This window comes from Durio zibethinus, chromosome 23, assembly GCF_047325235.1.
Source record: "Durio zibethinus cultivar Kanyao isolate XHJ-2024 chromosome 23, ASM4732523v1, whole genome shotgun sequence".
Lineage (NCBI taxonomy): Eukaryota > Viridiplantae > Streptophyta > Magnoliopsida > Malvales > Malvaceae > Durio > Durio zibethinus.
Genome location: NC_143184.1, coordinates 16,635,595 through 16,707,683, shown reverse-complemented (window position 1 = coordinate 16,707,683; position 72,089 = coordinate 16,635,595).

The following is a 72,089-nucleotide window of genomic DNA, read 5'->3' as shown; positions in this document are numbered from 1 at the left end:
TCTTTCTTTTGCTTTTTTTTTTTTTCATATGCTTTCAGTTTTACTTGTTTTAATTTTTTTCGTTGTTTTAAAATTTTTTACATTTCTTTTTTCTTTTTTTATTCCAAATCTTTTGTCTTTTCATTTTTATTCTTTTCTTATTTTTTTCACAAATTTCCTTTCATTTCTTATTTGCATTTTTAAATTATCAGACTTTTTTTGCGCACTTTCTTTTTGTTTTTATTTATATTTTTTATTAACTTTTATTTTATTTTTTTATCTTTGATTTTTTATATCTTTTTCCTATATTTGTTATATTTTTGTTGTTTTTCTTTGTATATTCTGAACTAAAAGTTTTTTTCTATTTTGTATTTGAAATTTTTATTCATTTTGTCTTTTGTATTTTTTTATTCGCTAATTTTTTAATATCTTACTTTTTTATTTTTTGCTTTTTTGGTATTTTATTTAATTTTTTCTTCCATATTAATATTTTATCTTAATTTATTTTTCCATTTATTTTTATTTATATTTTAAAAATTTTTATAAAGTTCAAAATTTTTTATTTTTATTTTTTGAATCTTTTTTATTTTATTATTTTTCTTGCTATTTTTGTCCTACTTTGTAATTTTTTAATAGCTTTTTCCCTTCAAAATTTTCCTTCTTTTTACTTTTTTTTCATATGCTTTCATTTTTACTTGTTTTAATTTTTTCGTTATTTTAAAAATTTTTATTTTTCTGTTTTTTTTTTTCCAAATCTTTTGTCTTTTCATTTTTATTCTTTTTTCTTTTCTCACAAATTTCCTTTCATTTCTTATTTGCGTTTTTAAATTCTCATACTTTTTTTATTTTGCATTAAATTTTCTCTTTTTTAATTTTTTGTCGCACTTTTTATATTGTTTTATTATTAGGTCTTATATGTTTTTCAATTTTTTGTTCCTTTTTAAACTAGTTTTTTTTCATTTTGTCATTCCATTTCATTTTTGAAATTTTTCTTCAATTTTTGTCCTTTTTTATTTTCTTACTTTTTATAATTTCTTGTTTTTTTTTTCTTTTTTTTGTGCTTTATTTATCTTTTTTCTTTTGCTTTAATTTTCTTTCTTTCTTTTTTTATAGTTTCATAAATTTTTATTAAGTTTTGACATTTTTTATTTTTCTATCTTTTTTTCTTTTCTTTTTTTATTTTATCATTCTCGGTTATTTTTTATTGCATTTTTATAATTTTTCATTAACTTTTTCTCCTTTCAAAATTTTCTTCTTTTTTTTATGTGCTTTCGTTTCTTTTTTCTTCACTTTTTTCTTTGTTTTAAAATTTTCTATAAATTTTTTTCTTTTTGTTTTATTTCATATTTTTGCCTCTTCATTTTTTATTTTTTTTCTCAAATTTTATTTTATATATTTTGTGTTTTCATTTTTTATTTTTTTCTTGCTTTTTCTTAAATCTTTTTGTTTGCACTTTTTTTTTTTTTATTTCTTCTTTATAATTTTAAAACCTCAAACTTCTTTTTTTGTGCACATTCTTTTATTTTTATTTATATTTTTTATTAACTTTTATTTTATTTTTCATCTTTCGTATTTTATATCTTTTTCCTTTATTTGTTGTATATATTTTTATAATTTTTCATTAATCCTTTTTTTCTTTTTCTTTTAACTTATTTGTTGATTTACTTTCATTTTTTTCTTGCTTTTTATATATTTTGTTTTTTTTATTTTTTTTCTTGCTTTTTCTTATATCTTTTTTTTCACACTTTCTTTTTATTTCTTCTTTACAATTTTAAAACCTCAAACTTCTTTTTTTGTGCACTTCCTTTTGTTTTTGTTTTATTTTTTTCTTTAAACTAAAAGTTTTTTTCTATTTTATATGTCAAATTCTTATTCATTTTGTCTTTTTATATTCTTTTCATTTGCTAATTTTTTATTTTCTTACTTTTTTTTATCTTTTTCCATTTTTTGGTATTTTTTGGTTTTTTTTTTCTTTTATATTACTATTTTTTATTTGTTTTTTATTCGTATTTTTATTTTTTGAATCTTTTTTATTTTTTCATTTTCATTTTTTTTGTTCTATGTTCTAATTTTTCAATAACTTTTTCCCTTTGAAATTTTCTTTCTTTTGCTTTTTTTTTTTTTCATATGCTTTCAGTTTTACTTGTTTTAATTTTTTTCGTTGTTTTAAAATTTTTTACATTTCTTTTTTCTTTTTTTATTCCAAATCTTTTGTCTTTTCATTTTTATTCTTTTCTTATTTTTTTCACAAATTTCCTTTCATTTCTTATTTGCATTTTTAAATTATCAGACTTTTTTTGCGCACTTTCTTTTTGTTTTTATTTATATTTTTTATTAACTTTTATTTTATTTTTTTATCTTTGATTTTTTATATCTTTTTCCTATATTTGTTATATTTTTGTTGTTTTTCTTTGTATATTCTGAACTAAAAGTTTTTTTCTATTTTGTATTTGAAATTTTTATTCATTTTGTCTTTTGTATTTTTTTATTCGCTAATTTTTTAATATCTTACTTTTTTATTTTTTGCTTTTTTGGTATTTTATTTAATTTTTTCTTCCATATTAATATTTTATCTTAATTTATTTTTCCATTTATTTTTATTTATATTTTAAAAATTTTTATAAAGTTCAAAATTTTTTATTTTTATTTTTTGAATCTTTTTTATTTTATTATTTTTCTTGCTATTTTTGTCCTACTTTGTAATTTTTTAATAGCTTTTTCCCTTCAAAATTTTCCTTCTTTTTACTTTTTTTTCATATGCTTTCATTTTTACTTGTTTTAATTTTTTCGTTATTTTAAAAATTTTTATTTTTCTGTTTTTTTTTTTCCAAATCTTTTGTCTTTTCATTTTTATTCTTTTTTCTTTTCTCACAAATTTCCTTTCATTTCTTATTTGCGTTTTTAAATTCTCATACTTTTTTTATTTTGCATTAAATTTTCTCTTTTTTAATTTTTTGTCGCACTTTTTATATTGTTTTATTATTAGGTCTTATATGTTTTTCAATTTTTTGTTCCTTTTTAAACTAGTTTTTTTTCATTTTGTCATTCCATTTCATTTTTGAAAATTTTCTTCAATTTTTGTCCTTTTTTATTTTCTTACTTTTTATAATTTCTTGTTTTTTTTTTCTTTTTTTTGTGCTTTATTTATCTTTTTTCTTTTGCTTTAATTTTCTTTCTTTCTTTTTTTATAGTTTCATAAATTTTTATTAAGTTTTGACATTTTTTATTTTTCTATCTTTTTTTCTTTTCTTTTTTTATTTTATCATTCTCGGTTATTTTTTATTGCATTTTTATAATTTTTCATTAACTTTTTCTCCTTTCAAAATTTTCTTCTTTTTTTTATGTGCTTTCGTTTCTTTTTTCTTCACTTTTTTCTTTGTTTTAAAATTTTCTATAAATTTTTTTCTTTTTGTTTTATTTCATATTTTTGCCTCTTCATTTTTTATTTTTTTTCTCAAATTTTATTTTATATATTTTGTGTTTTCATTTTTTATTTTTTTCTTGCTTTTTCTTAAATCTTTTTGTTTGCACTTTTTTTTTTTTTATTTCTTCTTTATAATTTTAAAACCTCAAACTTCTTTTTTTGTGCACATTCTTTTATTTTTATTTATATTTTTTATTAACTTTTATTTTATTTTTCATCTTTCGTATTTTATATCTTTTTCCTTTATTTGTTGTATATATTTTTATAATTTTTCATTAATCCTTTTTTTCTTTTTCTTTTAACTTATTTGTTGATTTACTTTCATTTTTTTCTTGCTTTTTATATATTTTGTTTTTTTTATTTTTTTTCTTGCTTTTTCTTATATCTTTTTTTTCACACTTTCTTTTTATTTCTTCTTTACAATTTTAAAACCTCAAACTTCTTTTTTTGTGCACTTCCTTTTGTTTTTGTTTTATTTTTTTCTTTAAACTAAAAGTTTTTTTCTATTTTATATGTCAAATTCTTATTCATTTTGTCTTTTTATATTCTTTTCATTTGCTAATTTTTTATTTTCTTACTTTTTTTTATCTTTTTCCATTTTTTGGTATTTTTTGGTTTTTTTTTTCTTTTATATTACTATTTTTTATTTGTTTTTTATTCGTATTTTTATTTTTTGAATCTTTTTTATTTTTTCATTTTCATTTTTTTTGTTCTATGTTCTAATTTTTCAATAACTTTTTCCCTTTGAAATTTTCTTTCTTTTGCTTTTTTTTTTTTTCATATGCTTTCAGTTTTACTTGTTTTAATTTTTTTCGTTGTTTTAAAATTTTTTACATTTCTTTTTTCTTTTTTTATTCCAAATCTTTTGTCTTTTCATTTTTATTCTTTTCTTATTTTTTTCACAAATTTCCTTTCATTTCTTATTTGCATTTTTAAATTATCAGACTTTTTTTGCGCACTTTCTTTTTGTTTTTATTTATATTTTTTATTAACTTTTATTTTATTTTTTTATCTTTGATTTTTTATATCTTTTTCCTATATTTGTTATATTTTTGTTGTTTTTCTTTGTATATTCTGAACTAAAAGTTTTTTTCTATTTTGTATTTGAAATTTTTATTCATTTTGTCTTTTGTATTTTTTTATTCGCTAATTTTTTAATATCTTACTTTTTTATTTTTTGCTTTTTTGGTATTTTATTTAATTTTTTCTTCCATATTAATATTTTATCTTAATTTATTTTTCCATTTATTTTTATTTATATTTTAAAAATTTTTATAAAGTTCAAAATTTTTTATTTTTATTTTTTGAATCTTTTTTATTTTATTATTTTTCTTGCTATTTTTGTCCTACTTTGTAATTTTTTAATAGCTTTTTCCCTTCAAAATTTTCCTTCTTTTTACTTTTTTTTCATATGCTTTCATTTTTACTTGTTTTAATTTTTTCGTTATTTTAAAAATTTTTATTTTTCTGTTTTTTTTTTTCCAAATCTTTTGTCTTTTCATTTTTATTCTTTTTTCTTTTCTCACAAATTTCCTTTCATTTCTTATTTGCGTTTTTAAATTCTCATACTTTTTTTATTTTGCATTAAATTTTCTCTTTTTTAATTTTTTGTCGCACTTTTTATATTGTTTTATTATTAGGTCTTATATGTTTTTCAATTTTTTGTTCCTTTTTAAACTAGTTTTTTTTCATTTTGTCATTCCATTTCATTTTTGAAATTTTTCTTCAATTTTTGTCCTTTTTTATTTTCTTACTTTTTATAATTTCTTGTTTTTTTTTTCTTTTTTTTGTGCTTTATTTATCTTTTTTCTTTTGCTTTAATTTTCTTTCTTTCTTTTTTTATAGTTTCATAAATTTTTATTAAGTTTTGACATTTTTTATTTTTCTATCTTTTTTTCTTTTCTTTTTTTATTTTATCATTCTCGGTTATTTTTTATTGCATTTTTATAATTTTTCATTAACTTTTTCTCCTTTCAAAATTTTCTTCTTTTTTTTATGTGCTTTCGTTTCTTTTTTCTTCACTTTTTTCTTTGTTTTAAAATTTTCTATAAATTTTTTTCTTTTTGTTTTATTTCATATTTTTGCCTCTTCATTTTTTATTTTTTTTCTCAAATTTTATTTTATATATTTTGTGTTTTCATTTTTTATTTTTTTCTTGCTTTTTCTTAAATCTTTTTGTTTGCACTTTTTTTTTTTTTATTTCTTCTTTATAATTTTAAAACCTCAAACTTCTTTTTTTGTGCACATTCTTTTATTTTTATTTATATTTTTTATTAACTTTTATTTTATTTTTCATCTTTCGTATTTTATATCTTTTTCCTTTATTTGTTGTATATATTTTTATAATTTTTCATTAATCCTTTTTTTCTTTTTCTTTTAACTTATTTGTTGATTTACTTTCATTTTTTTCTTGCTTTTTATATATTTTGTTTTTTTTATTTTTTTTCTTGCTTTTTCTTATATCTTTTTTTTCACACTTTCTTTTTATTTCTTCTTTACAATTTTAAAACCTCAAACTTCTTTTTTTGTGCACTTCCTTTTGTTTTTGTTTTATTTTTTTCTTTAAACTAAAAGTTTTTTTCTATTTTATATGTCAAATTCTTATTCATTTTGTCTTTTTATATTCTTTTCATTTGCTAATTTTTTATTTTCTTACTTTTTTTTATCTTTTTCCATTTTTTGGTATTTTTTGGTTTTTTTTTTCTTTTATATTACTATTTTTTATTTGTTTTTTATTCGTATTTTTATTTTTTGAATCTTTTTTATTTTTTCATTTTCATTTTTTTTGTTCTATGTTCTAATTTTTCAATAACTTTTTCCCTTTGAAATTTTCTTTCTTTTGCTTTTTTTTTTTTTCATATGCTTTCAGTTTTACTTGTTTTAATTTTTTTCGTTGTTTTAAAATTTTTTACATTTCTTTTTTCTTTTTTTATTCCAAATCTTTTGTCTTTTCATTTTTATTCTTTTCTTATTTTTTTCACAAATTTCCTTTCATTTCTTATTTGCATTTTTAAATTATCAGACTTTTTTTGCGCACTTTCTTTTTGTTTTTATTTATATTTTTTATTAACTTTTATTTTATTTTTTTATCTTTGATTTTTTATATCTTTTTCCTATATTTGTTATATTTTTGTTGTTTTTCTTTGTATATTCTGAACTAAAAGTTTTTTTCTATTTTGTATTTGAAATTTTTATTCATTTTGTCTTTTGTATTTTTTTATTCGCTAATTTTTTAATATCTTACTTTTTTATTTTTTGCTTTTTTGGTATTTTATTTAATTTTTTCTTCCATATTAATATTTTATCTTAATTTATTTTTCCATTTATTTTTATTTATATTTTAAAAATTTTTATAAAGTTCAAAATTTTTTATTTTTATTTTTTGAATCTTTTTTATTTTATTATTTTTCTTGCTATTTTTGTCCTACTTTGTAATTTTTTAATAACTTTTTCCCTTCAAAATTTTCCTTCTTTTTACTTTTTTTTCATATGCTTTCATTTTTACTTGTTTTAATTTTTTCGTTATTTTAAAAATTTTTATTTTTCTGTTTTTTTTTTTCCAAATCTTTTGTCTTTTCATTTTTATTCTTTTTTCTTTTCTCACAAATTTCCTTTCATTTCTTATTTGCGTTTTTAAATTCTCATACTTTTTTTATTTTGCATTAAATTTTCTCTTTTTTAATTTTTTGTCGCACTTTTTATATTGTTTTATTATTAGGTCTTATATGTTTTTCAATTTTTTGTTCCTTTTTAAACTAGTTTTTTTTCATTTTGTCATTCCATTTCATTTTTGAAATTTTTCTTCAATTTTTGTCCTTTTTTATTTTCTTACTTTTTATAATTTCTTGTTTTTTTTTCTTTTTTTTGTGCTTTATTTATCTTTTTTCTTTTGCTTTAATTTTCTTTCTTTCTTTTTTTATAGTTTCATAAATTTTTATTAAGTTTTGACATTTTTTATTTTTCTATCTTTTTTTCTTTTCTTTTTTTATTTTATCATTCTCGGTTATTTTTTATTGCATTTTTATAATTTTTCATTAACTTTTTCTCCTTTCAAAATTTTCTTCTTTTTTTTATGTGCTTTCGTTTCTTTTTTCTTCACTTTTTTCTTTGTTTTAAAATTTTCTATAAATTTTTTTCTTTTTGTTTTATTTCATATTTTTGCCTCTTCATTTTTTATTTTTTTTCTCAAATTTTATTTTATATATTTTGTGTTTTCATTTTTTATTTTTTTCTTGCTTTTTCTTAAATCTTTTTGTTTGCACTTTTTTTTTTTTTATTTCTTCTTTATAATTTTAAAACCTCAAACTTCTTTTTTTGTGCACATTCTTTTATTTTTATTTATATTTTTTATTAACTTTTATTTTATTTTTCATCTTTCGTATTTTATATCTTTTTCCTTTATTTGTTGTATATATTTTTATAATTTTTCATTAATCCTTTTTTTCTTTTTCTTTTAACTTATTTGTTGATTTACTTTCATTTTTTTCTTGCTTTTTATATATTTTGTTTTTTTTATTTTTTTTCTTGCTTTTTCTTATATCTTTTTTTTCACACTTTCTTTTTATTTCTTCTTTACAATTTTAAAACCTCAAACTTCTTTTTTTGTGCACTTCCTTTTGTTTTTGTTTTATTTTTTTCTTTAAACTAAAAGTTTTTTTCTATTTTATATGTCAAATTCTTATTCATTTTGTCTTTTTATATTCTTTTCATTTGCTAATTTTTTATTTTCTTACTTTTTTTTTATCTTTTTCCATTTTTTGGTATTTTTTGGTATTTTTTTTCTTTTATATTACTATTTTTTATTTGTTTTTTATTCGTATTTTTATTTTTTGAATCTTTTTTATTTTTTCATTTTCATTTTTTTTGTTCTATGTTCTAATTTTTCAATAACTTTTTCCCTTTGAAATTTTCTTTCTTTTGCTTTTTTTTTTTTTCATATGCTTTCAGTTTTACTTGTTTTAATTTTTTTCGTTGTTTTAAAATTTTTTACATTTCTTTTTTCTTTTTTTATTCCAAATCTTTTGTCTTTTCATTTTTATTCTTTTCTTATTTTTTTCACAAATTTCCTTTCATTTCTTATTTGCATTTTTAAATTATCAGACTTTTTTTGCGCACTTTCTTTTTGTTTTTATTTATATTTTTTATTAACTTTTATTTTATTTTTTTATCTTTGATTTTTTATATCTTTTTCCTATATTTGTTATATTTTTGTTGTTTTTCTTTGTATATTCTGAACTAAAAGTTTTTTTCTATTTTGTATTTGAAATTTTTATTCATTTTGTCTTTTGTATTTTTTTATTCGCTAATTTTTTAATATCTTACTTTTTTATTTTTTGCTTTTTTGGTATTTTATTTAATTTTTTCTTCCATATTAATATTTTATCTTAATTTATTTTTCCATTTATTTTTATTTATATTTTAAAAATTTTTATAAAGTTCAAAATTTTTTATTTTTATTTTTTGAATCTTTTTTATTTTATTATTTTTCTTGCTATTTTTGTCCTACTTTGTAATTTTTTAATAACTTTTTCCCTTCAAAATTTTCCTTCTTTTTACTTTTTTTTCATATGCTTTCATTTTTACTTGTTTTAATTTTTTCGTTATTTTAAAAATTTTTATTTTTCTGTTTTTTTTTTTCCAAATCTTTTGTCTTTTCATTTTTATTCTTTTTTCTTTTCTCACAAATTTCCTTTCATTTCTTATTTGCGTTTTTAAATTCTCATACTTTTTTTATTTTGCATTAAATTTTCTCTTTTTTAATTTTTTGTCGCACTTTTTATATTGTTTTATTATTAGGTCTTATATGTTTTTCAATTTTTTGTTCCTTTTTAAACTAGTTTTTTTTCATTTTGTCATTCCATTTCATTTTTGAAATTTTTCTTCAATTTTTGTCCTTTTTTATTTTCTTACTTTTTATAATTTCTTGTTTTTTTTTGTGCTTTTTTTATCTTTTTTCTTTTGCTTTAATTTTCTTTCTTTCTTTTTTTATAGTTTCATAAATTTTTATTAAGTTTTGACATTTTTTATTTTTCTATCTTTTTTTCTTTTCTTTTTTTATTTTATCATTCTCGGTTATTTTTTATTGCATTTTTATAATTTTTCATTAACTTTTTCTCCTTTCAAAATTTTCTTCTTTTTTTTATGTGCTTTCGTTTCTTTTTTCTTCACTTTTTTCTTTGTTTTAAAATTTTCTATAAATTTTTTTCTTTTTGTTTTATTTCATATTTTTGCCTCTTCATTTTTTATTTTTTTTCTCAAATTTTATTTTATATATTTTGTGTTTTCATTTTTTATTTTTTTCTTGCTTTTTCTTAAATCTTTTTGTTTGCACTTTTTTTTTTTTTATTTCTTCTTTATAATTTTAAAACCTCAAACTTCTTTTTTTGTGCACATTCTTTTATTTTTATTTATATTTTTTATTAACTTTTATTTTATTTTTCATCTTTCGTATTTTATATCTTTTTCCTTTATTTGTTGTATATATTTTTATAATTTTTCATTAATCCTTTTTTTCTTTTTCTTTTAACTTATTTGTTGATTTACTTTCATTTTTTTCTTGCTTTTTATATATTTTGTTTTTTTTATTTTTTTTCTTGCTTTTTCTTATATCTTTTTTTTCACACTTTCTTTTTATTTCTTCTTTACAATTTTAAAACCTCAAACTTCTTTTTTTGTGCACTTCCTTTTGTTTTTGTTTTATTTTTTTCTTTAAACTAAAAGTTTTTTTCTATTTTATATGTCAAATTCTTATTCATTTTGTCTTTTTATATTCTTTTCATTTGCTAATTTTTTATTTTCTTACTTTTTTTTATCTTTTTCCATTTTTTGGTATTTTTTGGTTTTTTTTTTCTTTTATATTACTATTTTTTATTTGTTTTTTATTCGTATTTTTATTTTTTGAATCTTTTTTATTTTTTCATTTTCATTTTTTTTGTTCTATGTTCTAATTTTTCAATAACTTTTTCCCTTTGAAATTTTCTTTCTTTTGCTTTTTTTTTTTTTCATATGCTTTCAGTTTTACTTGTTTTAATTTTTTTCGTTGTTTTAAAATTTTTTACATTTCTTTTTTCTTTTTTTATTCCAAATCTTTTGTCTTTTCATTTTTATTCTTTTCTTATTTTTTTCACAAATTTCCTTTCATTTCTTATTTGCATTTTTAAATTATCAGACTTTTTTTGCGCACTTTCTTTTTGTTTTTATTTATATTTTTTATTAACTTTTATTTTATTTTTTTATCTTTGATTTTTTATATCTTTTTCCTATATTTGTTATATTTTTGTTGTTTTTCTTTGTATATTCTGAACTAAAAGTTTTTTTCTATTTTGTATTTGAAATTTTTATTCATTTTGTCTTTTGTATTTTTTTATTCGCTAATTTTTTAATATCTTACTTTTTTATTTTTTGCTTTTTTGGTATTTTATTTAATTTTTTCTTCCATATTAATATTTTATCTTAATTTATTTTTCCATTTATTTTTATTTATATTTTAAAAATTTTTATAAAGTTCAAAATTTTTTATTTTTATTTTTTGAATCTTTTTTATTTTATTATTTTTCTTGCTATTTTTGTCCTACTTTGTAATTTTTTAATAGCTTTTTCCCTTCAAAATTTTCCTTCTTTTTACTTTTTTTTCATATGCTTTCATTTTTACTTGTTTTAATTTTTTCGTTATTTTAAAAATTTTTATTTTTCTGTTTTTTTTTTTCCAAATCTTTTGTCTTTTCATTTTTATTCTTTTTTCTTTTCTCACAAATTTCCTTTCATTTCTTATTTGCGTTTTTAAATTCTCATACTTTTTTTATTTTGCATTAAATTTTCTCTTTTTTAATTTTTTGTCGCACTTTTTATATTGTTTTATTATTAGGTCTTATATGTTTTTCAATTTTTTGTTCCTTTTTAAACTAGTTTTTTTTCATTTTGTCATTCCATTTCATTTTTGAAATTTTTCTTCAATTTTTGTCCTTTTTTATTTTCTTACTTTTTATAATTTCTTGTTTTTTTTTTCTTTTTTTTGTGCTTTATTTATCTTTTTTCTTTTGCTTTAATTTTCTTTCTTTCTTTTTTTATAGTTTCATAAATTTTTATTAAGTTTTGACATTTTTTATTTTTCTATCTTTTTTTCTTTTCTTTTTTTATTTTATCATTCTCGGTTATTTTTTATTGCATTTTTATAATTTTTCATTAACTTTTTCTCCTTTCAAAATTTTCTTCTTTTTTTTATGTGCTTTCGTTTCTTTTTTCTTCACTTTTTTCTTTGTTTTAAAATTTTCTATAAATTTTTTTCTTTTTGTTTTATTTCATATTTTTGCCTCTTCATTTTTTATTTTTTTTCTCAAATTTTATTTTATATATTTTGTGTTTTCATTTTTTATTTTTTTCTTGCTTTTTCTTAAATCTTTTTGTTTGCACTTTTTTTTTTTTTATTTCTTCTTTATAATTTTAAAACCTCAAACTTCTTTTTTTGTGCACATTCTTTTATTTTTATTTATATTTTTTATTAACTTTTATTTTATTTTTCATCTTTCGTATTTTATATCTTTTTCCTTTATTTGTTGTATATATTTTTATAATTTTTCATTAATCCTTTTTTTCTTTTTCTTTTAACTTATTTGTTGATTTACTTTCATTTTTTTCTTGCTTTTTATATATTTTGTTTTTTTTATTTTTTTTCTTGCTTTTTCTTATATCTTTTTTTTCACACTTTCTTTTTATTTCTTCTTTACAATTTTAAAACCTCAAACTTCTTTTTTTGTGCACTTCCTTTTGTTTTTGTTTTATTTTTTTCTTTAAACTAAAAGTTTTTTTCTATTTTATATGTCAAATTCTTATTCATTTTGTCTTTTTATATTCTTTTCATTTGCTAATTTTTTATTTTCTTACTTTTTTTTATCTTTTTCCATTTTTTGGTATTTTTTGGTTTTTTTTTTCTTTTATATTACTATTTTTTATTTGTTTTTTATTCGTATTTTTATTTTTTGAATCTTTTTTATTTTTTCATTTTCATTTTTTTTGTTCTATGTTCTAATTTTTCAATAACTTTTTCCCTTTGAAATTTTCTTTCTTTTGCTTTTTTTTTTTTTCATATGCTTTCAGTTTTACTTGTTTTAATTTTTTTCGTTGTTTTAAAATTTTTTACATTTCTTTTTTCTTTTTTTATTCCAAATCTTTTGTCTTTTCATTTTTATTCTTTTCTTATTTTTTTCACAAATTTCCTTTCATTTCTTATTTGCATTTTTAAATTATCAGACTTTTTTTGCGCACTTTCTTTTTGTTTTTATTTATATTTTTTATTAACTTTTATTTTATTTTTTTATCTTTGATTTTTTATATCTTTTTCCTATATTTGTTATATTTTTGTTGTTTTTCTTTGTATATTCTGAACTAAAAGTTTTTTTCTATTTTGTATTTGAAATTTTTATTCATTTTGTCTTTTGTATTTTTTTATTCGCTAATTTTTTAATATCTTACTTTTTTATTTTTTGCTTTTTTGGTATTTTATTTAATTTTTTCTTCCATATTAATATTTTATCTTAATTTATTTTTCCATTTATTTTTATTTATATTTTAAAAATTTTTATAAAGTTCAAAATTTTTTATTTTTATTTTTTGAATCTTTTTTATTTTATTATTTTTCTTGCTATTTTTGTCCTACTTTGTAATTTTTTAATAGCTTTTTCCCTTCAAAATTTTCCTTCTTTTTACTTTTTTTTCATATGCTTTCATTTTTACTTGTTTTAATTTTTTCGTTATTTTAAAAATTTTTATTTTTCTGTTTTTTTTTTTCCAAATCTTTTGTCTTTTCATTTTTATTCTTTTTTCTTTTCTCACAAATTTCCTTTCATTTCTTATTTGCGTTTTTAAATTCTCATACTTTTTTTATTTTGCATTAAATTTTCTCTTTTTTAATTTTTTGTCGCACTTTTTATATTGTTTTATTATTAGGTCTTATATGTTTTTCAATTTTTTGTTCCTTTTTAAACTAGTTTTTTTTCATTTTGTCATTCCATTTCATTTTTGAAATTTTTCTTCAATTTTTGTCCTTTTTTATTTTCTTACTTTTTATAATTTCTTGTTTTTTTTTTCTTTTTTTTGTGCTTTATTTATCTTTTTTCTTTTGCTTTAATTTTCTTTCTTTCTTTTTTTATAGTTTCATAAATTTTTATTAAGTTTTGACATTTTTTATTTTTCTATCTTTTTTTCTTTTCTTTTTTTATTTTATCATTCTCGGTTATTTTTTATTGCATTTTTATAATTTTTCATTAACTTTTTCTCCTTTCAAAATTTTCTTCTTTTTTTTTATGTGCTTTCGTTTCTTTTTTCTTCACTTTTTTCTTTGTTTTAAAATTTTCTATAAATTTTTTTCTTTTTGTTTTATTTCATATTTTTGCCTCTTCATTTTTTATTTTTTTTCTCAAATTTTATTTTATATATTTTGTGTTTTCATTTTTTATTTTTTTCTTGCTTTTTCTTAAATCTTTTTGTTTGCACTTTTTTTTTTTTTATTTCTTCTTTATAATTTTAAAACCTCAAACTTCTTTTTTTGTGCACATTCTTTTATTTTTATTTATATTTTTTATTAACTTTTATTTTATTTTTCATCTTTCGTATTTTATATCTTTTTCCTTTATTTGTTGTATATATTTTTATAATTTTTCATTAATCCTTTTTTTCTTTTTCTTTTAACTTATTTGTTGATTTACTTTCATTTTTTTCTTGCTTTTTATATATTTTGTTTTTTTTATTTTTTTTCTTGCTTTTTCTTATATCTTTTTTTTCACACTTTCTTTTTATTTCTTCTTTACAATTTTAAAACCTCAAACTTCTTTTTTTGTGCACTTCCTTTTGTTTTTGTTTTATTTTTTTCTTTAAACTAAAAGTTTTTTTCTATTTTATATGTCAAATTCTTATTCATTTTGTCTTTTTATATTCTTTTCATTTGCTAATTTTTTATTTTCTTACTTTTTTTTATCTTTTTCCATTTTTTGGTATTTTTTGGTTTTTTTTTTCTTTTATATTACTATTTTTTATTTGTTTTTTATTCGTATTTTTATTTTTTGAATCTTTTTTATTTTTTCATTTTCATTTTTTTTGTTCTATGTTCTAATTTTTCAATAACTTTTTCCCTTTGAAATTTTCTTTCTTTTGCTTTTTTTTTTTTTCATATGCTTTCAGTTTTACTTGTTTTAATTTTTTTCGTTGTTTTAAAATTTTTTACATTTCTTTTTTCTTTTTTTATTCCAAATCTTTTGTCTTTTCATTTTTATTCTTTTCTTATTTTTTTCACAAATTTCCTTTCATTTCTTATTTGCATTTTTAAATTATCAGACTTTTTTTGCGCACTTTCTTTTTGTTTTTATTTATATTTTTTATTAACTTTTATTTTATTTTTTTATCTTTGATTTTTTATATCTTTTTCCTATATTTGTTATATTTTTGTTGTTTTTCTTTGTATATTCTGAACTAAAAGTTTTTTTCTATTTTGTATTTGAAATTTTTATTCATTTTGTCTTTTGTATTTTTTTATTCGCTAATTTTTTAATATCTTACTTTTTTATTTTTTGCTTTTTTGGTATTTTATTTAATTTTTTCTTCCATATTAATATTTTATCTTAATTTATTTTTCCATTTATTTTTATTTATATTTTAAAAATTTTTATAAAGTTCAAAATTTTTTATTTTTATTTTTTGAATCTTTTTTATTTTATTATTTTTCTTGCTATTTTTGTCCTACTTTGTAATTTTTTAATAGCTTTTTCCCTTCAAAATTTTCCTTCTTTTTACTTTTTTTTCATATGCTTTCATTTTTACTTGTTTTAATTTTTTCGTTATTTTAAAAATTTTTATTTTTCTGTTTTTTTTTTTCCAAATCTTTTGTCTTTTCATTTTTATTCTTTTTTCTTTTCTCACAAATTTCCTTTCATTTCTTATTTGCGTTTTTAAATTCTCATACTTTTTTTATTTTGCATTAAATTTTCTCTTTTTTAATTTTTTGTCGCACTTTTTATATTGTTTTATTATTAGGTCTTATATGTTTTTCAATTTTTTGTTCCTTTTTAAACTAGTTTTTTTTCATTTTGTCATTCCATTTCATTTTTGAAATTTTTCTTCAATTTTTGTCCTTTTTTATTTTCTTACTTTTTATAATTTCTTGTTTTTTTTTTCTTTTTTTTGTGCTTTATTTATCTTTTTTCTTTTGCTTTAATTTTCTTTCTTTCTTTTTTTATAGTTTCATAAATTTTTATTAAGTTTTGACATTTTTTATTTTTCTATCTTTTTTTCTTTTCTTTTTTTATTTTATCATTCTCGGTTATTTTTTATTGCATTTTTATAATTTTTCATTAACTTTTTCTCCTTTCAAAATTTTCTTCTTTTTTTTTATGTGCTTTCGTTTCTTTTTTCTTCACTTTTTTCTTTGTTTTAAAATTTTCTATAAATTTTTTTCTTTTTGTTTTATTTCATATTTTTGCCTCTTCATTTTTTATTTTTTTTCTCAAATTTTATTTTATATATTTTGTGTTTTCATTTTTTATTTTTTTCTTGCTTTTTCTTAAATCTTTTTGTTTGCACTTTTTTTTTTTTTATTTCTTCTTTATAATTTTAAAACCTCAAACTTCTTTTTTTGTGCACATTCTTTTATTTTTATTTATATTTTTTATTAACTTTTATTTTATTTTTCATCTTTCGTATTTTATATCTTTTTCCTTTATTTGTTGTATATATTTTTATAATTTTTCATTAATCCTTTTTTTCTTTTTCTTTTAACTTATTTGTTGATTTACTTTCATTTTTTTCTTGCTTTTTATATATTTTGTTTTTTTTATTTTTTTTCTTGCTTTTTCTTATATCTTTTTTTTCACACTTTCTTTTTATTTCTTCTTTACAATTTTAAAACCTCAAACTTCTTTTTTTGTGCACTTCCTTTTGTTTTTGTTTTATTTTTTTCTTTAAACTAAAAGTTTTTTTCTATTTTATATGTCAAATTCTTATTCATTTTGTCTTTTTATATTCTTTTCATTTGCTAATTTTTTATTTTCTTACTTTTTTTTATCTTTTTCCATTTTTTGGTATTTTTTGGTTTTTTTTTTCTTTTATATTACTATTTTTTATTTGTTTTTTATTCGTATTTTTATTTTTTGAATCTTTTTTATTTTTTCATTTTCATTTTTTTTGTTCTATGTTCTAATTTTTCAATAACTTTTTCCCTTTGAAATTTTCTTTCTTTTGCTTTTTTTTTTTTTCATATGCTTTCAGTTTTACTTGTTTTAATTTTTTTCGTTGTTTTAAAATTTTTTACATTTCTTTTTTCTTTTTTTATTCCAAATCTTTTGTCTTTTCATTTTTATTCTTTTCTTATTTTTTTCACAAATTTCCTTTCATTTCTTATTTGCATTTTTAAATTATCAGACTTTTTTTGCGCACTTTCTTTTTGTTTTTATTTATATTTTTTATTAACTTTTATTTTATTTTTTTATCTTTGATTTTTTATATCTTTTTCCTATATTTGTTATATTTTTGTTGTTTTTCTTTGTATATTCTGAACTAAAAGTTTTTTTCTATTTTGTATTTGAAATTTTTATTCATTTTGTCTTTTGTATTTTTTTATTCGCTAATTTTTTAATATCTTACTTTTTTATTTTTTGCTTTTTTGGTATTTTATTTAATTTTTTCTTCCATATTAATATTTTATCTTAATTTATTTTTCCATTTATTTTTATTTATATTTTAAAAATTTTTATAAAGTTCAAAATTTTTTATTTTTATTTTTTGAATCTTTTTTATTTTATTATTTTTCTTGCTATTTTTGTCCTACTTTGTAATTTTTTAATAGCTTTTTCCCTTCAAAATTTTCCTTCTTTTTACTTTTTTTTCATATGCTTTCATTTTTACTTGTTTTAATTTTTTCGTTATTTTAAAAATTTTTATTTTTCTGTTTTTTTTTTTCCAAATCTTTTGTCTTTTCATTTTTATTCTTTTTTCTTTTCTCACAAATTTCCTTTCATTTCTTATTTGCGTTTTTAAATTCTCATACTTTTTTTATTTTGCATTAAATTTTCTCTTTTTTAATTTTTTGTCGCACTTTTTATATTGTTTTATTATTAGGTCTTATATGTTTTTCAATTTTTTGTTCCTTTTTAAACTAGTTTTTTTTCATTTTGTCATTCCATTTCATTTTTGAAATTTTTCTTCAATTTTTGTCCTTTTTTATTTTCTTACTTTTTATAATTTCTTGTTTTTTTTTTCTTTTTTTTGTGCTTTATTTATCTTTTTTCTTTTGCTTTAATTTTCTTTCTTTCTTTTTTTATAGTTTCATAAATTTTTATTAAGTTTTGACATTTTTTATTTTTCTATCTTTTTTTCTTTTCTTTTTTTATTTTATCATTCTCGGTTATTTTTTATTGCATTTTTATAATTTTTCATTAACTTTTTCTCCTTTCAAAATTTTCTTCTTTTTTTTTATGTGCTTTCGTTTCTTTTTTCTTCACTTTTTTCTTTGTTTTAAAATTTTCTATAAATTTTTTTCTTTTTGTTTTATTTCATATTTTTGCCTCTTCATTTTTTATTTTTTTTCTCAAATTTTATTTTATATATTTTGTGTTTTCATTTTTTATTTTTTTCTTGCTTTTTCTTAAATCTTTTTGTTTGCACTTTTTTTTTTTTTATTTCTTCTTTATAATTTTAAAACCTCAAACTTCTTTTTTTGTGCACATTCTTTTATTTTTATTTATATTTTTTATTAACTTTTATTTTATTTTTCATCTTTCGTATTTTATATCTTTTTCCTTTATTTGTTGTATATATTTTTATAATTTTTCATTAATCCTTTTTTTCTTTTTCTTTTAACTTATTTGTTGATTTACTTTCATTTTTTTCTTGCTTTTTATATATTTTGTTTTTTTTATTTTTTTTCTTGCTTTTTCTTATATCTTTTTTTTCACACTTTCTTTTTATTTCTTCTTTACAATTTTAAAACCTCAAACTTCTTTTTTTGTGCACTTCCTTTTGTTTTTGTTTTATTTTTTTCTTTAAACTAAAAGTTTTTTCTATTTTATATGTCAAATTCTTATTCATTTTGTCTTTTTATATTCTTTTCATTTGCTAATTTTTTATTTTCTTACTTTTTTTTATCTTTTTCCATTTTTTGGTATTTTTTTTATTTTTTTTTATTTTATATTACTATTTTTTATTTGTTTTTTATTCGTATTTTTATTTTTTGAATCTTTTTTATTTTTTCATTTTCATTTTTTTTGTTCTATGTTCTAATTTTTCAATAACTTTTTCCCTTTGAAATTTTCTTTCTTTTGCTTTTTTTTTTTTCATATGCTTTCAGTTTTACTTGTTTTAATTTTTTTCGTTGTTTTAAAATTTTTTACATTTCTTTTTTCTTTTTTTATTCCAAATCTTTTGTCTTTTCATTTTTATTCTTTTCTTATTTTTTTCACAAATTTCCTTTCATTTCTTATTTGCATTTTTAAATTATCAGACTTTTTTTGCGCACTTTCTTTTTGTTTTTATTTATATTTTTTATTAACTTTTATTTTATTTTTTTATCTTTGATTTTTTATATCTTTTTCCTATATTTGTTATATTTTTGTTGTTTTTCTTTGTATATTCTGAACTAAAAGTTTTTTTCTATTTTGTATTTGAAATTTTTATTCATTTTGTCTTTTGTATTTTTTTATTCGCTAATTTTTTAATATCTTACTTTTTTATTTTTTGCTTTTTTGGTATTTTATTTAATTTTTTCTTCCATATTAATATTTTATCTTAATTTATTTTTCCATTTATTTTTATTTATATTTTAAAAATTTTTATAAAGTTCAAAATTTTTTATTTTTATTTTTTGAATCTTTTTTATTTTATTATTTTTCTTGCTATTTTTGTCCTACTTTGTAATTTTTTAATAACTTTTTCCCTTCAAAATTTTCCTTCTTTTTACTTTTTTTTCATATGCTTTCATTTTTACTTGTTTTAATTTTTTCGTTATTTTAAAAATTTTTATTTTTCTGTTTTTTTTTTTCCAAATCTTTTGTCTTTTCATTTTTATTCTTTTTTCTTTTCTCACAAATTTCCTTTCATTTCTTATTTGCGTTTTTAAATTCTCATACTTTTTTTATTTTGCATTAAATTTTCTCTTTTTTAATTTTTTGTCGCACTTTTTATATTGTTTTATTATTAGGTCTTATATGTTTTTCAATTTTTTGTTCCTTTTTAAACTAGTTTTTTTTCATTTTGTCATTCCATTTCATTTTTGAAATTTTTCTTCAATTTTTGTCCTTTTTTATTTTCTTACTTTTTATAATTTCTTGTTTTTTTTTCTTTTTTTTGTGCTTTATTTATCTTTTTTCTTTTGCTTTAATTTTCTTTCTTTCTTTTTTTATAGTTTCATAAATTTTTATTAAGTTTTGACATTTTTTATTTTTCTATCTTTTTTTCTTTTCTTTTTTTATTTTATCATTCTCGGTTATTTTTTATTGCATTTTTATAATTTTTCATTAACTTTTTCTCCTTTCAAAATTTTCTTCTTTTTTTTATGTGCTTTCGTTTCTTTTTTCTTCACTTTTTTCTTTGTTTTAAAATTTTCTATAAATTTTTTTCTTTTTGTTTTGTTTCATATTTTTGCCTCTTCATTTTTTATTTTTTTTCTCAAATTTTATTTTATATATTTTGTGTTTTCATTTTTTATTTTTTTCTTGCTTTTTCTTAAATCTTTTTGTTTGCACTTTTTTTTTTTTATTTCTTCTTTATAATTTTAAAACCTCAAACTTCTTTTTTTGTGCACATTCTTTTATTTTTATTTATATTTTTTATTAACTTTTATTTTATTTTTCATCTTTCGTATTTTATATCTTTTTCCTTTATTTGTTGTATATATTTTTATAATTTTTCATTAATCCTTTTTTTCTTTTTCTTTTAACTTATTTGTTGATTTACTTTCATTTTTTTCTTGCTTTTTATATATTTTGTTTTTTTTATTTTTTTTCTTGCTTTTTCTTATATCTTTTTTTTCACACTTTCTTTTTATTTCTTCTTTACAATTTTAAAACCTCAAACTTCTTTTTTTGTGCACTTCCTTTTGTTTTTGTTTTATTTTTTTCTTTAAACTAAAAGTTTTTTCTATTTTATATGTCAAATTCTTATTCATTTTGTCTTTTTATATTCTTTTCATTTGCTAATTTTTTATTTTCTTACTTTTTTTTATCTTTTTCCATTTTTTGGTATTTTTTTTATTTTTTTTCTTTTATATTACTATTTTTTATTTGTTTTTTATTCGTATTTTTATTTTTTGAATCTTTTTTATTTTTTCATTTTCATTTTTTTTGTTCTATGTTCTAATTTTTCAATAACTTTTTCCCTTTGAAATTTTCTTTCTTTTGCTTTTTTTTTTTTTCATATGCTTTCAGTTTTACTTGTTTTAATTTTTTTCGTTGTTTTAAAATTTTTTACATTTCTTTTTTCTTTTTTTATTCCAAATCTTTTGTCTTTTCATTTTTATTCTTTTCTTATTTTTTTCACAAATTTCCTTTCATTTCTTATTTGCATTTTTAAATTATCAGACTTTTTTTGCGCACTTTCTTTTTGTTTTTATTTATATTTTTTATTAACTCTTATTTTATTTTTTTATCTTTGATTTTTTATATCTTTTTCCTATATTTGTTATATTTTTGTTGTTTTTCTTTGTATATTCTGAACTAAAAGTTTTTTTCTATTTTGTATTTGAAATTTTTATTCATTTTGTCTTTTGTATTTTTTTATTCGCTAATTTTTTAATATCTTACTTTTTTATTTTTTGCTTTTTTGGTATTTTATTTAATTTTTTCTTCCATATTAATATTTTATCTTAATTTATTTTTCCATTTATTTTTATTTATATTTTAAAAATTTTTATAAAGTTCAAAATTTTTTATTTTTATTTTTTGAATCTTTTTTATTTTATTATTTTTCTTGCTATTTTTGTCCTACTTTGTAATTTTTTAATAACTTTTTCCCTTCAAAATTTTCCTTCTTTTTACTTTTTTTTCATATGCTTTCATTTTTACTTGTTTTAATTTTTTCGTTATTTTAAAAATTTTTATTTTTCTGTTTTTTTTTTTCCAAATCTTTTGTCTTTTCATTTTTATTGTTTTTTCTTTTCTCACAAATTTCCTTTCATTTCTTATTTGCGTTTTTAAATTCTCATACTTTTTTTATTTTGCATTAAATTTTCTCTTTTTTAATTTTTTGTCGCACTTTTTATATTGTTTTATTATTAGGTCTTATATGTTTTTCAATTTTTTGTTCCTTTTTAAACTAGTTTTTTTTCATTTTGTCATTCCATTTCATTTTTGAAATTTTTCTTCAATTTTTGTCCTTTTTTATTTTCTTACTTTTTATAATTTCTTGTTTTTTTTTCTTTTTTTTGTGCTTTATTTATCTTTTTTCTTTTGCTTTAATTTTCTTTCTTTCTTTTTTTATAGTTTCATAAATTTTTATTAAGTTTTGACATTTTTTATTTTTCTATCTTTTTTTCTTTTCTTTTTTTATTTTATCATTCTCGGTTATTTTTTATTGCATTTTTATAATTTTTCATTAACTTTTTCTCCTTTCAAAATTTTCTTCTTTTTTTTATGTGCTTTCGTTTCTTTTTTCTTCACTTTTTTCTTTGTTTTAAAATTTTCTATAAATTTTTTTCTTTTTGTTTTGTTTCATATTTTTGCCTCTTCATTTTTTATTTTTTTTCTCAAATTTTATTTTATATATTTTGTGTTTTCATTTTTTATTTTTTTCTTGCTTTTTCTTAAATCTTTTTGTTTGCACTTTTTTTTTTTTATTTCTTCTTTATAATTTTAAAACCTCAAACTTCTTTTTTTGTGCACATTCTTTTATTTTTATTTATATTTTTTATTAACTTTTATTTTATTTTTCATCTTTCGTATTTTATATCTTTTTCCTTTATTTGTTGTATATATTTTTATAATTTTTCATTAATCCTTTTTTTCTTTTTCTTTTAACTTATTTGTTGATTTACTTTCATTTTTTTCTTGCTTTTTATATATTTTGTTTTTTTTATTTTTTTTCTTGCTTTTTCTTATATCTTTTTTTTCACACTTTCTTTTTATTTCTTCTTTACAATTTTAAAACCTCAAACTTCTTTTTTTGTGCACTTCCTTTTGTTTTTGTTTTATTTTTTTCTTTAAACTAAAAGTTTTTTCTATTTTATATGTCAAATTCTTATTCATTTTGTCTTTTTATATTCTTTTCATTTGCTAATTTTTTATTTTCTTACTTTTTTTTATCTTTTTCCATTTTTTGGTATTTTTTTTATTTTTTTTCTTTTATATTACTATTTTTTATTTGTTTTTTATTCGTATTTTTATTTTTTGAATCTTTTTTATTTTTTCATTTTCATTTTTTTTGTTCTATGTTCTAATTTTTCAATAACTTTTTCCCTTTGAAATTTTCTTTCTTTTGCTTTTTTTTTTTTTCATATGCTTTCAGTTTTACTTGTTTTAATTTTTTTCGTTGTTTTAAAATTTTTTACATTTCTTTTTTCTTTTTTTATTCCAAATCTTTTGTCTTTTCATTTTTATTCTTTTCTTATTTTTTTCACAAATTTCCTTTCATTTCTTATTTGCATTTTTAAATTATCAGACTTTTTTTGCGCACTTTCTTTTTGTTTTTATTTATATTTTTTATTAACTCTTATTTTATTTTTTTATCTTTGATTTTTTATATCTTTTTCCTATATTTGTTATATTTTTGTTGTTTTTCTTTGTATATTCTGAACTAAAAGTTTTTTTCTATTTTGTATTTGAAATTTTTATTCATTTTGTCTTTTGTATTTTTTTATTCGCTAATTTTTTAATATCTTACTTTTTTATTTTTTGCTTTTTTGGTATTTTATTTAATTTTTTCTTCCATATTAATATTTTATCTTAATTTATTTTTCCATTTATTTTTATTTATATTTTAAAAATTTTTATAAAGTTCAAAATTTTTTATTTTTATTTTTTGAATCTTTTTTATTTTATTATTTTTCTTGCTATTTTTGTCCTACTTTGTAATTTTTTAATAACTTTTTCCCTTCAAAATTTTCCTTCTTTTTACTTTTTTTTCATATGCTTTCATTTTTACTTGTTTTAATTTTTTCGTTATTTTAAAAATTTTTATTTTTCTGTTTTTTTTTTTCCAAATCTTTTGTCTTTTCATTTTTATTCTTTTTTCTTTTCTCACAAATTTCCTTTCATTTCTTATTTGCGTTTTTAAATTCTCATACTTTTTTTATTTTGCATTAAATTTTCTCTTTTTTAATTTTTTGTCGCACTTTTTATATTGTTTTATTATTAGGTCTTATATGTTTTTCAATTTTTTGTTCCTTTTTAAACTAGTTTTTTTTCATTTTGTCATTCCATTTCATTTTTGAAATTTTTCTTCAATTTTTGTCCTTTTTTATTTTCTTACTTTTTATAATTTCTTGTTTTTTTTTCTTTTTTTTGTGCTTTATTTATCTTTTTTCTTTTGCTTTAATTTTCTTTCTTTCTTTTTTTATAGTTTCATAAATTTTTATTAAGTTTTGACATTTTTTATTTTTCTATCTTTTTTTCTTTTCTTTTTTTATTTTATCATTCTCGGTTATTTTTTATTGCATTTTTATAATTTTTCATTAACTTTTTCTCCTTTCAAAATTTTCTTCTTTTTTTTATGTGCTTTCGTTTCTTTTTTCTTCACTTTTTTCTTTGTTTTAAAATTTTCTATAAATTTTTTTCTTTTTGTTTTGTTTCATATTTTTGCCTCTTCATTTTTTATTTTTTTTCTCAAATTTTATTTTATATATTTTGTGTTTTCATTTTTTATTTTTTTCTTGCTTTTTCTTAAATCTTTTTGTTTGCACTTTTTTTTTTTTATTTCTTCTTTATAATTTTAAAACCTCAAACTTCTTTTTTTGTGCACATTCTTTTATTTTTATTTATATTTTTTATTAACTTTTATTTTATTTTTCATCTTTCGTATTTTATATCTTTTTCCTTTATTTGTTGTATATATTTTTATAATTTTTCATTAATCCTTTTTTTCTTTTTCTTTTAACTTATTTGTTGATTTACTTTCATTTTTTTCTTGCTTTTTATATATTTTGTTTTTTTTATTTTTTTTCTTGCTTTTTCTTATATCTTTTTTTTCACACTTTCTTTTTATTTCTTCTTTACAATTTTAAAACCTCAAACTTCTTTTTTTGTGCACTTCCTTTTGTTTTTGTTTTATTTTTTTCTTTAAACTAAAAGTTTTTTCTATTTTATATGTCAAATTCTTATTCATTTTGTCTTTTTATATTCTTTTCATTTGCTAATTTTTTATTTTCTTACTTTTTTTTATCTTTTTCCATTTTTTGGTATTTTTTGGTTTTTTTTTTCTTTTATATTACTATTTTTTATTTGTTTTTTATTCGTATTTTTATTTTTTGAATCTTTTTTATTTTTTCATTTTCATTTTTTTTGTTCTATGTTCTAATTTTTCAATAACTTTTTCCCTTTGAAATTTTCTTTCTTTTGCTTTTTTTTTTTTTCATATGCTTTCAGTTTTACTTGTTTTAATTTTTTTCGTTGTTTTAAAATTTTTTACATTTCTTTTTTCTTTTTTTATTCCAAATCTTTTGTCTTTTCATTTTTATTCTTTTCTTATTTTTTTCACAAATTTCCTTTCATTTCTTATTTGCATTTTTAAATTATCAGACTTTTTTTGCGCACTTTCTTTTTGTTTTTATTTATATTTTTTATTAACTCTTATTTTATTTTTTTATCTTTGATTTTTTATATCTTTTTCCTATATTTGTTATATTTTTGTTGTTTTTCTTTGTATATTCTGAACTAAAAGTTTTTTTCTATTTTGTATTTGAAATTTTTATTCATTTTGTCTTTTGTATTTTTTTATTCGCTAATTTTTTAATATCTTACTTTTTTATTTTTTGCTTTTTTGGTATTTTATTTAATTTTTTCTTCCATATTAATATTTTATCTTAATTTATTTTTCCATTTATTTTTATTTATATTTTAAAAATTTTTATAAAGTTCAAAATTTTTTATTTTTATTTTTTGAATCTTTTTTATTTTATTATTTTTCTTGCTATTTTTGTCCTACTTTGTAATTTTTTAATAACTTTTTCCCTTCAAAATTTTCCTTCTTTTTACTTTTTTTTCATATGCTTTCATTTTTACTTGTTTTAATTTTTTCGTTATTTTAAAAATTTTTATTTTTCTGTTTTTTTTTTTCCAAATCTTTTGTCTTTTCATTTTTATTGTTTTTTCTTTTCTCACAAATTTCCTTTCATTTCTTATTTGCGTTTTTAAATTCTCATACTTTTTTTATTTTGCATTAAATTTTCTCTTTTTTAATTTTTTGTCGCACTTTTTATATTGTTTTATTATTAGGTCTTATATGTTTTTCAATTTTTTGTTCCTTTTTAAACTAGTTTTTTTTCATTTTGTCATTCCATTTCATTTTTGAAATTTTTCTTCAATTTTTGTCCTTTTTTATTTTCTTACTTTTTATAATTTCTTGTTTTTTTTTCTTTTTTTTGTGCTTTATTTATCTTTTTTCTTTTGCTTTAATTTTCTTTCTTTCTTTTTTTATAGTTTCATAAATTTTTATTAAGTTTTGACATTTTTTATTTTTCTATCTTTTTTTCTTTTCTTTTTTTATTTTATCATTCTCGGTTATTTTTTATTGCATTTTTATAATTTTTCATTAACTTTTTCTCCTTTCAAAATTTTCTTCTTTTTTTTATGTGCTTTCGTTTCTTTTTTCTTCACTTTTTTCTTTGTTTTAAAATTTTCTATAAATTTTTTTCTTTTTGTTTTGTTTCATATTTTTGCCTCTTCATTTTTTATTTTTTTTCTCAAATTTTATTTTATATATTTTGTGTTTTCATTTTTTATTTTTTTCTTGCTTTTTCTTAAATCTTTTTGTTTGCACTTTTTTTTTTTTATTTCTTCTTTATAATTTTAAAACCTCAAACTTCTTTTTTTGTGCACATTCTTTTATTTTTATTTATATTTTTTATTAACTTTTATTTTATTTTTCATCTTTCGTATTTTATATCTTTTTCCTTTATTTGTTGTATATATTTTTATAATTTTTCATTAATCCTTTTTTTCTTTTTCTTTTAACTTATTTGTTGATTTACTTTCATTTTTTTCTTGCTTTTTATATATTTTGTTTTTTTTATTTTTTTTCTTGCTTTTTCTTATATCTTTTTTTTCACACTTTCTTTTTATTTCTTCTTTACAATTTTAAAACCTCAAACTTCTTTTTTTGTGCACTTCCTTTTGTTTTTGTTTTATTTTTTTCTTTAAACTAAAAGTTTTTTCTATTTTATATGTCAAATTCTTATTCATTTTGTCTTTTTATATTCTTTTCATTTGCTAATTTTTTATTTTCTTACTTTTTTTTATCTTTTTCCATTTTTTGGTATTTTTTTTATTTTTTTTCTTTTATATTACTATTTTTTATTTGTTTTTTATTCGTATTTTTATTTTTTGAATCTTTTTTATTTTTTCATTTTCATTTTTTTTGTTCTATGTTCTAATTTTTCAATAACTTTTTCCCTTTGAAATTTTCTTTCTTTTGCTTTTTTTTTTTTTCATATGCTTTCAGTTTTACTTGTTTTAATTTTTTTCGTTGTTTTAAAATTTTTTACATTTCTTTTTTCTTTTTTTATTCCAAATCTTTTGTCTTTTCATTTTTATTCTTTTCTTATTTTTTTCACAAATTTCCTTTCATTTCTTATTTGCATTTTTAAATTATCAGACTTTTTTTGCGCACTTTCTTTTTGTTTTTATTTATATTTTTTATTAACTCTTATTTTATTTTTTTATCTTTGATTTTTTATATCTTTTTCCTATATTTGTTATATTTTTGTTGTTTTTCTTTGTATATTCTGAACTAAAAGTTTTTTTCTATTTTGTATTTGAAATTTTTATTCATTTTGTCTTTTGTATTTTTTTATTCGCTAATTTTTTAATATCTTACTTTTTTATTTTTTGCTTTTTTGGTATTTTATTTAATTTTTTCTTCCATATTAATATTTTATCTTAATTTATTTTTCCATTTATTTTTATTTATATTTTAAAAATTTTTATAAAGTTCAAAATTTTTTATTTTTATTTTTTGAATCTTTTTTATTTTATTATTTTTCTTGCTATTTTTGTCCTACTTTGTAATTTTTTAATAACTTTTTCCCTTCAAAATTTTCCTTCTTTTTACTTTTTTTTCATATGCTTTCATTTTTACTTGTTTTAATTTTTTCGTTATTTTAAAAATTTTTATTTTTCTGTTTTTTTTTTTCCAAATCTTTTGTCTTTTCATTTTTATTGTTTTTTCTTTTCTCACAAATTTCCTTTCATTTCTTATTTGCGTTTTTAAATTCTCATACTTTTTTTATTTTGCATTAAATTTTCTCTTTTTTAATTTTTTGTCGCACTTTTTATATTGTTTTATTATTAGGTCTTATATGTTTTTCAATTTTTTGTTCCTTTTTAAACTAGTTTTTTTTCATTTTGTCATTCCATTTCATTTTTGAAATTTTTCTTCAATTTTTGTCCTTTTTTATTTTCTTACTTTTTATAATTTCTTGTTTTTTTTTCTTTTTTTTGTGCTTTATTTATCTTTTTTCTTTTGCTTTAATTTTCTTTCTTTCTTTTTTTATAGTTTCATAAATTTTTATTAAGTTTTGACATTTTTTATTTTTCTATCTTTTTTTCTTTTCTTTTTTTATTTTATCATTCTCGGTTATTTTTTATTGCATTTTTATAATTTTTCATTAACTTTTTCTCCTTTCAAAATTTTCTTCTTTTTTTTATGTGCTTTCGTTTCTTTTTTCTTCACTTTTTTCTTTGTTTTAAAATTTTCTATAAATTTTTTTCTTTTTGTTTTGTTTCATATTTTTGCCTCTTCATTTTTTATTTTTTTTCTCAAATTTTATTTTATATATTTTGTGTTTTCATTTTTTATTTTTTTCTTGCTTTTTCTTAAATCTTTTTGTTTGCACTTTTTTTTTTTTATTTCTTCTTTATAATTTTAAAACCTCAAACTTCTTTTTTTGTGCACATTCTTTTATTTTTATTTATATTTTTTATTAACTTTTATTTTATTTTTCATCTTTCGTATTTTATATCTTTTTCCTTTATTTGTTGTATATATTTTTATAATTTTTCATTAATCCTTTTTTTCTTTTTCTTTTAACTTATTTGTTGATTTACTTTCATTTTTTTCTTGCTTTTTATATATTTTGTTTTTTTTATTTTTTTTCTTGCTTTTTCTTATATCTTTTTTTTCACACTTTCTTTTTATTTCTTCTTTACAATTTTAAAACCTCAAACTTCTTTTTTTGTGCACTTCCTTTTGTTTTTGTTTTATTTTTTTCTTTAAACTAAAAGTTTTTTCTATTTTATATGTCAAATTCTTATTCATTTTGTCTTTTTATATTCTTTTCATTTGCTAATTTTTTATTTTCTTACTTTTTTTTATCTTTTTCCATTTTTTGGTATTTTTTTTATTTTTTTTCTTTTATATTACTATTTTTTATTTGTTTTTTATTCGTATTTTTATTTTTTGAATCTTTTTTATTTTTTCATTTTCATTTTTTTTGTTCTATGTTCTAATTTTTCAATAACTTTTTCCCTTTGAAATTTTCTTTCTTTTGCTTTTTTTTTTTTTCATATGCTTTCAGTTTTACTTGTTTTAATTTTTTTCGTTGTTTTAAAATTTTTTACATTTCTTTTTTCTTTTTTTATTCCAAATCTTTTGTCTTTTCATTTTTATTCTTTTCTTATTTTTTTCACAAATTTCCTTTCATTTCTTATTTGCATTTTTAAATTATCAGACTTTTTTTGCGCACTTTCTTTTTGTTTTTATTTATATTTTTTATTAACTCTTATTTTATTTTTTTATCTTTGATTTTTTATATCTTTTTCCTATATTTGTTATATTTTTGTTGTTTTTCTTTGTATATTCTGAACTAAAAGTTTTTTTCTATTTTGTATTTGAAATTTTTATTCATTTTGTCTTTTGTATTTTTTTATTCGCTAATTTTTTAATATCTTACTTTTTTATTTTTTGCTTTTTTGGTATTTTATTTAATTTTTTCTTCCATATTAATATTTTATCTTAATTTATTTTTCCATTTATTTTTATTTATATTTTAAAAATTTTTATAAAGTTCAAAATTTTTTATTTTTATTTTTTGAATCTTTTTTATTTTATTATTTTTCTTGCTATTTTTGTCCTACTTTGTAATTTTTTAATAACTTTTTCCCTTCAAAATTTTCCTTCTTTTTACTTTTTTTTCATATGCTTTCATTTTTACTTGTTTTAATTTTTTCGTTATTTTAAAAATTTTTATTTTTCTGTTTTTTTTTTTCCAAATCTTTTGTCTTTTCATTTTTATTCTTTTTTCTTTTCTCACAAATTTCCTTTCATTTCTTATTTGCGTTTTTAAATTCTCATACTTTTTTTATTTTGCATTAAATTTTCTCTTTTTTAATTTTTTGTCGCACTTTTTATATTGTTTTATTATTAGGTCTTATATGTTTTTCAATTTTTTGTTCCTTTTTAAACTAGTTTTTTTTCATTTTGTCATTCCATTTCATTTTTGAAATTTTTCTTCAATTTTTGTCCTTTTTTATTTTCTTACTTTTTATAATTTCTTGTTTTTTTTTCTTTTTTTTGTGCTTTATTTATCTTTTTTCTTTTGCTTTAATTTTCTTTCTTTCTTTTTTTATAGTTTCATAAATTTTTATTAAGTTTTGACATTTTTTATTTTTCTATCTTTTTTTCTTTTCTTTTTTTATTTTATCATTCTCGGTTATTTTTTATTGCATTTTTATAATTTTTCATTAACTTTTTCTCCTTTCAAAATTTTCTTCTTTTTTTTATGTGCTTTCGTTTCTTTTTTCTTCACTTTTTTCTTTGTTTTAAAATTTTCTATAAATTTTTTTCTTTTTGTTTTGTTTCATATTTTTGCCTCTTCATTTTTTATTTTTTTTCTCAAATTTTATTTTATATATTTTGTGTTTTCATTTTTTATTTTTTTCTTGCTTTTTCTTAAATCTTTTTGTTTGCACTTTTTTTTTTTTATTTCTTCTTTATAATTTTAAAACCTCAAACTTCTTTTTTTGTGCACATTCTTTTATTTTTATTTATATTTTTTATTAACTTTTATTTTATTTTTCATCTTTCGTATTTTATATCTTTTTCCTTTATTTGTTGTATATATTTTTATAATTTTTCATTAATCCTTTTTTTCTTTTTCTTTTAACTTATTTGTTGATTTACTTTCATTTTTTTCTTGCTTTTTATATATTTTGTTTTTTTTATTTTTTTTCTTGCTTTTTCTTATATCTTTTTTTTCACACTTTCTTTTTATTTCTTCTTTACAATTTTAAAACCTCAAACTTCTTTTTTTGTGCACTTCCTTTTGTTTTTGTTTTATTTTTTTCTTTAAACTAAAAGTTTTTTCTATTTTATATGTCAAATTCTTATTCATTTTGTCTTTTTATATTCTTTTCATTTGCTAATTTTTTATTTTCTTACTTTTTTTTATCTTTTTCCATTTTTTGGTATTTTTTGGTTTTTTTTTTCTTTTATATTACTATTTTTTATTTGTTTTTTATTCGTATTTTTATTTTTTGAATCTTTTTTATTTTTTCATTTTCATTTTTTTTGTTCTATGTTCTAATTTTTCAATAACTTTTTCCCTTTGAAATTTTCTTTCTTTTGCTTTTTTTTTTTTTCATATGCTTTCAGTTTTACTTGTTTTAATTTTTTTCGTTGTTTTAAAATTTTTTACATTTCTTTTTTCTTTTTTTATTCCAAATCTTTTGTCTTTTCATTTTTATTCTTTTCTTATTTTTTTCACAAATTTCCTTTCATTTCTTATTTGCATTTTTAAATTATCAGACTTTTTTTGCGCACTTTCTTTTTGTTTTTATTTATATTTTTTATTAACTCTTATTTTATTTTTTTATCTTTGATTTTTTATATCTTTTTCCTATATTTGTTATATTTTTGTTGTTTTTCTTTGTATATTCTGAACTAAAAGTTTTTTTCTATTTTGTATTTGAAATTTTTATTCATTTTGTCTTTTGTATTTTTTTATTCGCTAATTTTTTAATATCTTACTTTTTTATTTTTTGCTTTTTTGGTATTTTATTTAATTTTTTCTTCCATATTAATATTTTATCTTAATTTATTTTTCCATTTATTTTTATTTATATTTTAAAAATTTTTATAAAGTTCAAAATTTTTTATTTTTATTTTTTGAATCTTTTTTATTTTATTATTTTTCTTGCTATTTTTGTCCTACTTTGTAATTTTTTAATAGCTTTTTCCCTTCAAAATTTTCCTTCTTTTTACTTTTTTTTCATATGCTTTCATTTTTACTTGTTTTAATTTTTTCGTTATTTTAAAAATTTTTATTTTTCTGTTTTTTTTTTTCCAAATCTTTTGTCTTTTCATTTTTATTCTTTTTTCTTTTCTCACAAATTTCCTTTCATTTCTTATTTGCGTTTTTAAATTCTCATACTTTTTTTATTTTGCATTAAATTTTCTCTTTTTTAATTTTTTGTCGCACTTTTTATATTGTTTTATTATTAGGTCTTATATGTTTTTCAATTTTTTGTTCCTTTTTAAACTAGTTTTTTTTCATTTTGTCATTCCATTTCATTTTTGAAATTTTTCTTCAATTTTTGTCCTTTTTTATTTTCTTACTTTTTATAATTTCTTGTTTTTTTTTCTTTTTTTTGTGCTTTATTTATCTTTTTTCTTTTGCTTTAATTTTCTTTCTTTCTTTTTTTATAGTTTCATAAATTTTTATTAAGTTTTGACATTTTTTATTTTTCTATCTTTTTTTCTTTTCTTTTTTTATTTTATCATTCTCGGTTATTTTTTATTGCATTTTTATAATTTTTCATTAACTTTTTCTCCTTTCAAAATTTTCTTCTTTTTTTTATGTGCTTTCGTTTCTTTTTTCTTCACTTTTTTCTTTGTTTTAAAATTTTCTATAAATTTTTTTCTTTTTGTTTTGTTTCATATTTTTGCCTCTTCATTTTTTATTTTTTTTCTCAAATTTTATTTTATATATTTTGTGTTTTCATTTTTTATTTTTTTCTTGCTTTTTCTTAAATCTTTTTGTTTGCACTTTTTTTTTTTTATTTCTTCTTTATAATTTTAAAACCTCAAACTTCTTTTTTTGTGCACATTCTTTTATTTTTATTTATATTTTTTATTAACTTTTATTTTATTTTTCATCTTTCGTATTTTATATCTTTTTCCTTTATTTGTTGTATATATTTTTATAATTTTTCATTAATCCTTTTTTTCTTTTTCTTTTAACTTATTTGTTGATTTACTTTCATTTTTTTCTTGCTTTTTATATATTTTGTTTTTTTTATTTTTTTTCTTGCTTTTTCTTATATCTTTTTTTTCACACTTTCTTTTTATTTCTTCTTTACAATTTTAAAACCTCAAACTTCTTTTTTTGTGCACTTCCTTTTGTTTTTGTTTTATTTTTTTCTTTAAACTAAAAGTTTTTTCTATTTTATATGTCAAATTCTTATTCATTTTGTCTTTTTATATTCTTTTCATTTGCTAATTTTTTATTTTCTTACTTTTTTTTATCTTTTTCCATTTTTTGGTATTTTTTTTATTTTTTTTCTTTTATATTACTATTTTTTATTTGTTTTTTATTCGTATTTTTATTTTTTGAATCTTTTTTATTTTTTCATTTTCATTTTTTTTGTTCTATGTTCTAATTTTTCAATAACTTTTTCCCTTTGAAATTTTCTTTCTTTTGCTTTTTTTTTTTTTCATATGCTTTCAGTTTTACTTGTTTTAATTTTTTTCGTTGTTTTAAAATTTTTTACATTTCTTTTTTCTTTTTTTATTCCAAATCTTTTGTCTTTTCATTTTTATTCTTTTCTTATTTTTTTCACAAATTTCCTTTCATTTCTTATTTGCATTTTTAAATTATCAGACTTTTTTTGCGCACTTTCTTTTTGTTTTTATTTATATTTTTTATTAACTTTTATTTTATTTTTTTATCTTTGATTTTTTATATCTTTTTCCTATATTTGTTATATTTTTGTTGTTTTTCTTTGTATATTCTGAACTAAAAGTTTTTTTCTATTTTGTATTTGAAATTTTTATTCATTTTGTCTTTTGTATTTTTTTATTCGCTAATTTTTTAATATCTTACTTTTTTATTTTTTGCTTTTTTGGTATTTTATTTAATTTTTTCTTCCATATTAATATTTTATCTTAATTTATTTTTCCATTTATTTTTATTTATATTTTAAAAATTTTTATAAAGTTCAAAATTTTTTATTTTTATTTTTTGAATCTTTTTTATTTTATTATTTTTCTTGCTATTTTTGTCCTACTTTGTAATTTTTTAATAACTTTTTCCCTTCAAAATTTTCCTTCTTTTTACTTTTTTTTCATATGCTTTCATTTTTACTTGTTTTAATTTTTTCGTTATTTTAAAAATTTTTATTTTTCTGTCTTTTTTTTTCCAAATCTTTTGTCTTTTCATTTTTATTCTTTTTTCTTTTCTCACAAATTTCCTTTCATTTCTTATTTGCGTTTTTAAATTCTCATACTTTTTTTATTTTGCATTAAATTTTCTCTTTTTTAATTTTTTGTCGCACTTTTTATATTGTTTTATTATTAGGTCTTATATGTTTTTCAATTTTTTGTTCCTTTTTAAACTAGTTTTTTTTCATTTTGTCATTCCATTTCATTTTTGAAATTTTTCTTCAATTTTTGTCCTTTTTTATTTTCTTACTTTTTATAATTTCTTGTTTTTTTTTCTTTTTTTTGTGCTTTATTTATCTTTTTTCTTTTGCTTTAATTTTCTTTCTTTCTTTTTTTATAGTTTCATAAATTTTTATTAAGTTTTGACATTTTTTATTTTTCTATCTTTTTTTCTTTTCTTTTTTTATTTTATCATTCTCGGTTATTTTTTATTGCATTTTTATAATTTTTCATTAACTTTTTCTCCTTTCAAAATTTTCTTCTTTTTTTTATGTGCTTTCGTTTCTTTTTTCTTCACTTTTTTCTTTGTTTTAAAATTTTCTATAAATTTTTTTCTTTTTGTTTTGTTTCATATTTTTGCCTCTTCATTTTTTATTTTTTTTCTCAAATTTTATTTTATATATTTTGTGTTTTCATTTTTTATTTTTTTCTTGCTTTTTCTTAAATCTTTTTGTTTGCACTTTTTTTTTTTTATTTCTTCTTTATAATTTTAAAACCTCAAACTTCTTTTTTTGTGCACATTCTTTTATTTTTATTTATATTTTTTATTAACTTTTATTTTATTTTTCATCTTTCGTATTTTATATCTTTTTCCTTTATTTGTTGTATATATTTTTATAATTTTTCATTAATCCTTTTTTTCTTTTTCTTTTAACTTATTTGTTGATTTACTTTCATTTTTTTCTTGCTTTTTATATATTTTGTTTTTTTTATTTTTTTTCTTGCTTTTTCTTATATCTTTTTTTTCACACTTTCTTTTTATTTCTTCTTTACAATTTTAAAACCTCAAACTTCTTTTTTTGTGCACTTCCTTTTGTTTTTGTTTTATTTTTTTCTTTAAACTAAAAGTTTTTTCTATTTTATATGTCAAATTCTTATTCATTTTGTCTTTTTATATTCTTTTCATTTGCTAATTTTTTATTTTCTTACTTTTTTTTATCTTTTTCCATTTTTTGGTATTTTTTTTATTTTTTTTCTTTTATATTACTATTTTTTATTTGTTTTTTATTCGTATTTTTATTTTTTGAATCTTTTTTATTTTTTCATTTTCATTTTTTTTGTTCTATGTTCTAATTTTTCAATAACTTTTTCCCTTTGAAATTTTCTTTCTTTTGCTTTTTTTTTTTTTCATATGCTTTCAGTTTTACTTGTTTTAATTTTTTTCGTTGTTTTAAAATTTTTTACATTTCTTTTTTCTTTTTTTATTCCAAATCTTTTGTCTTTTCATTTTTATTCTTTTCTTATTTTTTTCACAAATTTCCTTTCATTTCTTATTTGCATTTTTAAATTATCAGACTTTTTTTGCGCACTTTCTTTTTGTTTTTATTTATATTTTTTATTAACTCTTATTTTATTTTTTTATCTTTGATTTTTTATATCTTTTTCCTATATTTGTTATATTTTTGTTGTTTTTCTTTGTATATTCTGAACTAAAAGTTTTTTTCTATTTTGTATTTGAAATTTTTATTCATTTTGTCTTTTGTATTTTTTTATTCGCTAATTTTTTAATATCTTACTTTTTTATTTTTTGCTTTTTTGGTATTTTATTTAATTTTTTCTTCCATATTAATATTTTATCTTAATTTATTTTTCCATTTATTTTTATTTATATTTTAAAAATTTTTATAAAGTTCAAAATTTTTTATTTTTATTTTTTGAATCTTTTTTATTTTATTATTTTTCTTGCTATTTTTGTCCTACTTTGTAATTTTTTAATAGCTTTTTCCCTTCAAAATTTTCCTTCTTTTTACTTTTTTTTCATATGCTTTCATTTTTACTTGTTTTAATTTTTTCGTTATTTTAAAAATTTTTATTTTTCTGTTTTTTTTTTTCCAAATCTTTTGTCTTTTCATTTTTATTCTTTTTTCTTTTCTCACAAATTTCCTTTCATTTCTTATTTGCGTTTTTAAATTCTCATACTTTTTTTATTTTGCATTAAATTTTCTCTTTTTTAATTTTTTGTCGCACTTTTTATATTGTTTTATTATTAGGTCTTATATGTTTTTCAATTTTTTGTTCCTTTTTAAACTAGTTTTTTTTCATTTTGTCATTCCATTTCATTTTTGAAATTTTTCTTCAATTTTTGTCCTTTTTTATTTTCTTACTTTTTATAATTTCTTGTTTTTTTTTCTTTTTTTTGTGCTTTATTTATCTTTTTTCTTTTGCTTTAATTTTCTTTCTTTCTTTTTTTATAGTTTCATAAATTTTTATTAAGTTTTGACATTTTTTATTTTTCTATCTTTTTTTCTTTTCTTTTTTTATTTTATCATTCTCGGTTATTTTTTATTGCATTTTTATAATTTTTCATTAACTTTTTCTCCTTTCAAAATTTTCTTCTTTTTTTTATGTGCTTTCGTTTCTTTTTTCTTCACTTTTTTCTTTGTTTTAAAATTTTCTATAAATTTTTTTCTTTTTGTTTTGTTTCATATTTTTGCCTCTTCATTTTTTATTTTTTTTCTCAAATTTTATTTTATATATTTTGTGTTTTCATTTTTTATTTTTTTCTTGCTTTTTCTTAAATCTTTTTGTTTGCACTTTTTTTTTTTTATTTCTTCTTTATAATTTTAAAACCTCAAACTTCTTTTTTTGTGCACATTCTTTTATTTTTATTTATATTTTTTATTAACTTTTATTTTATTTTTCATCTTTCGTATTTTATATCTTTTTCCTTTATTTGTTGTATATATTTTTATAATTTTTCATTAATCCTTTTTTTCTTTTTCTTTTAACTTATTTGTTGATTTACTTTCATTTTTTTCTTGCTTTTTATATATTTTGTTTTTTTTATTTTTTTTCTTGCTTTTTCTTATATCTTTTTTTTCACACTTTCTTTTTATTTCTTCTTTACAATTTTAAAACCTCAAACTTCTTTTTTTGTGCACTTCCTTTTGTTTTTGTTTTATTTTTTTCTTTAAACTAAAAGTTTTTTCTATTTTATATGTCAAATTCTTATTCATTTTGTCTTTTTATATTCTTTTCATTTGCTAATTTTTTATTTTCTTACTTTTTTTTATCTTTTTCCATTTTTTGGTATTTTTTGGTTTTTTTTTTCTTTTATATTACTATTTTTTATTTGTTTTTTATTCGTATTTTTATTTTTTGAATCTTTTTTATTTTTTCATTTTCATTTTTTTTGTTCTATGTTCTAATTTTTCAATAACTTTTTCCCTTTGAAATTTTCTTTCTTTTGCTTTTTTTTTTTTTCATATGCTTTCAGTTTTACTTGTTTTAATTTTTTTCGTTGTTTTAAAATTTTTTACATTTCTTTTTTCTTTTTTTATTCCAAATCTTTTGTCTTTTCATTTTTATTCTTTTCTTATTTTTTTCACAAATTTCCTTTCATTTCTTATTTGCATTTTTAAATTATCAGACTTTTTTTGCGCACTTTCTTTTTGTTTTTATTTATATTTTTTATTAACTTTTATTTTATTTTTTTATCTTTGATTTTTTATATCTTTTTCCTATATTTGTTATATTTTTGTTGTTTTTCTTTGTATATTCTGAACTAAAAGTTTTTTTCTATTTTGTATTTGAAATTTTTATTCATTTTGTCTTTTGTATTTTTTTATTCGCTAATTTTTTAATATCTTACTTTTTTATTTTTTGCTTTTTTGGTATTTTATTTAATTTTTTCTTCCATATTAATATTTTATCTTAATTTATTTTTCCATTTATTTTTATTTATATTTTAAAAATTTTTATAAAGTTCAAAATTTTTTATTTTTATTTTTTGAATCTTTTTTATTTTATTATTTTTCTTGCTATTTTTGTCCTACTTTGTAATTTTTTAATAGCTTTTTCCCTTCAAAATTTTCCTTCTTTTTACTTTTTTTTCATATGCTTTCATTTTTACTTGTTTTAATTTTTTCGTTATTTTAAAAATTTTTATTTTTCTGTTTTTTTTTTTCCAAATCTTTTGTCTTTTCATTTTTATTCTTTTTTCTTTTCTCACAAATTTCCTTTCATTTCTTATTTGCGTTTTTAAATTCTCATACTTTTTTTATTTTGCATTAAATTTTCTCTTTTTTAATTTTTTGTCGCACTTTTTATATTGTTTTATTATTAGGTCTTATATGTTTTTCAATTTTTTGTTCCTTTTTAAACTAGTTTTTTTTCATTTTGTCATTCCATTTCATTTTTGAAATTTTTCTTCAATTTTTGTCCTTTTTTATTTTCTTACTTTTTATAATTTCTTGTTTTTTTTTCTTTTTTTTGTGCTTTATTTATCTTTTTTCTTTTGCTTTAATTTTCTTTCTTTCTTTTTTTATAGTTTCATAAATTTTTATTAAGTTTTGACATTTTTTATTTTTCTATCTTTTTTTCTTTTCTTTTTTTATTTTATCATTCTCGGTTATTTTTTATTGCATTTTTATAATTTTTCATTAACTTTTTCTCCTTTCAAAATTTTCTTCTTTTTTTTATGTGCTTTCGTTTCTTTTTTCTTCACTTTTTTCTTTGTTTTAAAATTTTCTATAAATTTTTTTCTTTTTGTTTTGTTTCATATTTTTGCCTCTTCATTTTTTATTTTTTTTCTCAAATTTTATTTTATATATTTTGTGTTTTCATTTTTTATTTTTTTCTTGCTTTTTCTTAAATCTTTTTGTTTGCACTTTTTTTTTTTTATTTCTTCTTTATAATTTTAAAACCTCAAACTTCTTTTTTTGTGCACATTCTTTTATTTTTATTTATATTTTTTATTAACTTTTATTTTATTTTTCATCTTTCGTATTTTATATCTTTTTCCTTTATTTGTTGTATATATTTTTATAATTTTTCATTAATCCTTTTTTTCTTTTTCTTTTAACTTATTTGTTGATTTACTTTCATTTTTTTCTTGCTTTTTATATATTTTGTTTTTTTTATTTTTTTTCTTGCTTTTTCTTATATCTTTTTTTTCACACTTTCTTTTTATTTCTTCTTTACAATTTTAAAACCTCAAACTTCTTTTTTTGTGCACTTCCTTTTGTTTTTGTTTTATTTTTTTCTTTAAACTAAAAGTTTTTTCTATTTTATATGTCAAATTCTTATTCATTTTGTCTTTTTATATTCTTTTCATTTGCTAATTTTTTATTTTCTTACTTTTTTTTATCTTTTTCCATTTTTTGGTATTTTTTGGTTTTTTTTTTCTTTTATATTACTATTTTTTATTTGTTTTTTATTCGTATTTTTATTTTTTGAATCTTTTTTATTTTTTCATTTTCATTTTTTTTGTTCTATGTTCTAATTTTTCAATAACTTTTTCCCTTTGAAATTTTCTTTCTTTTGCTTTTTTTTTTTTTCATATGCTTTCAGTTTTACTTGTTTTAATTTTTTTCGTTGTTTTAAAATTTTTTACATTTCTTTTTTCTTTTTTTATTCCAAATCTTTTGTCTTTTCATTTTTATTCTTTTCTTATTTTTTTCACAAATTTCCTTTCATTTCTTATTTGCATTTTTAAATTATCAGACTTTTTTTGCGCACTTTCTTTTTGTTTTTATTTATATTTTTTATTAACTTTTATTTTATTTTTTTATCTTTGATTTTTTATATCTTTTTCCTATATTTGTTATATTTTTGTTGTTTTTCTTTGTATATTCTGAACTAAAAGTTTTTTTCTATTTTGTATTTGAAATTTTTATTCATTTTGTCTTTTGTATTTTTTTATTCGCTAATTTTTTAATATCTTACTTTTTTATTTTTTGCTTTTTTGGTATTTTATTTAATTTTTTCTTCCATATTAATATTTTATCTTAATTTATTTTTCCATTTATTTTTATTTATATTTTAAAAATTTTTATAAAGTTCAAAATTTTTTATTTTTATTTTTTGAATCTTTTTTATTTTATTATTTTTCTTGCTATTTTTGTCCTACTTTGTAATTTTTTAATAACTTTTTCCCTTCAAAATTTTCCTTCTTTTTACTTTTTTTTCATATGCTTTCATTTTTACTTGTTTTAATTTTTTCGTTATTTTAAAAATTTTTATTTTTCTGTTTTTTTTTTTCCAAATCTTTTGTCTTTTCATTTTTATTCTTTTTTCTTTTCTCACAAATTTCCTTTCATTTCTTATTTGCGTTTTTAAATTCTCATACTTTTTTTATTTTGCATTAAATTTTCTCTTTTTTAATTTTTTGTCGCACTTTTTATATTGTTTTATTATTAGGTCTTATATGTTTTTCAATTTTTTGTTCCTTTTTAAACTAGTTTTTTTTCATTTTGTCATTCCATTTCATTTTTGAAATTTTTCTTCAATTTTTGTCCTTTTTTATTTTCTTACTTTTTATAATTTCTTGTTTTTTTTTCTTTTTTTTGTGCTTTATTTATCTTTTTTCTTTTGCTTTAATTTTCTTTCTTTCTTTTTTTATAGTTTCATAAATTTTTATTAAGTTTTGACATTTTTTATTTTTCTATCTTTTTTTCTTTTCTTTTTTTATTTTATCATTCTCGGTTATTTTTTATTGCATTTTTATAATTTTTCATTAACTTTTTCTCCTTTCAAAATTTTCTTCTTTTTTTTATGTGCTTTCGTTTCTTTTTTCTTCACTTTTTTCTTTGTTTTAAAATTTTCTATAAATTTTTTTCTTTTTGTTTTGTTTCATATTTTTGCCTCTTCATTTTTTATTTTTTTTCTCAAATTTTATTTTATATATTTTGTGTTTTCATTTTTTATTTTTTTCTTGCTTTTTCTTAAATCTTTTTGTTTGCACTTTTTTTTTTTTATTTCTTCTTTATAATTTTAAAACCTCAAACTTCTTTTTTTGTGCACATTCTTTTATTTTTATTTATATTTTTTATTAACTTTTATTTTATTTTTCATCTTTCGTATTTTATATCTTTTTCCTTTATTTGTTGTATATATTTTTATAATTTTTCATTAATCCTTTTTTTCTTTTTCTTTTAACTTATTTGTTGATTTACTTTCATTTTTTTCTTGCTTTTTATATATTTTGTTTTTTTTATTTTTTTTCTTGCTTTTTCTTATATCTTTTTTTTCACACTTTCTTTTTATTTCTTCTTTACAATTTTAAAACCTCAAACTTCTTTTTTTGTGCACTTCCTTTTGTTTTTGTTTTATTTTTTTCTTTAAACTAAAAGTTTTTTCTATTTTATATGTCAAATTCTTATTCATTTTGTCTTTTTATATTCTTTTCATTTGCTAATTTTTTATTTTCTTACTTTTTTTTATCTTTTTCCATTTTTTGGTATTTTTTTTATTTTTTTTCTTTTATATTACTATTTTTTATTTGTTTTTTATTCGTATTTTTATTTTTTGAATCTTTTTTATTTTTTCATTTTCATTTTTTTTGTTCTATGTTCTAATTTTTCAATAACTTTTTCCCTTTGAAATTTTCTTTCTTTTGCTTTTTTTTTTTTTCATATGCTTTCAGTTTTACTTGTTTTAATTTTTTTCGTTGTTTTAAAATTTTTTACATTTCTTTTTTCTTTTTTTATTCCAAATCTTTTGTCTTTTCATTTTTATTCTTTTCTTATTTTTTTCACAAATTTCCTTTCATTTCTTATTTGCATTTTTAAATTATCAGACTTTTTTTGCGCACTTTCTTTTTGTTTTTATTTATATTTTTTATTAACTTTTATTTTATTTTTTTATCTTTGATTTTTTATATCTTTTTCCTATATTTGTTATATTTTTGTTGTTTTTCTTTGTATATTCTGAACTAAAAGTTTTTTTCTATTTTGTATTTGAAATTTTTATTCATTTTGTCTTTTGTATTTTTTTATTCGCTAATTTTTTAATATCTTACTTTTTTATTTTTTGCTTTTTTGGTATTTTATTTAATTTTTTCTTCCATATTAATATTTTATCTTAATTTATTTTTCCATTTATTTTTATTTATATTTTAAAAATTTTTATAAAGTTCAAAATTTTTTATTTTTATTTTTTGAATCTTTTTTATTTTATTATTTTTCTTGCTATTTTTGTCCTACTTTGTAATTTTTTAATAACTTTTTCCCTTCAAAATTTTCCTTCTTTTTACTTTTTTTTCATATGCTTTCATTTTTACTTGTTTTAATTTTTTCGTTATTTTAAAAATTTTTATTTTTCTGTTTTTTTTTTTCCAAATCTTTTGTCTTTTCATTTTTATTCTTTTTTCTTTTCTCACAAATTTCCTTTCATTTCTTATTTGCGTTTTTAAATTCTCATACTTTTTTTATTTTGCATTAAATTTTCTCTTTTTTAATTTTTTGTCGCACTTTTTATATTGTTTTATTATTAGGTCTTATATGTTTTTCAATTTTTTGTTCCTTTTTAAACTAGTTTTTTTTCATTTTGTCATTCCATTTCATTTTTGAAATTTTTCTTCAATTTTTGTCCTTTTTTATTTTCTTACTTTTTATAATTTCTTGTTTTTTTTTCTTTTTTTTGTGCTTTATTTATCTTTTTTCTTTTGCTTTAATTTTCTTTCTTTCTTTTTTTATAGTTTCATAAATTTTTATTAAGTTTTGACATTTTTTATTTTTCTATCTTTTTTTCTTTTCTTTTTTTATTTTATCATTCTCGGTTATTTTTTATTGCATTTTTATAATTTTTCATTAACTTTTTCTCCTTTCAAAATTTTCTTCTTTTTTTTATGTGCTTTCGTTTCTTTTTTCTTCACTTTTTTCTTTGTTTTAAAATTTTCTATAAATTTTTTTCTTTTTGTTTTGTTTCATATTTTTGCCTCTTCATTTTTTATTTTTTTTCTCAAATTTTATTTTATATATTTTGTGTTTTCATTTTTTATTTTTTTCTTGCTTTTTCTTAAATCTTTTTGTTTGCACTTTTTTTTTTTTATTTCTTCTTTATAATTTTAAAACCTCAAACTTCTTTTTTTGTGCACATTCTTTTATTTTTATTTATATTTTTTATTAACTTTTATTTTATTTTTCATCTTTCGTATTTTATATCTTTTTCCTTTATTTGTTGTATATATTTTTATAATTTTTCATTAATCCTTTTTTTCTTTTTCTTTTAACTTATTTGTTGATTTACTTTCATTTTTTTCTTGCTTTTTATATATTTTGTTTTTTTTATTTTTTTTCTTGCTTTTTCTTATATCTTTTTTTTCACACTTTCTTTTTATTTCTTCTTTACAATTTTAAAACCTCAAACTTCTTTTTTTGTGCACTTCCTTTTGTTTTTGTTTTATTTTTTTCTTTAAACTAAAAGTTTTTTCTATTTTATATGTCAAATTCTTATTCATTTTGTCTTTTTATATTCTTTTCATTTGCTAATTTTTTATTTTCTTACTTTTTTTTATCTTTTTCCATTTTTTGGTATTTTTTTTATTTTTTTTCTTTTATATTACTATTTTTTATTTGTTTTTTATTCGTATTTTTATTTTTTGAATCTTTTTTATTTTTTCATTTTCATTTTTTTTGTTCTATGTTCTAATTTTTCAATAACTTTTTCCCTTTGAAATTTTCTTTCTTTTGCTTTTTTTTTTTTTCATATGCTTTCAGTTTTACTTGTTTTAATTTTTTTCGTTGTTTTAAAATTTTTTACATTTCTTTTTTCTTTTTTTATTCCAAATCTTTTGTCTTTTCATTTTTATTCTTTTCTTATTTTTTTCACAAATTTCCTTTCATTTCTTATTTGCATTTTTAAATTATCAGACTTTTTTTGCGCACTTTCTTTTTGTTTTTATTTATATTTTTTATTAACTCTTATTTTATTTTTTTATCTTTGATTTTTTATATCTTTTTCCTATATTTGTTATATTTTTGTTGTTTTTCTTTGTATATTCTGAACTAAAAGTTTTTTTCTATTTTGTATTTGAAATTTTTATTCATTTTGTCTTTTGTATTTTTTTATTCGCTAATTTTTTAATATCTTACTTTTTTATTTTTTGCTTTTTTGGTATTTTATTTAATTTTTTCTTCCATATTAATATTTTATCTTAATTTATTTTTCCATTTATTTTTATTTATATTTTAAAAATTTTTATAAAGTTCAAAATTTTTTATTTTTATTTTTTGAATCTTTTTTATTTTATTATTTTTCTTGCTATTTTTGTCCTACTTTGTAATTTTTTAATAACTTTTTCCCTTCAAAATTTTCCTTCTTTTTACTTTTTTTTCATATGCTTTCATTTTTACTTGTTTTAATTTTTTCGTTATTTTAAAAATTTTTATTTTTCTGTTTTTTTTTTTCCAAATCTTTTGTCTTTTCATTTTTATTCTTTTTTCTTTTCTCACAAATTTCCTTTCATTTCTTATTTGCGTTTTTAAATTCTCATACTTTTTTTATTTTGCATTAAATTTTCTCTTTTTTAATTTTTTGTCGCACTTTTTATATTGTTTTATTATTAGGTCTTATATGTTTTTCAATTTTTTGTTCCTTTTTAAACTAGTTTTTTTTCATTTTGTCATTCCATTTCATTTTTGAAATTTTTCTTCAATTTTTGTCCTTTTTTATTTTCTTACTTTTTATAATTTCTTGTTTTTTTTTCTTTTTTTTGTGCTTTATTTATCTTTTTTCTTTTGCTTTAATTTTCTTTCTTTCTTTTTTTATAGTTTCATAAATTTTTATTAAGTTTTGACATTTTTTATTTTTCTATCTTTTTTTCTTTTCTTTTTTTATTTTATCATTCTCGGTTATTTTTTATTGCATTTTTATAATTTTTCATTAACTTTTTCTCCTTTCAAAATTTTCTTCTTTTTTTTATGTGCTTTCGTTTCTTTTTTCTTCACTTTTTTCTTTGTTTTAAAATTTTCTATAAATTTTTTTCTTTTTGTTTTGTTTCATATTTTTGCCTCTTCATTTTTTATTTTTTTTCTCAAATTTTATTTTATATATTTTGTGTTTTCATTTTTTATTTTTTTCTTGCTTTTTCTTAAATCTTTTTGTTTGCACTTTTTTTTTTTTATTTCTTCTTTATAATTTTAAAACCTCAAACTTCTTTTTTTGTGCACATTCTTTTATTTTTATTTATATTTTTTATTAACTTTTATTTTATTTTTCATCTTTCGTATTTTATATCTTTTTCCTTTATTTGTTGTATATATTTTTATAATTTTTCATTAATCCTTTTTTTCTTTTTCTTTTAACTTATTTGTTGATTTACTTTCATTTTTTTCTTGCTTTTTATATATTTTGTTTTTTTTATTTTTTTTCTTGCTTTTTCTTATATCTTTTTTTTCACACTTTCTTTTTATTTCTTCTTTACAATTTTAAAACCTCAAACTTCTTTTTTTGTGCACTTCCTTTTGTTTTTGTTTTATTTTTTTCTTTAAACTAAAAGTTTTTTCTATTTTATATGTCAAATTCTTATTCATTTTGTCTTTTTATATTCTTTTCATTTGCTAATTTTTTATTTTCTTACTTTTTTTTATCTTTTTCCATTTTTTGGTATTTTTTTTATTTTTTTTCTTTTATATTACTATTTTTTATTTGTTTTTTATTCGTATTTTTATTTTTTGAATCTTTTTTATTTTTTCATTTTCATTTTTTTTGTTCTATGTTCTAATTTTTCAATAACTTTTTCCCTTTGAAATTTTCTTTCTTTTGCTTTTTTTTTTTTTCATATGCTTTCAGTTTTACTTGTTTTAATTTTTTTCGTTGTTTTAAAATTTTTTACATTTCTTTTTTCTTTTTTTATTCCAAATCTTTTGTCTTTTCATTTTTATTCTTTTCTTATTTTTTTCACAAATTTCCTTTCATTTCTTATTTGCATTTTTAAATTATCAGACTTTTTTTGCGCACTTTCTTTTTGTTTTTATTTATATTTTTTATTAACTCTTATTTTATTTTTTTATCTTTGATTTTTTATATCTTTTTCCTATATTTGTTATATTTTTGTTGTTTTTCTTTGTATATTCTGAACTAAAAGTTTTTTTCTATTTTGTATTTGAAATTTTTATTCATTTTGTCTTTTGTATTTTTTTATTCGCTAATTTTTTAATATCTTACTTTTTTATTTTTTGCTTTTTTGGTATTTTATTTAATTTTTTCTTCCATATTAATATTTTATCTTAATTTATTTTTCCATTTATTTTTATTTATATTTTAAAAATTTTTATAAAGTTCAAAATTTTTTATTTTTATTTTTTGAATCTTTTTTATTTTATTATTTTTCTTGCTATTTTTGTCCTACTTTGTAATTTTTTAATAACTTTTTCCCTTCAAAATTTTCCTTCTTTTTACTTTTTTTTCATATGCTTTCATTTTTACTTGTTTTAATTTTTTCGTTATTTTAAAAATTTTTATTTTTCTGTTTTTTTTTTTCCAAATCTTTTGTCTTTTCATTTTTATTCTTTTTTCTTTTCTCACAAATTTCCTTTCATTTCTTATTTGCGTTTTTAAATTCTCATACTTTTTTTATTTTGCATTAAATTTTCTCTTTTTTAATTTTTTGTCGCACTTTTTATATTGTTTTATTATTAGGTCTTATATGTTTTTCAATTTTTTGTTCCTTTTTAAACTAGTTTTTTTTCATTTTGTCATTCCATTTCATTTTTGAAATTTTTCTTCAATTTTTGTCCTTTTTTATTTTCTTACTTTTTATAATTTCTTGTTTTTTTTTCTTTTTTTTGTGCTTTATTTATCTTTTTTCTTTTGCTTTAATTTTCTTTCTTTCTTTTTTTATAGTTTCATAAATTTTTATTAAGTTTTGACATTTTTTATTTTTCTATCTTTTTTTCTTTTCTTTTTTTATTTTATCATTCTCGGTTATTTTTTATTGCATTTTTATAATTTTTCATTAACTTTTTCTCCTTTCAAAATTTTCTTCTTTTTTTTATGTGCTTTCGTTTCTTTTTTCTTCACTTTTTTCTTTGTTTTAAAATTTTCTATAAATTTTTTTCTTTTTGTTTTGTTTCATATTTTTGCCTCTTCATTTTTTATTTTTTTTCTCAAATTTTATTTTATATATTTTGTGTTTTCATTTTTTATTTTTTTCTTGCTTTTTCTTAAATCTTTTTGTTTGCACTTTTTTTTTTTTATTTCTTCTTTATAATTTTAAAACCTCAAACTTCTTTTTTTGTGCACATTCTTTTATTTTTATTTATATTTTTTATTAACTTTTATTTTATTTTTCATCTTTCGTATTTTATATCTTTTTCCTTTATTTGTTGTATATATTTTTATAATTTTTCATTAATCCTTTTTTTCTTTTTCTTTTAACTTATTTGTTGATTTACTTTCATTTTTTTCTTGCTTTTTATATATTTTGTTTTTTTTATTTTTTTTCTTGCTTTTTCTTATATCTTTTTTTTCACACTTTCTTTTTATTTCTTCTTTACAATTTTAAAACCTCAAACTTCTTTTTTTGTGCACTTCCTTTTGTTTTTGTTTTATTTTTTTCTTTAAACTAAAAGTTTTTTCTATTTTATATGTCAAATTCTTATTCATTTTGTCTTTTTATATTCTTTTCATTTGCTAATTTTTTATTTTCTTACTTTTTTTTATCTTTTTCCATTTTTTGGTATTTTTTTTATTTTTTTTCTTTTATATTACTATTTTTTATTTGTTTTTTATTCGTATTTTTATTTTTTGAATCTTTTTTATTTTTTCATTTTCATTTTTTTTGTTCTATGTTCTAATTTTTCAATAACTTTTTCCCTTTGAAATTTTCTTTCTTTTGCTTTTTTTTTTTTTCATATGCTTTCAGTTTTACTTGTTTTAATTTTTTTCGTTGTTTTAAAATTTTTTACATTTCTTTTTTCTTTTTTTATTCCAAATCTTTTGTCTTTTCATTTTTATTCTTTTCTTATTTTTTTCACAAATTTCCTTTCATTTCTTATTTGCATTTTTAAATTATCAGACTTTTTTTGCGCACTTTCTTTTTGTTTTTATTTATATTTTTTATTAACTCTTATTTTATTTTTTTATCTTTGATTTTTTATATCTTTTTCCTATATTTGTTATATTTTTGTTGTTTTTCTTTGTATATTCTGAACTAAAAGTTTTTTTCTATTTTGTATTTGAAATTTTTATTCATTTTGTCTTTTGTATTTTTTTATTCGCTAATTTTTTAATATCTTACTTTTTTATTTTTTGCTTTTTTGGTATTTTATTTAATTTTTTCTTCCATATTAATATTTTATCTTAATTTATTTTTCCATTTATTTTTATTTATATTTTAAAAATTTTTATAAAGTTCAAAATTTTTTATTTTTATTTTTTGAATCTTTTTTATTTTATTATTTTTCTTGCTATTTTTGTCCTACTTTGTAATTTTTTAATAACTTTTTCCCTTCAAAATTTTCCTTCTTTTTACTTTTTTTTCATATGCTTTCATTTTTACTTGTTTTAATTTTTTCGTTATTTTAAAAATTTTTATTTTTCTGTTTTTTTTTTTCCAAATCTTTTGTCTTTTCATTTTTATTGTTTTTTCTTTTCTCACAAATTTCCTTTCATTTCTTATTTGCGTTTTTAAATTCTCATACTTTTTTTATTTTGCATTAAATTTTCTCTTTTTTAATTTTTTGTCGCACTTTTTATATTGTTTTATTATTAGGTCTTATATGTTTTTCAATTTTTTGTTCCTTTTTAAACTAGTTTTTTTTCATTTTGTCATTCCATTTCATTTTTGAAATTTTTCTTCAATTTTTGTCCTTTTTTATTTTCTTACTTTTTATAATTTCTTGTTTTTTTTTCTTTTTTTTGTGCTTTATTTATCTTTTTTCTTTTGCTTTAATTTTCTTTCTTTCTTTTTTTATAGTTTCATAAATTTTTATTAAGTTTTGACATTTTTTATTTTTCTATCTTTTTTTCTTTTCTTTTTTTATTTTATCATTCTCGGTTATTTTTTATTGCATTTTTATAATTTTTCATTAACTTTTTCTCCTTTCAAAATTTTCTTCTTTTTTTTATGTGCTTTCGTTTCTTTTTTCTTCACTTTTTTCTTTGTTTTAAAATTTTCTATAAATTTTTTTCTTTTTGTTTTGTTTCATATTTTTGCCTCTTCATTTTTTATTTTTTTTCTCAAATTTTATTTTATATATTTTGTGTTTTCATTTTTTATTTTTTTCTTGCTTTTTCTTAAATCTTTTTGTTTGCACTTTTTTTTTTTTATTTCTTCTTTATAATTTTAAAACCTCAAACTTCTTTTTTTGTGCACATTCTTTTATTTTTATTTATATTTTTTATTAACTTTTATTTTATTTTTCATCTTTCGTATTTTATATCTTTTTCCTTTATTTGTTGTATATATTTTTATAATTTTTCATTAATCCTTTTTTTCTTTTTCTTTTAACTTATTTGTTGATTTACTTTCATTTTTTTCTTGCTTTTTATATATTTTGTTTTTTTTATTTTTTTTCTTGCTTTTTCTTATATCTTTTTTTTCACACTTTCTTTTTATTTCTTCTTTACAATTTTAAAACCTCAAACTTCTTTTTTTGTGCACTTCCTTTTGTTTTTGTTTTATTTTTTTCTTTAAACTAAAAGTTTTTTCTATTTTATATGTCAAATTCTTATTCATTTTGTCTTTTTATATTCTTTTCATTTGCTAATTTTTTATTTTCTTACTTTTTTTTATCTTTTTCCATTTTTTGGTATTTTTTTTATTTTTTTTCTTTTATATTACTATTTTTTATTTGTTTTTTATTCGTATTTTTATTTTTTGAATCTTTTTTATTTTTTCATTTTCATTTTTTTTGTTCTATGTTCTAATTTTTCAATAACTTTTTCCCTTTGAAATTTTCTTTCTTTTGCTTTTTTTTTTTTTCATATGCTTTCAGTTTTACTTGTTTTAATTTTTTTCGTTGTTTTAAAATTTTTTACATTTCTTTTTTCTTTTTTTATTCCAAATCTTTTGTCTTTTCATTTTTATTCTTTTCTTATTTTTTTCACAAATTTCCTTTCATTTCTTATTTGCATTTTTAAATTATCAGACTTTTTTTGCGCACTTTCTTTTTGTTTTTATTTATATTTTTTATTAACTCTTATTTTATTTTTTTATCTTTGATTTTTTATATCTTTTTCCTATATTTGTTATATTTTTGTTGTTTTTCTTTGTATATTCTGAACTAAAAGTTTTTTTCTATTTTGTATTTGAAATTTTTATTCATTTTGTCTTTTGTATTTTTTTATTCGCTAATTTTTTAATATCTTACTTTTTTATTTTTTGCTTTTTTGGTATTTTATTTAATTTTTTCTTCCATATTAATATTTTATCTTAATTTATTTTTCCATTTATTTTTATTTATATTTTAAAAATTTTTATAAAGTTCAAAATTTTTTATTTTTATTTTTTGAATCTTTTTTATTTTATTATTTTTCTTGCTATTTTTGTCCTACTTTGTAATTTTTTAATAACTTTTTCCCTTCAAAATTTTCCTTCTTTTTACTTTTTTTTCATATGCTTTCATTTTTACTTGTTTTAATTTTTTCGTTATTTTAAAAATTTTTATTTTTCTGTTTTTTTTTTTCCAAATCTTTTGTCTTTTCATTTTTATTCTTTTTTCTTTTCTCACAAATTTCCTTTCATTTCTTATTTGCGTTTTTAAATTCTCATACTTTTTTTATTTTGCATTAAATTTTCTCTTTTTTAATTTTTTGTCGCACTTTTTATATTGTTTTATTATTAGGTCTTATATGTTTTTCAATTTTTTGTTCCTTTTTAAACTAGTTTTTTTTCATTTTGTCATTCCATTTCATTTTTGAAATTTTTCTTCAATTTTTGTCCTTTTTTATTTTCTTACTTTTTATAATTTCTTGTTTTTTTTTCTTTTTTTTGTGCTTTATTTATCTTTTTTCTTTTGCTTTAATTTTCTTTCTTTCTTTTTTTATAGTTTCATAAATTTTTATTAAGTTTTGACATTTTTTATTTTTCTATCTTTTTTTCTTTTCTTTTTTTATTTTATCATTCTCGGTTATTTTTTATTGCATTTTTATAATTTTTCATTAACTTTTTCTCCTTTCAAAATTTTCTTCTTTTTTTTATGTGCTTTCGTTTCTTTTTTCTTCACTTTTTTCTTTGTTTTAAAATTTTCTATAAATTTTTTTCTTTTTGTTTTGTTTCATATTTTTGCCTCTTCATTTTTTATTTTTTTTCTCAAATTTTATTTTATATATTTTGTGTTTTCATTTTTTATTTTTTTCTTGCTTTTTCTTAAATCTTTTTGTTTGCACTTTTTTTTTTTTATTTCTTCTTTATAATTTTAAAACCTCAAACTTCTTTTTTTGTGCACATTCTTTTATTTTTATTTATATTTTTTATTAACTTTTATTTTATTTTTCATCTTTCGTATTTTATATCTTTTTCCTTTATTTGTTGTATATATTTTTATAATTTTTCATTAATCCTTTTTTTCTTTTTCTTTTAACTTATTTGTTGATTTACTTTCATTTTTTTCTTGCTTTTTATATATTTTGTTTTTTTTATTTTTTTTCTTGCTTTTTCTTATATCTTTTTTTTCACACTTTCTTTTTATTTCTTCTTTACAATTTTAAAACCTCAAACTTCTTTTTTTGTGCACTTCCTTTTGTTTTTGTTTTATTTTTTTCTTTAAACTAAAAGTTTTTTCTATTTTATATGTCAAATTCTTATTCATTTTGTCTTTTTATATTCTTTTCATTTGCTAATTTTTTATTTTCTTACTTTTTTTTATCTTTTTCCATTTTTTGGTATTTTTTGGTTTTTTTTTTCTTTTATATTACTATTTTTTATTTGTTTTTTATTCGTATTTTTATTTTTTGAATCTTTTTTATTTTTTCATTTTCATTTTTTTTGTTCTATGTTCTAATTTTTCAATAACTTTTTCCCTTTGAAATTTTCTTTCTTTTGCTTTTTTTTTTTTTCATATGCTTTCAGTTTTACTTGTTTTAATTTTTTTCGTTGTTTTAAAATTTTTTACATTTCTTTTTTCTTTTTTTATTCCAAATCTTTTGTCTTTTCATTTTTATTCTTTTCTTATTTTTTTCACAAATTTCCTTTCATTTCTTATTTGCATTTTTAAATTATCAGACTTTTTTTGCGCACTTTCTTTTTGTTTTTATTTATATTTTTTATTAACTCTTATTTTATTTTTTTATCTTTGATTTTTTATATCTTTTTCCTATATTTGTTATATTTTTGTTGTTTTTCTTTGTATATTCTGAACTAAAAGTTTTTTTCTATTTTGTATTTGAAATTTTTATTCATTTTGTCTTTTGTATTTTTTTATTCGCTAATTTTTTAATATCTTACTTTTTTATTTTTTGCTTTTTTGGTATTTTATTTAATTTTTTCTTCCATATTAATATTTTATCTTAATTTATTTTTCCATTTATTTTTATTTATATTTTAAAAATTTTTATAAAGTTCAAAATTTTTTATTTTTATTTTTTGAATCTTTTTTATTTTATTATTTTTCTTGCTATTTTTGTCCTACTTTGTAATTTTTTAATAACTTTTTCCCTTCAAAATTTTCCTTCTTTTTACTTTTTTTTCATATGCTTTCATTTTTACTTGTTTTAATTTTTTCGTTATTTTAAAAATTTTTATTTTTCTGTTTTTTTTTTTCCAAATCTTTTGTCTTTTCATTTTTATTGTTTTTTCTTTTCTCACAAATTTCCTTTCATTTCTTATTTGCGTTTTTAAATTCTCATACTTTTTTTATTTTGCATTAAATTTTCTCTTTTTTAATTTTTTGTCGCACTTTTTATATTGTTTTATTATTAGGTCTTATATGTTTTTCAATTTTTTGTTCCTTTTTAAACTAGTTTTTTTTCATTTTGTCATTCCATTTCATTTTTGAAATTTTTCTTCAATTTTTGTCCTTTTTTATTTTCTTACTTTTTATAATTTCTTGTTTTTTTTTCTTTTTTTTGTGCTTTATTTATCTTTTTTCTTTTGCTTTAATTTTCTTTCTTTCTTTTTTTATAGTTTCATAAATTTTTATTAAGTTTTGACATTTTTTATTTTTCTATCTTTTTTTCTTTTCTTTTTTTATTTTATCATTCTCGGTTATTTTTTATTGCATTTTTATAATTTTTCATTAACTTTTTCTCCTTTCAAAATTTTCTTCTTTTTTTTATGTGCTTTCGTTTCTTTTTTCTTCACTTTTTTCTTTGTTTTAAAATTTTCTATAAATTTTTTTCTTTTTGTTTTGTTTCATATTTTTGCCTCTTCATTTTTTATTTTTTTTCTCAAATTTTATTTTATATATTTTGTGTTTTCATTTTTTATTTTTTTCTTGCTTTTTCTTAAATCTTTTTGTTTGCACTTTTTTTTTTTTATTTCTTCTTTATAATTTTAAAACCTCAAACTTCTTTTTTTGTGCACATTCTTTTATTTTTATTTATATTTTTTATTAACTTTTATTTTATTTTTCATCTTTCGTATTTTATATCTTTTTCCTTTATTTGTTGTATATATTTTTATAATTTTTCATTAATCCTTTTTTTCTTTTTCTTTTAACTTATTTGTTGATTTACTTTCATTTTTTTCTTGCTTTTTATATATTTTGTTTTTTTTATTTTTTTTCTTGCTTTTTCTTATATCTTTTTTTTCACACTTTCTTTTTATTTCTTCTTTACAATTTTAAAACCTCAAACTTCTTTTTTTGTGCACTTCCTTTTGTTTTTGTTTTATTTTTTTCTTTAAACTAAAAGTTTTTTCTATTTTATATGTCAAATTCTTATTCATTTTGTCTTTTTATATTCTTTTCATTTGCTAATTTTTTATTTTCTTACTTTTTTTTATCTTTTTCCATTTTTTGGTATTTTTTTTATTTTTTTTCTTTTATATTACTATTTTTTATTTGTTTTTTATTCGTATTTTTATTTTTTGAATCTTTTTTATTTTTTCATTTTCATTTTTTTTGTTCTATGTTCTAATTTTTCAATAACTTTTTCCCTTTGAAATTTTCTTTCTTTTGCTTTTTTTTTTTTTCATATGCTTTCAGTTTTACTTGTTTTAATTTTTTTCGTTGTTTTAAAATTTTTTACATTTCTTTTTTCTTTTTTTATTCCAAATCTTTTGTCTTTTCATTTTTATTCTTTTCTTATTTTTTTCACAAATTTCCTTTCATTTCTTATTTGCATTTTTAAATTATCAGACTTTTTTTGCGCACTTTCTTTTTGTTTTTATTTATATTTTTTATTAACTCTTATTTTATTTTTTTATCTTTGATTTTTTATATCTTTTTCCTATATTTGTTATATTTTTGTTGTTTTTCTTTGTATATTCTGAACTAAAAGTTTTTTTCTATTTTGTATTTGAAATTTTTATTCATTTTGTCTTTTGTATTTTTTTATTCGCTAATTTTTTAATATCTTACTTTTTTATTTTTTGCTTTTTTGGTATTTTATTTAATTTTTTCTTCCATATTAATATTTTATCTTAATTTATTTTTCCATTTATTTTTATTTATATTTTAAAAATTTTTATAAAGTTCAAAATTTTTTATTTTTATTTTTTGAATCTTTTTTATTTTATTATTTTTCTTGCTATTTTTGTCCTACTTTGTAATTTTTTAATAACTTTTTCCCTTCAAAATTTTCCTTCTTTTTACTTTTTTTTCATATGCTTTCATTTTTACTTGTTTTAATTTTTTCGTTATTTTAAAAATTTTTATTTTTCTGTTTTTTTTTTTCCAAATCTTTTGTCTTTTCATTTTTATTGTTTTTTCTTTTCTCACAAATTTCCTTTCATTTCTTATTTGCGTTTTTAAATTCTCATACTTTTTTTATTTTGCATTAAATTTTCTCTTTTTTAATTTTTTGTCGCACTTTTTATATTGTTTTATTATTAGGTCTTATATGTTTTTCAATTTTTTGTTCCTTTTTAAACTAGTTTTTTTTCATTTTGTCATTCCATTTCATTTTTGAAATTTTTCTTCAATTTTTGTCCTTTTTTATTTTCTTACTTTTTATAATTTCTTGTTTTTTTTTCTTTTTTTTGTGCTTTATTTATCTTTTTTCTTTTGCTTTAATTTTCTTTCTTTCTTTTTTTATAGTTTCATAAATTTTTATTAAGTTTTGACATTTTTTATTTTTCTATCTTTTTTTCTTTTCTTTTTTTATTTTATCATTCTCGGTTATTTTTTATTGCATTTTTATAATTTTTCATTAACTTTTTCTCCTTTCAAAATTTTCTTCTTTTTTTTATGTGCTTTCGTTTCTTTTTTCTTCACTTTTTTCTTTGTTTTAAAATTTTCTATAAATTTTTTTCTTTTTGTTTTGTTTCATATTTTTGCCTCTTCATTTTTTATTTTTTTTCTCAAATTTTATTTTATATATTTTGTGTTTTCATTTTTTATTTTTTTCTTGCTTTTTCTTAAATCTTTTTGTTTGCACTTTTTTTTTTTTATTTCTTCTTTATAATTTTAAAACCTCAAACTTCTTTTTTTGTGCACATTCTTTTATTTTTATTTATATTTTTTATTAACTTTTATTTTATTTTTCATCTTTCGTATTTTATATCTTTTTCCTTTATTTGTTGTATATATTTTTATAATTTTTCATTAATCCTTTTTTTCTTTTTCTTTTAACTTATTTGTTGATTTACTTTCATTTTTTTCTTGCTTTTTATATATTTTGTTTTTTTTATTTTTTTTCTTGCTTTTTCTTATATCTTTTTTTTCACACTTTCTTTTTATTTCTTCTTTACAATTTTAAAACCTCAAACTTCTTTTTTTGTGCACTTCCTTTTGTTTTTGTTTTATTTTTTTCTTTAAACTAAAAGTTTTTTCTATTTTATATGTCAAATTCTTATTCATTTTGTCTTTTTATATTCTTTTCATTTGCTAATTTTTTATTTTCTTACTTTTTTTTATCTTTTTCCATTTTTTGGTATTTTTTTTATTTTTTTTCTTTTATATTACTATTTTTTATTTGTTTTTTATTCGTATTTTTATTTTTTGAATCTTTTTTATTTTTTCATTTTCATTTTTTTTGTTCTATGTTCTAATTTTTCAATAACTTTTTCCCTTTGAAATTTTCTTTCTTTTGCTTTTTTTTTTTTTCATATGCTTTCAGTTTTACTTGTTTTAATTTTTTTCGTTGTTTTAAAATTTTTTACATTTCTTTTTTCTTTTTTTATTCCAAATCTTTTGTCTTTTCATTTTTATTCTTTTCTTATTTTTTTCACAAATTTCCTTTCATTTCTTATTTGCATTTTTAAATTATCAGACTTTTTTTGCGCACTTTCTTTTTGTTTTTATTTATATTTTTTATTAACTCTTATTTTATTTTTTTATCTTTGATTTTTTATATCTTTTTCCTATATTTGTTATATTTTTGTTGTTTTTCTTTGTATATTCTGAACTAAAAGTTTTTTTCTATTTTGTATTTGAAATTTTTATTCATTTTGTCTTTTGTATTTTTTTATTCGCTAATTTTTTAATATCTTACTTTTTTATTTTTTGCTTTTTTGGTATTTTATTTAATTTTTTCTTCCATATTAATATTTTATCTTAATTTATTTTTCCATTTATTTTTATTTATATTTTAAAAATTTTTATAAAGTTCAAAATTTTTTATTTTTATTTTTTGAATCTTTTTTATTTTATTATTTTTCTTGCTATTTTTGTCCTACTTTGTAATTTTTTAATAACTTTTTCCCTTCAAAATTTTCCTTCTTTTTACTTTTTTTTCATATGCTTTCATTTTTACTTGTTTTAATTTTTTCGTTATTTTAAAAATTTTTATTTTTCTGTTTTTTTTTTTCCAAATCTTTTGTCTTTTCATTTTTATTCTTTTTTCTTTTCTCACAAATTTCCTTTCATTTCTTATTTGCGTTTTTAAATTCTCATACTTTTTTTATTTTGCATTAAATTTTCTCTTTTTTAATTTTTTGTCGCACTTTTTATATTGTTTTATTATTAGGTCTTATATGTTTTTCAATTTTTTGTTCCTTTTTAAACTAGTTTTTTTTCATTTTGTCATTCCATTTCATTTTTGAAATTTTTCTTCAATTTTTGTCCTTTTTTATTTTCTTACTTTTTATAATTTCTTGTTTTTTTTTCTTTTTTTTGTGCTTTATTTATCTTTTTTCTTTTGCTTTAATTTTCTTTCTTTCTTTTTTTATAGTTTCATAAATTTTTATTAAGTTTTGACATTTTTTATTTTTCTATCTTTTTTTCTTTTCTTTTTTTATTTTATCATTCTCGGTTATTTTTTATTGCATTTTTATAATTTTTCATTAACTTTTTCTCCTTTCAAAATTTTCTTCTTTTTTTTATGTGCTTTCGTTTCTTTTTTCTTCACTTTTTTCTTTGTTTTAAAATTTTCTATAAATTTTTTTCTTTTTGTTTTGTTTCATATTTTTGCCTCTTCATTTTTTATTTTTTTTCTCAAATTTTATTTTATATATTTTGTGTTTTCATTTTTTATTTTTTTCTTGCTTTTTCTTAAATCTTTTTGTTTGCACTTTTTTTTTTTTATTTCTTCTTTATAATTTTAAAACCTCAAACTTCTTTTTTTGTGCACATTCTTTTATTTTTATTTATATTTTTTATTAACTTTTATTTTATTTTTCATCTTTCGTATTTTATATCTTTTTCCTTTATTTGTTGTATATATTTTTATAATTTTTCATTAATCCTTTTTTTCTTTTTCTTTTAACTTATTTGTTGATTTACTTTCATTTTTTTCTTGCTTTTTATATATTTTGTTTTTTTTATTTTTTTTCTTGCTTTTTCTTATATCTTTTTTTTCACACTTTCTTTTTATTTCTTCTTTACAATTTTAAAACCTCAAACTTCTTTTTTTGTGCACTTCCTTTTGTTTTTGTTTTATTTTTTTCTTTAAACTAAAAGTTTTTTCTATTTTATATGTCAAATTCTTATTCATTTTGTCTTTTTATATTCTTTTCATTTGCTAATTTTTTATTTTCTTACTTTTTTTTATCTTTTTCCATTTTTTGGTATTTTTTTTATTTTTTTTCTTTTATATTACTATTTTTTATTTGTTTTTTATTCGTATTTTTATTTTTTGAATCTTTTTTATTTTTTCATTTTCATTTTTTTTGTTCTATGTTCTAATTTTTCAATAACTTTTTCCCTTTGAAATTTTCTTTCTTTTGCTTTTTTTTTTTTTCATATGCTTTCAGTTTTACTTGTTTTAATTTTTTTCGTTGTTTTAAAATTTTTTACATTTCTTTTTTCTTTTTTTATTCCAAATCTTTTGTCTTTTCATTTTTATTCTTTTCTTATTTTTTTCACAAATTTCCTTTCATTTCTTATTTGCATTTTTAAATTATCAGACTTTTTTTGCGCACTTTCTTTTTGTTTTTATTTATATTTTTTATTAACTCTTATTTTATTTTTTTATCTTTGATTTTTTATATCTTTTTCCTATATTTGTTATATTTTTGTTGTTTTTCTTTGTATATTCTGAACTAAAAGTTTTTTTCTATTTTGTATTTGAAATTTTTATTCATTTTGTCTTTTGTATTTTTTTATTCGCTAATTTTTTAATATCTTACTTTTTTATTTTTTGCTTTTTTGGTATTTTATTTAATTTTTTCTTCCATATTAATATTTTATCTTAATTTATTTTTCCATTTATTTTTATTTATATTTTAAAAATTTTTATAAAGTTCAAAATTTTTTATTTTTATTTTTTGAATCTTTTTTATTTTATTATTTTTCTTGCTATTTTTGTCCTACTTTGTAATTTTTTAATAACTTTTTCCCTTCAAAATTTTCCTTCTTTTTACTTTTTTTTCATATGCTTTCATTTTTACTTGTTTTAATTTTTTCGTTATTTTAAAAATTTTTATTTTTCTGTTTTTTTTTTTCCAAATCTTTTGTCTTTTCATTTTTATTCTTTTTTCTTTTCTCACAAATTTCCTTTCATTTCTTATTTGCGTTTTTAAATTCTCATACTTTTTTTATTTTGCATTAAATTTTCTCTTTTTTAATTTTTTGTCGCACTTTTTATATTGTTTTATTATTAGGTCTTATATGTTTTTCAATTTTTTGTTCCTTTTTAAACTAGTTTTTTTTCATTTTGTCATTCCATTTCATTTTTGAAATTTTTCTTCAATTTTTGTCCTTTTTTATTTTCTTACTTTTTATAATTTCTTGTTTTTTTTTCTTTTTTTTGTGCTTTATTTATCTTTTTTCTTTTGCTTTAATTTTCTTTCTTTCTTTTTTTATAGTTTCATAAATTTTTATTAAGTTTTGACATTTTTTATTTTTCTATCTTTTTTTCTTTTCTTTTTTTATTTTATCATTCTCGGTTATTTTTTATTGCATTTTTATAATTTTTCATTAACTTTTTCTCCTTTCAAAATTTTCTTCTTTTTTTTATGTGCTTTCGTTTCTTTTTTCTTCACTTTTTTCTTTGTTTTAAAATTTTCTATAAATTTTTTTCTTTTTGTTTTGTTTCATATTTTTGCCTCTTCATTTTTTATTTTTTTTCTCAAATTTTATTTTATATATTTTGTGTTTTCATTTTTTATTTTTTTCTTGCTTTTTCTTAAATCTTTTTGTTTGCACTTTTTTTTTTTTATTTCTTCTTTATAATTTTAAAACCTCAAACTTCTTTTTTTGTGCACATTCTTTTATTTTTATTTATATTTTTTATTAACTTTTATTTTATTTTTCATCTTTCGTATTTTATATCTTTTTCCTTTATTTGTTGTATATATTTTTATAATTTTTCATTAATCCTTTTTTTCTTTTTCTTTTAACTTATTTGTTGATTTACTTTCATTTTTTTCTTGCTTTTTATATATTTTGTTTTTTTTATTTTTTTTCTTGCTTTTTCTTATATCTTTTTTTTCACACTTTCTTTTTATTTCTTCTTTACAATTTTAAAACCTCAAACTTCTTTTTTTGTGCACTTCCTTTTGTTTTTGTTTTATTTTTTTCTTTAAACTAAAAGTTTTTTCTATTTTATATGTCAAATTCTTATTCATTTTGTCTTTTTATATTCTTTTCATTTGCTAATTTTTTATTTTCTTACTTTTTTTTATCTTTTTCCATTTTTTGGTATTTTTTTTATTTTTTTTCTTTTATATTACTATTTTTTATTTGTTTTTTATTCGTATTTTTATTTTTTGAATCTTTTTTATTTTTTCATTTTCATTTTTTTTGTTCTATGTTCTAATTTTTCAATAACTTTTTCCCTTTGAAATTTTCTTTCTTTTGCTTTTTTTTTTTTTCATATGCTTTCAGTTTTACTTGTTTTAATTTTTTTCGTTGTTTTAAAATTTTTTACATTTCTTTTTTCTTTTTTTATTCCAAATCTTTTGTCTTTTCATTTTTATTCTTTTCTTATTTTTTTCACAAATTTCCTTTCATTTCTTATTTGCATTTTTAAATTATCAGACTTTTTTTGCGCACTTTCTTTTTGTTTTTATTTATATTTTTTATTAACTCTTATTTTATTTTTTTATCTTTGATTTTTTATATCTTTTTCCTATATTTGTTATATTTTTGTTGTTTTTCTTTGTATATTCTGAACTAAAAGTTTTTTTCTATTTTGTATTTGAAATTTTTATTCATTTTGTCTTTTGTATTTTTTTATTCGCTAATTTTTTAATATCTTACTTTTTTATTTTTTGCTTTTTTGGTATTTTATTTAATTTTTTCTTCCATATTAATATTTTATCTTAATTTATTTTTCCATTTATTTTTATTTATATTTTAAAAATTTTTATAAAGTTCAAAATTTTTTATTTTTATTTTTTGAATCTTTTTTATTTTATTATTTTTCTTGCTATTTTTGTCCTACTTTGTAATTTTTTAATAACTTTTTCCCTTCAAAATTTTCCTTCTTTTTACTTTTTTTTCATATGCTTTCATTTTTACTTGTTTTAATTTTTTCGTTATTTTAAAAATTTTTATTTTTCTGTTTTTTTTTTTCCAAATCTTTTGTCTTTTCATTTTTATTCTTTTTTCTTTTCTCACAAATTTCCTTTCATTTCTTATTTGCGTTTTTAAATTCTCATACTTTTTTTATTTTGCATTAAATTTTCTCTTTTTTAATTTTTTGTCGCACTTTTTATATTGTTTTATTATTAGGTCTTATATGTTTTTCAATTTTTTGTTCCTTTTTAAACTAGTTTTTTTTCATTTTGTCATTCCATTTCATTTTTGAAATTTTTCTTCAATTTTTGTCCTTTTTTATTTTCTTACTTTTTATAATTTCTTGTTTTTTTTTCTTTTTTTTGTGCTTTATTTATCTTTTTTCTTTTGCTTTAATTTTCTTTCTTTCTTTTTTTATAGTTTCATAAATTTTTATTAAGTTTTGACATTTTTTATTTTTCTATCTTTTTTTCTTTTCTTTTTTTATTTTATCATTCTCGGTTATTTTTTATTGCATTTTTATAATTTTTCATTAACTTTTTCTCCTTTCAAAATTTTCTTCTTTTTTTTATGTGCTTTCGTTTCTTTTTTCTTCACTTTTTTCTTTGTTTTAAAATTTTCTATAAATTTTTTTCTTTTTGTTTTGTTTCATATTTTTGCCTCTTCATTTTTTATTTTTTTTCTCAAATTTTATTTTATATATTTTGTGTTTTCATTTTTTATTTTTTTCTTGCTTTTTCTTAAATCTTTTTGTTTGCACTTTTTTTTTTTTATTTCTTCTTTATAATTTTAAAACCTCAAACTTCTTTTTTTGTGCACATTCTTTTATTTTTATTTATATTTTTTATTAACTTTTATTTTATTTTTCATCTTTCGTATTTTATATCTTTTTCCTTTATTTGTTGTATATATTTTTATAATTTTTCATTAATCCTTTTTTTCTTTTTCTTTTAACTTATTTGTTGATTTACTTTCATTTTTTTCTTGCTTTTTATATATTTTGTTTTTTTTATTTTTTTTCTTGCTTTTTCTTATATCTTTTTTTTCACACTTTCTTTTTATTTCTTCTTTACAATTTTAAAACCTCAAACTTCTTTTTTTGTGCACTTCCTTTTGTTTTTGTTTTATTTTTTTCTTTAAACTAAAAGTTTTTTCTATTTTATATGTCAAATTCTTATTCATTTTGTCTTTTTATATTCTTTTCATTTGCTAATTTTTTATTTTCTTACTTTTTTTTATCTTTTTCCATTTTTTGGTATTTTTTTTATTTTTTTTCTTTTATATTACTATTTTTTATTTGTTTTTTATTCGTATTTTTATTTTTTGAATCTTTTTTATTTTTTCATTTTCATTTTTTTTGTTCTATGTTCTAATTTTTCAATAACTTTTTCCCTTTGAAATTTTCTTTCTTTTGCTTTTTTTTTTTTTCATATGCTTTCAGTTTTACTTGTTTTAATTTTTTTCGTTGTTTTAAAATTTTTTACATTTCTTTTTTCTTTTTTTATTCCAAATCTTTTGTCTTTTCATTTTTATTCTTTTCTTATTTTTTTCACAAATTTCCTTTCATTTCTTATTTGCATTTTTAAATTATCAGACTTTTTTTGCGCACTTTCTTTTTGTTTTTATTTATATTTTTTATTAACTCTTATTTTATTTTTTTATCTTTGATTTTTTATATCTTTTTCCTATATTTGTTATATTTTTGTTGTTTTTCTTTGTATATTCTGAACTAAAAGTTTTTTTCTATTTTGTATTTGAAATTTTTATTCATTTTGTCTTTTGTATTTTTTTATTCGCTAATTTTTTAATATCTTACTTTTTTATTTTTTGCTTTTTTGGTATTTTATTTAATTTTTTCTTCCATATTAATATTTTATCTTAATTTATTTTTCCATTTATTTTTATTTATATTTTAAAAATTTTTATAAAGTTCAAAATTTTTTATTTTTATTTTTTGAATCTTTTTTATTTTATTATTTTTCTTGCTATTTTTGTCCTACTTTGTAATTTTTTAATAACTTTTTCCCTTCAAAATTTTCCTTCTTTTTACTTTTTTTTCATATGCTTTCATTTTTACTTGTTTTAATTTTTTCGTTATTTTAAAAATTTTTATTTTTCTGTTTTTTTTTTTCCAAATCTTTTGTCTTTTCATTTTTATTCTTTTTTCTTTTCTCACAAATTTCCTTTCATTTCTTATTTGCGTTTTTAAATTCTCATACTTTTTTTATTTTGCATTAAATTTTCTCTTTTTTAATTTTTTGTCGCACTTTTTATATTGTTTTATTATTAGGTCTTATATGTTTTTCAATTTTTTGTTCCTTTTTAAACTAGTTTTTTTTCATTTTGTCATTCCATTTCATTTTTGAAATTTTTCTTCAATTTTTGTCCTTTTTTATTTTCTTACTTTTTATAATTTCTTGTTTTTTTTTCTTTTTTTTGTGCTTTATTTATCTTTTTTCTTTTGCTTTAATTTTCTTTCTTTCTTTTTTTATAGTTTCATAAATTTTTATTAAGTTTTGACATTTTTTATTTTTCTATCTTTTTTTCTTTTCTTTTTTTATTTTATCATTCTCGGTTATTTTTTATTGCATTTTTATAATTTTTCATTAACTTTTTCTCCTTTCAAAATTTTCTTCTTTTTTTTATGTGCTTTCGTTTCTTTTTTCTTCACTTTTTTCTTTGTTTTAAAATTTTCTATAAATTTTTTTCTTTTTGTTTTGTTTCATATTTTTGCCTCTTCATTTTTTATTTTTTTTCTCAAATTTTATTTTATATATTTTGTGTTTTCATTTTTTATTTTTTTCTTGCTTTTTCTTAAATCTTTTTGTTTGCACTTTTTTTTTTTTATTTCTTCTTTATAATTTTAAAACCTCAAACTTCTTTTTTTGTGCACATTCTTTTATTTTTATTTATATTTTTTATTAACTTTTATTTTATTTTTCATCTTTCGTATTTTATATCTTTTTCCTTTATTTGTTGTATATATTTTTATAATTTTTCATTAATCCTTTTTTTCTTTTTCTTTTAACTTATTTGTTGATTTACTTTCATTTTTTTCTTGCTTTTTATATATTTTGTTTTTTTTATTTTTTTTCTTGCTTTTTCTTATATCTTTTTTTTCACACTTTCTTTTTATTTCTTCTTTACAATTTTAAAACCTCAAACTTCTTTTTTTGTGCACTTCCTTTTGTTTTTGTTTTATTTTTTTCTTTAAACTAAAAGTTTTTTCTATTTTATATGTCAAATTCTTATTCATTTTGTCTTTTTATATTCTTTTCATTTGCTAATTTTTTATTTTCTTACTTTTTTTTATCTTTTTCCATTTTTTGGTATTTTTTTTATTTTTTTTCTTTTATATTACTATTTTTTATTTGTTTTTTATTCGTATTTTTATTTTTTGAATCTTTTTTATTTTTTCATTTTCATTTTTTTTGTTCTATGTTCTAATTTTTCAATAACTTTTTCCCTTTGAAATTTTCTTTCTTTTGCTTTTTTTTTTTTTCATATGCTTTCAGTTTTACTTGTTTTAATTTTTTTCGTTGTTTTAAAATTTTTTACATTTCTTTTTTCTTTTTTTATTCCAAATCTTTTGTCTTTTCATTTTTATTCTTTTCTTATTTTTTTCACAAATTTCCTTTCATTTCTTATTTGCATTTTTAAATTATCAGACTTTTTTTGCGCACTTTCTTTTTGTTTTTATTTATATTTTTTATTAACTCTTATTTTATTTTTTTATCTTTGATTTTTTATATCTTTTTCCTATATTTGTTATATTTTTGTTGTTTTTCTTTGTATATTCTGAACTAAAAGTTTTTTTCTATTTTGTATTTGAAATTTTTATTCATTTTGTCTTTTGTATTTTTTTATTCGCTAATTTTTTAATATCTTACTTTTTTATTTTTTGCTTTTTTGGTATTTTATTTAATTTTTTCTTCCATATTAATATTTTATCTTAATTTATTTTTCCATTTATTTTTATTTATATTTTAAAAATTTTTATAAAGTTCAAAATTTTTTATTTTTATTTTTTGAATCTTTTTTATTTTATTATTTTTCTTGCTATTTTTGTCCTACTTTGTAATTTTTTAATAACTTTTTCCCTTCAAAATTTTCCTTCTTTTTACTTTTTTTTCATATGCTTTCATTTTTACTTGTTTTAATTTTTTCGTTATTTTAAAAATTTTTATTTTTCTGTTTTTTTTTTTCCAAATCTTTTGTCTTTTCATTTTTATTCTTTTTTCTTTTCTCACAAATTTCCTTTCATTTCTTATTTGCGTTTTTAAATTCTCATACTTTTTTTATTTTGCATTAAATTTTCTCTTTTTTAATTTTTTGTCGCACTTTTTATATTGTTTTATTATTAGGTCTTATATGTTTTTCAATTTTTTGTTCCTTTTTAAACTAGTTTTTTTTCATTTTGTCATTCCATTTCATTTTTGAAATTTTTCTTCAATTTTTGTCCTTTTTTATTTTCTTACTTTTTATAATTTCTTGTTTTTTTTTCTTTTTTTTGTGCTTTATTTATCTTTTTTCTTTTGCTTTAATTTTCTTTCTTTCTTTTTTTATAGTTTCATAAATTTTTATTAAGTTTTGACATTTTTTATTTTTCTATCTTTTTTTCTTTTCTTTTTTTATTTTATCATTCTCGGTTATTTTTTATTGCATTTTTATAATTTTTCATTAACTTTTTCTCCTTTCAAAATTTTCTTCTTTTTTTTATGTGCTTTCGTTTCTTTTTTCTTCACTTTTTTCTTTGTTTTAAAATTTTCTATAAATTTTTTTCTTTTTGTTTTGTTTCATATTTTTGCCTCTTCATTTTTTATTTTTTTTCTCAAATTTTATTTTATATATTTTGTGTTTTCATTTTTTATTTTTTTCTTGCTTTTTCTTAAATCTTTTTGTTTGCACTTTTTTTTTTTTATTTCTTCTTTATAATTTTAAAACCTCAAACTTCTTTTTTTGTGCACATTCTTTTATTTTTATTTATATTTTTTATTAACTTTTATTTTATTTTTCATCTTTCGTATTTTATATCTTTTTCCTTTATTTGTTGTATATATTTTTATAATTTTTCATTAATCCTTTTTTTCTTTTTCTTTTAACTTATTTGTTGATTTACTTTCATTTTTTTCTTGCTTTTTATATATTTTGTTTTTTTTATTTTTTTTCTTGCTTTTTCTTATATCTTTTTTTTCACACTTTCTTTTTATTTCTTCTTTACAATTTTAAAACCTCAAACTTCTTTTTTTGTGCACTTCCTTTTGTTTTTGTTTTATTTTTTTCTTTAAACTAAAAGTTTTTTCTATTTTATATGTCAAATTCTTATTCATTTTGTCTTTTTATATTCTTTTCATTTGCTAATTTTTTATTTTCTTACTTTTTTTTATCTTTTTCCATTTTTTGGTATTTTTTTTATTTTTTTTCTTTTATATTACTATTTTTTATTTGTTTTTTATTCGTATTTTTATTTTTTGAATCTTTTTTATTTTTTCATTTTCATTTTTTTTGTTCTATGTTCTAATTTTTCAATAACTTTTTCCCTTTGAAATTTTCTTTCTTTTGCTTTTTTTTTTTTTCATATGCTTTCAGTTTTACTTGTTTTAATTTTTTTCGTTGTTTTAAAATTTTTTACATTTCTTTTTTCTTTTTTTATTCCAAATCTTTTGTCTTTTCATTTTTATTCTTTTCTTATTTTTTTCACAAATTTCCTTTCATTTCTTATTTGCATTTTTAAATTATCAGACTTTTTTTGCGCACTTTCTTTTTGTTTTTATTTATATTTTTTATTAACTCTTATTTTATTTTTTTATCTTTGATTTTTTATATCTTTTTCCTATATTTGTTATATTTTTGTTGTTTTTCTTTGTATATTCTGAACTAAAAGTTTTTTTCTATTTTGTATTTGAAATTTTTATTCATTTTGTCTTTTGTATTTTTTTATTCGCTAATTTTTTAATATCTTACTTTTTTATTTTTTGCTTTTTTGGTATTTTATTTAATTTTTTCTTCCATATTAATATTTTATCTTAATTTATTTTTCCATTTATTTTTATTTATATTTTAAAAATTTTTATAAAGTTCAAAATTTTTTATTTTTATTTTTTGAATCTTTTTTATTTTATTATTTTTCTTGCTATTTTTGTCCTACTTTGTAATTTTTTAATAACTTTTTCCCTTCAAAATTTTCCTTCTTTTTACTTTTTTTTCATATGCTTTCATTTTTACTTGTTTTAATTTTTTCGTTATTTTAAAAATTTTTATTTTTCTGTTTTTTTTTTTCCAAATCTTTTGTCTTTTCATTTTTATTCTTTTTTCTTTTCTCACAAATTTCCTTTCATTTCTTATTTGCGTTTTTAAATTCTCATACTTTTTTTATTTTGCATTAAATTTTCTCTTTTTTAATTTTTTGTCGCACTTTTTATATTGTTTTATTATTAGGTCTTATATGTTTTTCAATTTTTTGTTCCTTTTTAAACTAGTTTTTTTTCATTTTGTCATTCCATTTCATTTTTGAAATTTTTCTTCAATTTTTGTCCTTTTTTATTTTCTTACTTTTTATAATTTCTTGTTTTTTTTTCTTTTTTTTGTGCTTTATTTATCTTTTTTCTTTTGCTTTAATTTTCTTTCTTTCTTTTTTTATAGTTTCATAAATTTTTATTAAGTTTTGACATTTTTTATTTTTCTATCTTTTTTTCTTTTCTTTTTTTATTTTATCATTCTCGGTTATTTTTTATTGCATTTTTATAATTTTTCATTAACTTTTTCTCCTTTCAAAATTTTCTTCTTTTTTTTATGTGCTTTCGTTTCTTTTTTCTTCACTTTTTTCTTTGTTTTAAAATTTTCTATAAATTTTTTTCTTTTTGTTTTGTTTCATATTTTTGCCTCTTCATTTTTTATTTTTTTTCTCAAATTTTATTTTATATATTTTGTGTTTTCATTTTTTATTTTTTTCTTGCTTTTTCTTAAATCTTTTTGTTTGCACTTTTTTTTTTTTATTTCTTCTTTATAATTTTAAAACCTCAAACTTCTTTTTTTGTGCACATTCTTTTATTTTTATTTATATTTTTTATTAACTTTTATTTTATTTTTCATCTTTCGTATTTTATATCTTTTTCCTTTATTTGTTGTATATATTTTTATAATTTTTCATTAATCCTTTTTTTCTTTTTCTTTTAACTTATTTGTTGATTTACTTTCATTTTTTTCTTGCTTTTTATATATTTTGTTTTTTTTATTTTTTTTCTTGCTTTTTCTTATATCTTTTTTTTCACACTTTCTTTTTATTTCTTCTTTACAATTTTAAAACCTCAAACTTCTTTTTTTGTGCACTTCCTTTTGTTTTTGTTTTATTTTTTTCTTTAAACTAAAAGTTTTTTCTATTTTATATGTCAAATTCTTATTCATTTTGTCTTTTTATATTCTTTTCATTTGCTAATTTTTTATTTTCTTACTTTTTTTTATCTTTTTCCATTTTTTGGTATTTTTTTTATTTTTTTTCTTTTATATTACTATTTTTTATTTGTTTTTTATTCGTATTTTTATTTTTTGAATCTTTTTTATTTTTTCATTTTCATTTTTTTTGTTCTATGTTCTAATTTTTCAATAACTTTTTCCCTTTGAAATTTTCTTTCTTTTGCTTTTTTTTTTTTTCATATGCTTTCAGTTTTACTTGTTTTAATTTTTTTCGTTGTTTTAAAATTTTTTACATTTCTTTTTTCTTTTTTTATTCCAAATCTTTTGTCTTTTCATTTTTATTCTTTTCTTATTTTTTTCACAAATTTCCTTTCATTTCTTATTTGCATTTTTAAATTATCAGACTTTTTTTGCGCACTTTCTTTTTGTTTTTATTTATATTTTTTATTAACTCTTATTTTATTTTTTTATCTTTGATTTTTTATATCTTTTTCCTATATTTGTTATATTTTTGTTGTTTTTCTTTGTATATTCTGAACTAAAAGTTTTTTTCTATTTTGTATTTGAAATTTTTATTCATTTTGTCTTTTGTATTTTTTTATTCGCTAATTTTTTAATATCTTACTTTTTTATTTTTTGCTTTTTTGGTATTTTATTTAATTTTTTCTTCCATATTAATATTTTATCTTAATTTATTTTTCCATTTATTTTTATTTATATTTTAAAAATTTTTATAAAGTTCAAAATTTTTTATTTTTATTTTTTGAATCTTTTTTATTTTATTATTTTTCTTGCTATTTTTGTCCTACTTTGTAATTTTTTAATAACTTTTTCCCTTCAAAATTTTCCTTCTTTTTACTTTTTTTTCATATGCTTTCATTTTTACTTGTTTTAATTTTTTCGTTATTTTAAAAATTTTTATTTTTCTGTTTTTTTTTTTCCAAATCTTTTGTCTTTTCATTTTTATTCTTTTTTCTTTTCTCACAAATTTCCTTTCATTTCTTATTTGCGTTTTTAAATTCTCATACTTTTTTTATTTTGCATTAAATTTTCTCTTTTTTAATTTTTTGTCGCACTTTTTATATTGTTTTATTATTAGGTCTTATATGTTTTTCAATTTTTTGTTCCTTTTTAAACTAGTTTTTTTTCATTTTGTCATTCCATTTCATTTTTGAAATTTTTCTTCAATTTTTGTCCTTTTTTATTTTCTTACTTTTTATAATTTCTTGTTTTTTTTTCTTTTTTTTGTGCTTTATTTATCTTTTTTCTTTTGCTTTAATTTTCTTTCTTTCTTTTTTTATAGTTTCATAAATTTTTATTAAGTTTTGACATTTTTTATTTTTCTATCTTTTTTTCTTTTCTTTTTTTATTTTATCATTCTCGGTTATTTTTTATTGCATTTTTATAATTTTTCATTAACTTTTTCTCCTTTCAAAATTTTCTTCTTTTTTTTATGTGCTTTCGTTTCTTTTTTCTTCACTTTTTTCTTTGTTTTAAAATTTTCTATAAATTTTTTTCTTTTTGTTTTGTTTCATATTTTTGCCTCTTCATTTTTTATTTTTTTTCTCAAATTTTATTTTATATATTTTGTGTTTTCATTTTTTATTTTTTTCTTGCTTTTTCTTAAATCTTTTTGTTTGCACTTTTTTTTTTTTATTTCTTCTTTATAATTTTAAAACCTCAAACTTCTTTTTTTGTGCACATTCTTTTATTTTTATTTATATTTTTTATTAACTTTTATTTTATTTTTCATCTTTCGTATTTTATATCTTTTTCCTTTATTTGTTGTATATATTTTTATAATTTTTCATTAATCCTTTTTTTCTTTTTCTTTTAACTTATTTGTTGATTTACTTTCATTTTTTTCTTGCTTTTTATATATTTTGTTTTTTTTATTTTTTTTCTTGCTTTTTCTTATATCTTTTTTTTCACACTTTCTTTTTATTTCTTCTTTACAATTTTAAAACCTCAAACTTCTTTTTTTGTGCACTTCCTTTTGTTTTTGTTTTATTTTTTTCTTTAAACTAAAAGTTTTTTCTATTTTATATGTCAAATTCTTATTCATTTTGTCTTTTTATATTCTTTTCATTTGCTAATTTTTTATTTTCTTACTTTTTTTTATCTTTTTCCATTTTTTGGTATTTTTTTTATTTTTTTTCTTTTATATTACTATTTTTTATTTGTTTTTTATTCGTATTTTTATTTTTTGAATCTTTTTTATTTTTTCATTTTCATTTTTTTTGTTCTATGTTCTAATTTTTCAATAACTTTTTCCCTTTGAAATTTTCTTTCTTTTGCTTTTTTTTTTTTTCATATGCTTTCAGTTTTACTTGTTTTAATTTTTTTCGTTGTTTTAAAATTTTTTACATTTCTTTTTTCTTTTTTTATTCCAAATCTTTTGTCTTTTCATTTTTATTCTTTTCTTATTTTTTTCACAAATTTCCTTTCATTTCTTATTTGCATTTTTAAATTATCAGACTTTTTTTGCGCACTTTCTTTTTGTTTTTATTTATATTTTTTATTAACTCTTATTTTATTTTTTTATCTTTGATTTTTTATATCTTTTTCCTATATTTGTTATATTTTTGTTGTTTTTCTTTGTATATTCTGAACTAAAAGTTTTTTTCTATTTTGTATTTGAAATTTTTATTCATTTTGTCTTTTGTATTTTTTTATTCGCTAATTTTTTAATATCTTACTTTTTTATTTTTTGCTTTTTTGGTATTTTATTTAATTTTTTCTTCCATATTAATATTTTATCTTAATTTATTTTTCCATTTATTTTTATTTATATTTTAAAAATTTTTATAAAGTTCAAAATTTTTTATTTTTATTTTTTGAATCTTTTTTATTTTATTATTTTTCTTGCTATTTTTGTCCTACTTTGTAATTTTTTAATAACTTTTTCCCTTCAAAATTTTCCTTCTTTTTACTTTTTTTTCATATGCTTTCATTTTTACTTGTTTTAATTTTTTCGTTATTTTAAAAATTTTTATTTTTCTGTTTTTTTTTTTCCAAATCTTTTGTCTTTTCATTTTTATTCTTTTTTCTTTTCTCACAAATTTCCTTTCATTTCTTATTTGCGTTTTTAAATTCTCATACTTTTTTTATTTTGCATTAAATTTTCTCTTTTTTAATTTTTTGTCGCACTTTTTATATTGTTTTATTATTAGGTCTTATATGTTTTTCAATTTTTTGTTCCTTTTTAAACTAGTTTTTTTTCATTTTGTCATTCCATTTCATTTTTGAAATTTTTCTTCAATTTTTGTCCTTTTTTATTTTCTTACTTTTTATAATTTCTTGTTTTTTTTTCTTTTTTTTGTGCTTTATTTATCTTTTTTCTTTTGCTTTAATTTTCTTTCTTTCTTTTTTTATAGTTTCATAAATTTTTATTAAGTTTTGACATTTTTTATTTTTCTATCTTTTTTTCTTTTCTTTTTTTATTTTATCATTCTCGGTTATTTTTTATTGCATTTTTATAATTTTTCATTAACTTTTTCTCCTTTCAAAATTTTCTTCTTTTTTTTATGTGCTTTCGTTTCTTTTTTCTTCACTTTTTTCTTTGTTTTAAAATTTTCTATAAATTTTTTTCTTTTTGTTTTGTTTCATATTTTTGCCTCTTCATTTTTTATTTTTTTTCTCAAATTTTATTTTATATATTTTGTGTTTTCATTTTTTATTTTTTTCTTGCTTTTTCTTAAATCTTTTTGTTTGCACTTTTTTTTTTTTATTTCTTCTTTATAATTTTAAAACCTCAAACTTCTTTTTTTGTGCACATTCTTTTATTTTTATTTATATTTTTTATTAACTTTTATTTTATTTTTCAT